The sequence below is a fragment of the Tursiops truncatus genome, chromosome 9, assembly GCF_011762595.2.
Source record: "Tursiops truncatus isolate mTurTru1 chromosome 9, mTurTru1.mat.Y, whole genome shotgun sequence".
Lineage (NCBI taxonomy): Eukaryota > Metazoa > Chordata > Mammalia > Artiodactyla > Delphinidae > Tursiops > Tursiops truncatus.
Genome location: NC_047042.1, coordinates 88,720,994 through 88,793,082, shown reverse-complemented (window position 1 = coordinate 88,793,082; position 72,089 = coordinate 88,720,994). Strand labels below are relative to the sequence as shown.

Below are 72,089 nucleotides of genomic sequence, written 5' to 3'. Positions count from 1 at the left end.
AATCAAGAAAACACTCCCATTACCATTTCAACAAAAAGAATAAAATATCTAGGAATAAAACTACCTAAGGAGACAAAAGACCTGTATGCAGAAAACTATAAGACACTGATGAAAGAAATTAAAGATGATACAAATAGATGGAGAGATATACCATGTTCTTGGATTGGAAGAATCAACATTGTGAAAATGACTCTACTACCCAAAGCAATCTACAGATTCAATGCAATCCCTATCAAACTACCACTGGCATTTTTCACAGAACTAGAATGAAAAATTTCACAATTTGTATGGAAACACAAAAGGCCCCGAATAGCCAAAGCAATCTTGAGAAAGAAAAACAGAGCTGGAGGAATCAGGCTTCCTGACTTCAGACTATACTACAAAGCTACAGTAATCAAGACACTATGGTACTGGCACAAAAACAGAAAGATAGATCAATGGAACAGGATAAAAAGTCCAGAGATAAACCCATGCACATATGGTCACCTTATCTTTGATAAAGAGGCAAGAATATACAATGGAGAAAAGACAGCCTCTTCAATAAGTGGTGCTGGGAAAACTGGAGAGCTACATGTAAAAGAATGAAATTAGAACACTGCCTAACACCATACACAAGAATAAACTCAAAATGGCTTAAAGACCTAAATGTAAGGCCAGACACCATCAAACTCTTAGAGGAAAACATAGGCAGAACACTCTATGACATAAAACACAGCAAGATCCTTTTTGACCCACCTCTTAGAGAAATGAAAATAAAAACAAAAATAAACAAATGGGACCTAATGAAACTTAAAAGCTTTTGCACAGCAAAGGAAACAATGAACAGGACGAAAAGACAACCCTCAGAATGGGAGAAAATATTTGCAAATGAAGCAACTGACAAAAGATTAATCTCCAGAATTTACAAGCAGCTCACGCAGTTCAATATCAAAATAACAAACAACCCAATCCACAAATGGGCAGAAGACCTAAATAGACATTTCTCCAAAGAAGATATACAGATTGCCAACAAACACATGAAAGAATGCTCAACATCATTAATCATTAGAGAAATGCAAATCAAAACTACAATGAGATATCATTTCACACCAGTCAGAATGGCCATCATCAAAAACTCTAGAAACAATAAATGCTGGAGAGGGTGTGGAGAAAAGGGAACCCTCTTGCACTGTTGGTGGGAATGTCAATTGATACAGCCACTATGGCGAACAGTATGGAGGTTCCTTAAGAAACTAAAAATAGAATTACCATACAACCCAGCAATCCCACTACTGGGCATATACCCTGAGAAAACCATAATTCAAAAAGAGTCATGTACCAAAATGTTCACTGCAGCTCTATTTACAATAGCCAGGACATGGAAGCAATCTAAGTGTCCATCAACAGATGAATGGATAAAGAAGATGTGGCACATACATACAATGGAGTATTATTCAGCCATAAAAAGAAATGAAATTGAGTTATTTGTAGTGAGGTGGATGGACCTAGAGTCTGTCATACAGAATGAAGTCAGAAAGAGAAAAACAAATACCGTATGCTAACACATATATATGGAATCTAAGAAGCACAAAAAAAAGGTCATGAAGAACCTAGGGGTAAGATGGGAATAAAGACACAGACCTCCTAGAGAATGGACTTGAGGATATGGGGAGGGGGAAGGGTAAGCTGGGACAAAGTGAGAGAGTGGCATGGACATATATACACTACCAAACGTAATACAGATAACTAGTGGGAAGCAGCCGCAAAGCACAGGGAGATTAGCTCAGTGGTTTGTGACCACCTAGAGGGGTGGAATAGGGAGGGTGGCAGGGAGGGAGATGCAAGAGGGAAGAGATATGGGAACATATGTATATGTATAACTGATTCACTTTGTTATAGAGCAGAAATTAACACACCATTGTGAAGCAATTATACTCCAATAAAGATGTTAAAAAAAAAAAAGAGTCATGTACCACAATGTCCACTGCCGCTCTATTTACAATAGCCAGGACATGGAAGCAACCTAAATGTCCATCAACAGATGAATGGATAAAGAAGATGTGGCACATATATACAATGGAATATTACTCAGCCATAAAAAGAAACGAAACTGAGTTATTTGTAGTGAGGTGGATAGACCCAGAGTCTGTCATACAGAGTTCCCTCAGATGCAGAGGGAAGAGATATGGGGACATATGTATATGTATAACTGATTCACTTTGTTATAAAGCAGAAACTAACACACCAGTTTAAAGCAATTATACTCCAATGAAGATGTTAAAAAAAAAAACCTAACAAAAAGAGGCACAAGATCTTTATAGAGAAAATTACAAAACAATTAAAAGATTTTTATAAAGACGTTCTAGAGATATACCATGTACATGGAAGAGAAGACATACTATCATAAAGACATTGGGTTTTCTCCAAATTGATCCACAGATTCAATGAAATTCCAATCAGTTTTTTTTTTCATGGAACTTAGCAAGGGAAATCTAATTGTATATATATATGAACTGAGAACAGAGAATAGCCAAGGAAGTATGAAGAACAGCAAATCTGGTCAATTATTATTATAATTTTACATAATAATAGTATTATATAAAAGTATTATAGTAAACATATAATAATTAAAACCATGAAACTGGTGCATTGTAAATTATTAGGAAAAGACAATGATGCTGGGACAATGGTTATCCATATGGACAGAAGAATAATAAAATTGTATACTTATATCACATTATATAAAAGATATGTAAATTCTAGGTGAATTATAGATGAATCATGAAAAGCTTTATGAACTCACATTATTAAAGCATTGTTTAAATAAGGCAAAACCCCCATAAGACATCAAGGAAACAACTGATAAATTTGACTACATTGGACTTAAAATTTCTGTGCATTAAAAGGGACCTTAGAGAAAGTAAAAATATAAGCCAGAGCTTGGAGAAAACAAATAAAGTTGATGTATGTGTACCACCATGTATTTTCACAAACACGGTGTGGAATTAAAAGCTATTTGCAGGAAAAGAAAAAAAAAGTAATCTAAGTGTTCATCAACAGATAATTAGATTAAGAAGATGTGTTGTATATATGGTATGGAATATTACTCAGCCATTAAAAACAACGAAATGTGTGGATGGACCTAGAGAATATTATGCTCAATGAAATAAGTCAGACAAAGACAAATAGCGTATGATATCACTTAATGTGGAATCTAAAAAAATAATACAAATGAGTGTATATACAGAAACAGACTCACAGACTTGTGGTTACCAAACAGGAGAGGGAAAGAGGAAGGGGCAAATTAGGGGTATGGGATTAACAGATACAAACCTGTCTATATGTAAAATAGATAAGCAACAAGGATATACTGTATAGCACAAGGAATTATACCCATTATCTTGTAATAACCTATAATGGAGTATAATCTGCAAAAATACTGAATCACTATGCTGTATACCTGAAACTAACACAATATTATAAACCAATTTATTTCAATAAAAAAATATAACTTTGCCCTCTTTGCAAGCTTGCCCCACCCCCTCCAGATTAATCATCCAGTCACCTGATAGATCCCCTGTTTTAACTCTGCATAGTTAACATGGATATGAATTTGCTATTTTCCTATTTGTTTATCAGTTTTCCCTCTATGCCCCCCAACTCTCCAGGAAGGATATAAGCTCAATGAAAGCAAAGAGCTTATCTGGGATCCTCAGTACCTGGAACAGTATCTGGTACTTAGAAGAACCAGTAAATGTTGTTCATAGAATAAACCTATACTAGGATGGTGAGGGGGCTTTTCCTATTATCTCAGATTTTTAGCTAAAGCTTTGGAAAATAGGCCCATATTCTACAGAAAAATCAGTAGACTCATCCTTATACGATTTATTACAATGCAGGGGTGAGGATTAACCTCATCCTCCTACTACCTTCAGCCTATACAGAAGACTAGATATTCAAAGGAAAGTCATAGATTCAAGGAACCATGGGCCTTGGGAGGGAGAGTATTTTTACTGCATTTCTGTCCTACCTGACAGGAACTCCAAGAGACCCATCCTTCAAGATAATGGGGGGTTCTGGAAGAAAAGGGAACTGACACCTCATTCCCCAACTGGCTGCATGCTAAGCTTCAGAAACTCACACGCAGAAGTCCACACACTGTGAGAGCTATATCTGATACTGAAACTTGGAGACAGTATCGTAGAGACTAATGCCTATTTCTGGCCTGGAGTATTCTGAGAGGTGAAGGTTTCTGGAGCAGCCTCCTGGCAAGGCAAGAAGAGAGGGCATTTGATGTGTATTTCAGCTATTTGGAACAGTAAAATGCATGAGGTCAGGCTCAGACATCTTAAACACACCTTGTGGAGACGATGGCTGGCAGTGATGAGCAATAAAGGGACATAGGCTGGACTTTCACTTGCTTTTGGTCCAGCTTTACTTTGCTTGGGCAGGTCCTGCATAGGGTAGACACTGTAGTCAGTCAGAGAGTATATTTTCCACATCCTAAAACTGTTTAGAGGTGAGATCTTTGCAAAGAGCTGGGCACAGAATCTCTCAAAATGTGCTCAGAAGACAGCCATCCTTTGAGTGCCTGCTCTACAGATAACTATAATACAAAACATCAGCCAGGTAAAACATTAGCTCCTTTGTCTATTATCCACCTGTCCTCCTACCTCAACAGCAATTGTCTCACACTTGGGGGCCGGGCAGTGAGAGGAAGAGTGAAAGATCAAAAAATGTAAGAGAACAGATTATACAACTTTCCCATGCATTCTTGAGAGTCAGAAGAAGTGAGAAGTATAAAGTGTGATCTGAATATGAGATTCCATTTTTAAGTCATACAAGACTGGATTTTAGTACCTAGCAGAGTTTTAATGACCAAAACGAGACTGTTTTAATAATCAAAGTGAAACCATGGAATCTATAATAAGATGTCATTAAGGGACATGGAAATGAGATCCAGAGAATGTTTAAATATGGTGATTGGAAAAAATAATACCATTTTCTTTTGTAACAAAATTCAAACCATGAAATCAACTCAGCAAAGGCACTTGCCTTTTCTTTTCCAAGCTTACTAGACATTCAAAAATAAAGGGTTTCCTGTGTGCCAGTCAACACGCTCAACCCAGGAAGTGCAGACTGAAACTTGCCCTCCATCAATAACCTCCCTCCACGTAGCCTCAGTCAGGCACACAGCTTGTTCTCCTGGCTAGTGCTAGGATCTCTTTAATAATGTTCAGAAGCCAACTTTTCTCCCTCCCAAATCAAATATCTTTTCCAGTTCACTTAATGGTCCTCTATTGCCCCTAAAGCACAAGATTTAGAAATGTTGTCCTTTTTTAACGCTTTTTCCCCTTGTTTCCTAAAATCAGTCACAGTCTCTCAGTTAACATTCTTTCATGTGTTCCCTGCTTTCAACCATCACAGTTGCCATCCTAATCCAAGTGGCCTGGACTATTGTAACGAACTGCACTGGTTTCCCTCACGAATCAACGTCCATCTGAAGAGATAATGTACCGTATACTCAATTACTGAATACTATCCACACCTCCACCAACACTGTATTTCTTGCTGCTAAAACCTCAGCCTTACCTTGACAGCTCTCTACAGCCAATAAACTTGTATATTTCCTACCTGATCATCTCTCACTACTTTATGTAAACTGACCTCAGTTACCTACTTGCCCTTCCATAAAGATGCCTTTCCTTCCAACATTCTAACTTTGCTCATTGCATCTCCCTCTGCCTCTGAAGGGCCTTCTGAGGAAAAGAAATTTTGGGCATGAAACTGGAAGACAATATTCTAGAGCTGCCCAGGTGTCATCCAGACTGACATTCCCATAAAAAGGGGTCACATGAGATGATGCATTCCCTAGGATTCATCTAGACTTTAGAATCACAGAAAAAGGAAGCTCAATTCTAAAAATATTGCAGTAACTCCTCAAGAACAGTGGCTCCCAAGCATCCTGTGATTCTGAGTTAGTAGCTCTAGGATGGAACCTATACATCTGCAGCTTAACAAGATGACTAATTGAGTCTGTTGATCAGATAGGTAAGGGAACCTTGGTCCTCTGCCCAAAGGTGGTTGGCCTGGGAGCCTAAGAGTCAGTGATGAGAGAACGCAATACATAGCACACACCACCACTGGTATTGTCCCTGATTACTGACACAACATGGGGAGAATCACACTGTTTTGAACCCCCTGTTCATATACTAAATCTCCTCAGATCCACATAGCATCTCAACTAGCTTATGTTCCGGGCTTTCTTTAAAAAGTAGATCAGTTATCCTTGGCGCCATTCCCTATAATGCACAAGTACATAATAATCTAAAGAAACTTAATCCATTAGCATGGCCATAAAGTCCTAATAGGAGTAATTTATGATTCCCCTTCTGAAGAGAGTAAGTGCACATCCCCTAGACCACACCCCTCCACCCTTCTGCACACAACTTCTAACTCTAAAAGAGTGACCAGTGAGAAGAATTTCAGGCTCCACAGCAAAGTAGAAGGAGAAAGCTACGGAGGGGCCTTATCAGGGCCAACATTTCACCGAGCTGGGGGAATGGTCTTTGGATACAGAATGTTCACACTTCACCCAGTTAAGCAGGCCAAGGCACTAAGTCACAGAGTCATGGGCTGTTTGACAGGATCTGTGAAGGGGTGTCTCCAGAGCTAACAGGTATCTTAGCACTACAGCTACAGTGATGATTTGAATAGAATAGCATACTGAGCCTCCCTTTCACCTCTCTATTCCCACCCCCACTTATGTTAGGAAGGTCAGAAAGTTTGGAACCAGCTCAAACAAAAGCCTCTCTACTTTTCTCTCTGGAGAGTGCTTTGTTTCAACTGGGTTATATTGTAATAGCACTGTCATAATATTATGGCAATTGCCAGAGCACCGGTGATTTAAAAAAAATCAATGCGGCAACTTTGTTGGAGGCTGTGAACTAGGTAAGACTAATTAGGGCTTAAGAAAGCCAGACTGTTCTCACCGCCCTCGCTGAGTCCCAGCCAAGAGTCATTCATCTGCTTCCCTATCAAAGCAGAAGACCAAGCTTTACTCCTCTGGGGAAGCAGAGGCCACACTCCAAAACAAACCCAGAAAATAAGTGGCCAGGGCTTTTGTTATTTAACAAAGACCTAATATATCTTTCATTAGTGACCAGTTAAAATTGTTTCAAATTCAACTAGTTTTTAATAAGGTGACTTAAGTAAAAGATATTTTCTCAAATAAAAACAAATCCAAGGTTAGGCAGTTCCAGAGATGTTTCAGAGGCTCAGCAATGTCAGGATTTTGAGTGAGCATCTCTGTTATTGCCTCTCCTTTCCCCCATGGTCACAGGATGGCTGCAGTGATTCCAAGCAATATACCTTCATAGAGCAGTATCCAAGTAGAAACAAAGGGGGTAGAGAAAGATGAGCTGTTTTCATACCCTCTCTGAGGGAGGAAAATTTGTCCCCCCAAAACCCAAGATTTCCTTACATCACTAGTGTGAGTTAGTCACATGTCCTCCCCTAGACAAATTACTGGCAAATAAGAATTTGATTAACATGATTGGCTTAAATCAATCATATTCCATACCCTGTGTTTTATAATCTTGCTGCTAGAACAAGGAATAAAGGCAATGGCCCCTCTATAGGGAAAATGATATCTATACAGTGAGGAAGGCAGTGTCTTTCACCTTAGTATATGGGTTAGAAGGGATGGGGAAGCTGTGCACACCGTTTAGTTTTCATCAACATTTGCTAAGTGTTGTTAGCCTCATTTTTACGGTACCTGAAGTAAATGAGGGGTACACCACTGGGATGTTGAGGTAGAATTGCCAGCAACAGTTCTTGGGGTCCTGTTGTGTTAGAAATGCAAATAGTAGGACGCCAAAAATTGCATTTATAAGAAGTCACTAATGAAACTTCTTTTCCATTAAATCACAAGACACACACCTTAGAGAATGTAGGGTGTCAAGAGTTTCAGAGGGATGAGAAGTTATTTTATTGATAGTATCATCAAGAGGCTAAAAGATAAGAGAAACCTATGAGGGCCTGCTGGCTTACTTCAAAAGAGAAGGTGCCAAAGATCCTAAGTACTGTTAGATCCGGGAGCTATCAGGATGGAGGAGGAAGCGCCGAGTCCCAAGCTTTTGTATGAAAATAAGAACTAGAGAGGGCAGGTTACTTCCATATCCCACTCTCACATCAGTAGCTAAGAAAATACTGAGTTGCAGTGAAAGGGAAAAGGGTAAATGCCTCATTAAAAGATGAGATTAAAGGTATGTGAGGTTGCAGAAATTCCCACACAGCAATAGTTGTGATTAGAGTTTTACCAAACACTTTCTTCATCAGGTGTGACCGATGTTCTTCCTAAGACCAGGCCTCACAAGAGCTGTAGCTCTCTAAAACATGGTCTCCAAGTGCAGTTCCCAGACTAGCACCACAACCATCATCTGGGAACGCCTTATAAATGCAGATTACCAGGCCTCAGCTCAGCCCTCCTAAATCAGAAACTCTGGGGGAGAGGCTTAGCAATCTGAGATTTAACAGCACTCCAAATGATTTTTCTAATGCTTGCTAATATTTTAGAGCTGCCCCTAAAGTTTCTGGTATTTTAAAATATTCTTAACATTGAAGCCAGAATCAGAATGTTGAACTGGTTTGTTTGGTCCCAGTTCTTGATTTCTTTTTTTGGTTCTCATTTCTGCCCACATAACCCAGTCCCTAATGGATATTCCTCTGCACTAATCTGTTTTTGCATGTGACCTACTACAATATTTGTAGACTGAATCTAGAGATGAACTACAGCCTTGTCTTAACGAGTAATGCTTTTACATTAAAATAAGCTTATTGTTCTACTCTGTGAAATCACTGAGGTGTCAAACCAAGAAATGGTCAATGAAAATTAGATAACGCAAAGAGCCCTGTCATCTAAAAGTTGTTTCCTGTTCAACAGAAACAAATGAACTTGTCTTTCTTCCATTTTCTTTATAAGATTAAGAAACTTATGTCCAGGTGTCCTGTCTAACAAAGAATTTCTATGGGAGTTCTTGGTCATGTTATTGAAGGGGGATACTGTGCTACCTCCTTTCTCCAGGAGAGCATAAACCAAGGCTATCATCAGAACCAGATTCATGCTATTCTCCAAAAGAGCCATAGTTAGGGGAAACCTATTTTCTTCTCTCCCAATAATAGTGCCTGCAGATAATGACAGTTGCTAAAGTAAGTTCTTACATATTTCCCTTCTCAGAAGTACAATTTTAAAAGGCATTGAAGACTCTTCTACAACTCAAATATAAAACGCACCCCTAAACATTTGTTTCTCTTTGCCTTTGGTCCAATTATTCTATTTAACTATTTGTATTGAGAGACAGCTCTGGTCACTGGTGTGGCAGATAAAAATGGTATTTAGAAAAAGCTTTTCAGATAATTCCGATGTCCTGCCTTCTATCACTTCCTATTTCCCTAGTCCTCGTCCCCCCACCACTTGTTATTCTATATCACGTAGACCACAATCTCTGGGTGAACACTTGGTATTCTGAGAAACATAGGCCCTAGTACTGTGCTAGAAATCAAGGAAGAGCAAAGATGATGGATACCATCCAAAAATGAGATTCGAGAATCAAAGATCATATCTCTTCTAGTCTAAGGAATTTAAAGACAATGTCTATGCACAAAACTCATCTTTAGTTATATCCACACAAATACACTTCAGCCTTGCATAGTCCTAAACCTCCAGGATGCTGTAGGTAAAAGCTAAAGAAACTAATGCTTGGAGGGTGGGAAGAGGGAAAGGGGATGGAATTCCAGGAGACAAGAAGTTATTCTAGCTAGAAAGTGAATTATTGAAGCTATAATTGCAATGGATTGCCCTATAGTCCAGAACTGTTAGGATCTGTTATGGTTTCTCTTCTAGTTTTAAGAAGTAGTTTGTATAAGAAGACACAAATATTGAAATAGAACTGCCACTGCTTATGTATATTAATTTATTAGGATAGTGATAAAACTCTCAAGTAGATTTCTTCAGTCTTTTGTACAGCAATGCTATAAAGAAAGCAGCAGTGGTTATGGTTCTAACTCCAAAAGCCAATAGCAATATAGTTCCTAGTACCTTCTCCTCACCTAGGATTTTTGTAAAATGTTAATGCCAGAATGCTTAGAGTCTTTGTTATCTATACTCTATGGTTAATCACTCCTTGGGACGAAGCTAATTCCGCTTGGCCAGCACTATTGTTGGTGTCATGAGTAGCACTGGTCAAGAGAGGACCAACTAGCACAGCTGCCTCCATCTCTCTCCCAGAACTTCCTGAATTTGGTAATTAGACAGGTCAGATGGCCCCTTTTAATAGAACATAGCTCAAGCCATCCTGAGCTTAGAGCATGAATTCTCAATAAAAAGCAATATCATACTCAAAGGGCCAAAATCAGTTTTTAAAGCAAAAGTCTTAGATATTAACAATGGTCATGGCCCTTAAAAGTTCAATCATACCTGAAAATTTCTTATTCCTAGTATTTAACTTTTCTTAGAATTAACATTTTTATCCCTAAGGAAGTGATTTTGAAAAAGAAAAAAAGGTTGTGAGACACTGGCTTTGAGACTCCAACATCTTTGCTGATTGACTTATAAGATCCCTACTCTGCCTTGACCACTCAACTTTCTCCCAGTAGCTTTGGGCCAGCTTCAGGGAGGGATGTAATTTTTTTTTTTTTTTACAGGTTTGAGTCTCACAGCAGTTACAAATGTCAATGTTGCCTTCTAGAGGAGACCACCTGGAAGATAACAGCAACGAGCTATAATCCTTATACCTCTAGCCGATAAATCGTCAACTTTGACAATACTCATCTAGGAGGTTCACAGAAGCATAGTAACAAAAATCAAGCAGGGGAATGACATTCATTATTTAACTGGTTACTTTTTATTTTGTGAAACCAAATTCCTAAAACTTACATATAGAAGCTGCTGGCTCTAAGAAAAGTCTCTAATAGCCTTAGATAAGATTCAAAGTACAGCTTCTTAAGGGAGCAATTAGACTAGGTTTATACCAAATGACTCAGCCGGTGTTTAAAAAAAGAAAAACACGGTATAAGAGGAGAGAAAAGATTTAGTATGAAAAACAGTTTATTCTTTTCCTAAGAGAAAAATGAACATGATATTTGAGTGAATACAGTTATATTTATCCCAAAAGGTAAAGATGGCCAAAGTTGAGCCCTCCAAAGTGTTCTATGCATTCTTTTAGAGCCTAAAGTTCCTGATGATCTAAAACTCTAGATGTATTGTCTGCATGGCCAACATAAGACAATCGGTTAATTGTAGGGTTCAGTCCCTAATAACGAAGAGGACAGCAAACTAAGTTCAAACTAGAAATGTACGTTTTTAGTCCTGAATAAACTACAGTAGAAATAGGATAACTAACCAAGATAAGTTTGAGGAAGTATATCTGAGATTCTACTCCTGTTTATTATTCTGCCCCCATTACAGCTAACTCTACTCTTTTACTGGAATTGGTAGTCTTTTTTTTTTTTACACAAAAAAGGAAAATCTGGGGGGGGATTACTGAAGCCTAACTTTGAGCACTAAAGAAACAAAGCTTCTGATAACTTTTAAGTAGACTGTAATAAGGTTAAATTGGAGCTGTCCAGCTTATCAAAGCCACCTGTGATACAGGTGCCAGGTGTCACCTGCATTATGAAAGACTTATGTATTAAGATATACTAACTTTGATTATTTCAAAGCTTAGTGTTAGTGAATGAGGTACGATTTAGTGGACAAAAGTATATTATAGGTTTAGTCTTTCCTTAAATGACTGATTAATAGTATTTATTCTAGACCAGAGTTTTTCAACCTTAAATGCACATTGGAATCACCTGGGAAGTTTCAGAATTATTATCTGGGTTCTACACCCTAAAGCTTCTGATTTAATTGTTCTGGGTTAGTGACTGCTTATTAGATGACCTGGGAAGCTCTTAAACATTCTATCATGCAGCCAGTGTTGAGAACTCTCCTAGATTCTTTAATTAGGAAAGAATATGATTTGAGAAACATGGACATTGATTGAATACTTAATTTGCCAATTGTCTTAGTCATTATTAATAGGTGCTAACTACTCCCTTTTAATAATAAAAAAGACCTAACTCTCATATTAAAATTGTAAAGTGCTTAGTTCCTTGATACAGATGTTAACCAGTTAACTTACATGTATGGTCACAAGTTATAGCCATTCTTTCCCGGCCTGTCCTAACACCTGGGAAAAAATATAACTTGTTCTGTTCGGCCTTAAAGGGCTACTGATCTCTTCGTAACTACTCTGTATTTTTACTGAATTTGCCTCTACTTGGTCATAGTGGTTTACACCTAAAGTTATCTAGAGCCATTGACATTCAGGTCAAAACCTACAGATACTCCAACAGCTATACCCACAATTTTCTTGATCTACTAAAAGAGCAAGCCTTGTTTGAAGAATCTGGGTCAGTCAATGCTTCAGTAGTCTTCAGCATGTAATATGGAGCTAGGGAATAATTTGTAGTTGATTCTTAGGTGGACTTGGACTCATATTTAGAATGTTAATGCTAGATCACCCATAACAGAGCAAGAAATGTAACTCACCAGATTTGGTTTGAGCCTTGGTAGTATGAAGGTAAAAACAACATCTTTTGATTGACCATCCACCAGTTAGCTAGATAATTAAAAAGCACTGGCTACTGAATTACTTTATAGCTGGGAATTGACAAGGGAGCTTCATGTAACTTACCCACTGAAAAATCAATAAGGATATGTCAAGGAGTAGATTCTGTGTTTGGAGTTCACATGGCTACATATGAATCAATGGAGAGCCTTAGAGCAATATGACTCCCAGTGTGGACATCCGCTTGAATGTGAATAACATCGTTAAGTTGGAAGCTAGTAGAATTCCTCTCAGAACTCCAAGATTCTGTATTGAGATATCACCTGTAGAGCAACTGGAGGTGAGGAGTAGCCTCTAATTTACTCATGCCTCTACCTACCAGTCATCAATCTTATGGTGCACTTCATTCTCTGCTGAGAGGACAGAGTAGAACTAAATGGAATCCACGTGGGTTGAATGGCTTTGCTGCCCACACTCCTCCTCCTGAATGAGACATTAATAGTAAACCAGCTGAGGGAGTTGAAGGGGGGAGTCATAATAGGGCAGTAACAACTATGAGACATCTCACCTGGTATAAGAACATTTTATTGGAATGACAGTTGGATTAGTTCTCCAGATACCAGAACTGTTGGCAGGCAATGAATTGTAGTGTAGAATTATGGCATATACCAGTGTGTCAGGAGTCATCTAGATAGAACCAGACAAATATTTGTCACCTTAGCAGGATGATTTCTTGGAAGGAGAGCTCACACATTGTAGATGGTGGCATTTTCCACCATCTCTTGAAGAAGCTTCATATATAGCCGGCTGGTATCTATATGTTAACACCACATGAAACTTACATTCCAAACTGGTTTCTCCAGAGATTCATGAAAAATAACTGTGGCACAGATCAAGGTTAATGATATGAATTAAGAAAAATCTAGGCTTTAATCCTAACACTGCTAGTTATCAACTGTATTGCATCAAATTACTAAACTCTCTAAGCCTCAGTTTCTTCACCTATAACTTGGTGAAAAATAGGATTTACCTCAAAAGGCAGAGAGAAAGTAGTTGTTAGCACATTTCATCTCTCACTGTATTCTATGGGCAATTTATTCTCAAAATTAGATTGTTTAGCTTATAGAAACTACTTCTCATAGCTTGATCTATCATAATAATTGACTATTTTTCAAGGGTAGAAAACAAAAATGAAGCAACTTGAATATTATTCACAACATTCTCCACCATTTGGTTAAAGTTATAGGAGGTGGACATTACTCAGACCACCTAAAATGATGCTGACAGCAGCAAGACGAGTTCAAGTCACTCATGTACTTTACGTTATTGTGTAAACATAAAGAAGCTGATTTGATAGGTGATAAGGTGAAGGTAGTGAGGTAATTTGACAACCTCTCAAAATAAGTCTTAGAAGTAACTAGAAAAAGCTACATCTTTTAAACAAAAGGACTCTATGCTTCTTGCTGTACTACATTACCCCTCCTATTAGTTTCTTAATCAAACTATGGCATCTTGACAAACTCCCAGTGAGGAGTCTTACCTGTACTGCACTGTGCTATTCATGGAGCCCAACTTCAAAGATGGCTGCATTGTTTACTAAGTCTAAGTAGTTGTAACAGCAGCCAACTGGGCTGAGATTCAGATGGAATGGATTCACCAGCTTTCCTTTCCTGAACACTCTCTCTGAACAGTTACCACCATCTTCTCTTCTTGACACTGCATTTTAACAGGAAACCATGAGGAGGAAGACTTAGGAAGAGAAGTCTGTGGAGAAGCCCAAGAAAGAGAAGGGACACGAGAAGACTCTGGAGTGGCCTTCTTACCTCTAATCATGCACTTGGTGGGAACAGAACCTGAAGTAGGAAAACCCCAAAGAGCAACAGACCCTAAAGGATTCACTGCCAACCAGACTAATAGAAGCCCCACCAGGTACCCCTGGCCCATCCCACCTACTCGCTACTATTAGCTTCCTAGCAATCTAGAGGCGGTGGCCTTTATATCCATCCTCAAGTCATTCAGTAGTTATTGCAGGCCCTGAAGTCAGGCTGGAAATAAAGGAGGCAAGAATGATAGTCTACACCTGGAATTCAGGTAGCCCTTTCATCATTTAAGAAAGAGCCCCAAGGAGGAAGGAATCAGCTGTTGAAAGACTTTCAGCTCTCCTTAAGAAGGCACATGTTGTATCCCTTTTGAGAAGCTTGATGAGGCCTGGAAGGGAGTTATAACTTACAAAGATTCAAGGTATACTTTCCCTGTAATCAACAACTGCCTTAAGCTGCTGAATAATTTGATTAAATGGAGTTTTAAATCAAAGACATAAGAGTTTAATTAGGAACTATTCTTGTCCTACTGAAGTTAACAGGCAGCTGTGCTAATTTTATTCCCGTGCCAGGATTTTTACCAACTCACAGAAAAGAGGGACTTGGAAACAAGCATAAATGTGTAAAAGGAAATACAGTTACCAATGAAATAGGCCACGAGGTGTTTTCCACCCTAGCCACAAGGACTGACTAGATAGAGGAGTCCTGTAGAAAAAAGTATGGGTCCTGGAGGGGGGAGGGGGAAGGGTAAGCTGGGACAAAGTGAGAGAGTGGCATGGACATATATACACTACCAACTGTAAAACTGATAGGTAGTGGGAAGCAGCCACATAGCACAGGGAGATCAGCTCGGCGCTTTGTGACCACCTAGAGGGGTGGGATAGGGAGGGTGGGAGGGAGGGAGACGCAAGAGGGAAGAGATATAGGGATATATGTATATGTATAGCTGATTCACTTTTTTATAAAGCAGAAACTAACAAACCATTGTAAAGCAATTATACTCCAATAAAGATGTTAAAAAAAAAAATTGTCCCAAACAAGCAGAGCTGGAGGACACCCCTTCCATGTTTTGCTTGCTGTATTTAATACTCCATTTTATTTATCCCCTTTGGTACTTTTTCTTGCTTCCCAAAATTTTAATTCTCTGGTTCCTGAACTTCTAGGCTGAATTTTCAAATATCCATTGTGCATAAAATACATTTTGCAAAAATTTTTAAAATGCAGATTGCCCCCACTTTACCTCCAACTATGCTCAGTAGGTCGGGGTGGGACTCCCTCATCTTTGGCAGATCCCCCAGGTGATGTGATGCAGTTGAAACACTTCCTAGTCACAGTGTTGGTGTTCTCTCAGTGCTTCACCCTCTACCACCACTATTTCCGATGTCCTATATACCACAATCCATCTGTTACCTGTTTTTCCAAACCCCCTGCTTCAGGGACCACCTGATCAACTAGGAATCTTTGATCAATAAGAACTCTGGGACATATTAAAATATACAGGAAGGAAGGCAAAACCTGTGTAGCTGTGGCATTCCCCAAAAGGATGTTAGCATTTTTACCAAGAGGGTCAGATCCAAGTCACTCTGGATCCTGGGAAAGTGCCTAATTCAGGAGACTCTTGGAATTCTCTCCAGAAAGTCTCGATGGTCCCAGGAATTTAAAACAGACGTGGCTGCACCAGAAAAAACCTTTGATCACAAAACTAGAAGGGGCCTTTGAGACAATTTAGAACTTATACGTCAGAAAATAAAAACTCAGAGAGATTAAGGGATAGAATCATGGGAAATTTGTTAGTTAGTGGTTAGTGACATTTCTGAGGGTACAATCTGGGTGACTGATCTCTTTCCGTGGGTGGTGTGGGTGGTGTGTGTGTGTACCTGTGCGTGTGTGTGGAGTGGAGGACTAAAAACTCTGAAGAACGTTACTGATCCTTGAATGGATCTGGCTGTTCTGGGATTGTAGCCAATTTGCCTTGCTGGGTCCACTCCAGTCCCAACCACCATACAGACCTGCAGAGATCCACACTGGCCAGCAAAGACTGGAAAAGGACAAACAGGAAGTCTGGAGATCATTATGTCTACAAAATCAATTTGCTATGATTTTGTCTAAAAGCCATATACCTAAAATGTATTAAGTGTATTCTACCTAATAACATAGCATATGAAAAATTGAGGTCCAGAGATGGGATAAGGGCACTCAAAATCACCCATGTGTTCAAGATCAGAATTATACAGAAGCCCACACCTAATTTCAAATGGTTTGTTAACTGAGTGTTGTCACCTCTCCTGTCAAGCACACTTGATGAGTGCTCCTGAGAGACATGAGTCTAATATTTTAAATATTTTCAGAAGGCATTTCTGTAATAAAAATCTATGTAAGAATGAAGAAGTTAAATAATAATAATAAAACAAGTACTATTCAAAGCTGTATGCCTTAGCTGTGAAATCACATTTTGACTTTTGCTGTCCTGGCTCTTCAAGCAAGTAGTACTTTTAAATGCAATCCAGCCACAGCTCCAAATTCCTTCCCCAAATGACAATCTTCTTGTAAAACGTATTTACACTGCAGTATGCCCCATGCCTAACGGAAGTAATAAGTCCAAACCTGACTTTGTCTTGTATATCTGCCCTGCGTGTATATGTCTTTGTGTGTGCCTGTGTGTGTGTGTGTGTGTGTGTGTGTGTGTGTGTGCGTGAGAGAGAGAGAGACAGAAAGAGAAAGAGAGAGACTCAACTTTGATTTGACTGTCTATTTAAAGTGAGATCCTTAAGAGGGAAAACCATAACATGTTATTATTAATAACACTATAATTATCAAAATGTATGAAAATATTCACAGTGAAAAGCCAAGCCACTGGCAGAACCAAGGATGGAACACTTGGGTGGAACACTTTTCCCCCGCCGTTCATTCCAAGAGGAGTAATTTTTCCTAGCCCCACTCTTGGCCCCTTTACTAACTCCTGATTATTAAACCTGAGGATGAAACCTAAGCAAGCTTGTGCACCTGACACTTTTACCACCTGGGCAAGTCTGTCCCAAGAGATTTCACTGCTGCTACATGGTGGAAGTCTTCCTGGGTATTGGTAGGTAATTTGTTTTAATTCTACAGTCTAGTATTAGTAATCCCTTTAGGTAACAGATCTCAGGGCTTGTTATTTTTTACTTGTTCTCTTTTTTATGTTTCTAATTACACTGGACTTTTCTGAGATATATTTCATATGCAAAATAGAAACCCTCCAGAAAGCCTGTGGGAGAGAAGGGCACAGTGACACACAGCTCCCAGGCTCATCCATCTGGGACAGAGACCCTGATATTTTTTTTTTTTTTTTGCGGTACAGCGGGCCTCTCACTGTTGTCTCACTGTTGTCGCCTCTCCCGTTGCAGAGCACAGGCTCCGGACGCGCAGGCTCAGCGGCCATGGCTCACGGGCCCAGCCTCTCTGCAGCAGGTGGGATCTTCCCGGACCGGGGCACGAACCCGTGTCCCCTGCATCGGCAGGCGGACTCTCAACCACTGCGCCACCAGGGAAGCCCTGTGCCCTTCTTTTAAGTCAAACTCTTGAGCCTCGCCTAGGATTTACTGAATTAATACTGGTTGTGGGGCCCAGAGATGCACATATTTTAAAAGTTTCTCAAGTTATTTGTTTTTATACAAGAGCTTAAGAACTACTACAACAGAAATACTTTCTTTACTGCACAATACTGTCCTTGCATGAGAGCACTTGAGATCTCTCCGGGAAGTTTCAAAAGCCCTCCTCAAATACACAGCTCTTCCAGCAAATGTGCCCTGATTTTATAAATTTCCACTTTCTATCCCAGCAGTGTTTCTTAGTTGGAAGTCCATGTATAGACTAATAGGGGTCTGTGAAACCTCCAAATGTATTAAATTTTACATACATGTGAATATGTACATTTTTCTAGAAAGAGGGTTTATAGATTTCAAGATTTCTATAACCCAAAGCATTCTTGGAGTTGCAAAATTAGAAGATAATATCCATCCAGAAAGACTGATTTGTTTTCAACAGCTCTTTTGGGTCCCTAAACATAACGAAGTACAAGGCTTAGCAGTTAAATTTTTGTTAAATGGCCTTATTTGTCTGCATGTCAGTTCCTTATAATTAAGCATACTTTGACTAATTTGAATTAAGTATGCCTGCATTCTAAATTCCCCACGCTATTTGCCTTATACAGATGGAGAACACAAGAACAGGAATGTCTGTGCTCCTTTTTCAGTGTTAGTTACCTCTGAGGAGCATAGGTATCTTTGCCTTTTTGTGGAAAAAATTAACATCTTCTCTGATGAGAGTCACAGATTCATCTGATAACAGGTGCAGAAAGAAATCTTTAAACTCTAGACAGATTAAGGATAAAGGAGGACCCTAGGGCACAAAGCAGATGTTGTAAGTAATCAAAGAGACAGAAATTTTAATCAGTTCTTCTGTTTTTCAAAGACAATTCTGTTTCCTGGATTAATAGGGAGCTGCTGTGAAGCTGAATTGCCCAGGTGTGGCAAAATACTGTCCTACCCTCCTAACCTGGGGAAGCTTAGAGAACTACATTCTTTCTAAAATTTACAGTTATCTAGAAAAAAGTTACTTGTTTATTTTTTAAAATAATAATCTCATTGACATATAACCTGTTAAGCTTTGGAGTTAAACAGAGGGTTTTGGGGCTTCTCTGGGGAGGGTACTTGGGGAAGGATACAGTTTTTCTTCCATAATTTTCAATATGATAAAAATATTTAATACACAAAGTTGATGAGCATTACATGAAAATATATGTAAAACAATTTCCATTTGGTGTTTACTCGGTGTGACTTTCCTTCCCCTTACCAAGCTGAAATGGAGGACTAAACATTTTGAATGATCTGAATAGTGTAGTAGGCAGCTTCTAAGATGTCCCCCAAGGATCCCAATTTCCTGATATCCATGATCTTGTGTAATCCCCACCCTTGAGTGTGGACTGAACCTTGTGACTTCCTTCTAATGAATAGAACATGGTAAAAGTGATGGCATGTCCCTTCTAAGGTTAGGTAACAAAAGACTTTGACTTGCATCTTTCTCGGCCTCTTTCTCTCTGCCCTTGCTCTGGGGGAAGCAAAACATGAGTAGCCTTATGGAGATGCTCACATGTCAAGGAACTGATATCTCTGGCCAACTGTCAGTAATGCTTGAGTCTAGCCAACAGCCTTGTTAGTGAGCTTGGACCGTGGATCCACCCTGAGTGTGGGAATGACAGTAGCCCCAGCTGACACTTTTTATTTTTAATGTTTTGTATATTTTTATTATAGTGTGGAGCACCAATAAAAAGAGGTATAATAATAAAACTAGGCACAAGCCCATAGTTTTCTGAATTTTTTAAACACTGAATACTTTTTGAATATTCATATAGTTCAAAATCAAAATAATACATAAAAGTACATGGTGAAAATTACTGCTTCCTTTCCAGCCCACACTCATGTTCACCCTTCACCTTTCCTCCATCTTACTAGTTTCTTGTGTTATCTTTCTTTTTCTTTTTTTCCTTTTTTTTTTAACATCTTTATTGGAGTATAATTGCGTTACAATGGTGTGTTAGTTTCTGCTTTATAAGAAAGTGAATCACCTATACATATACATATATCCCCATATCTCTTACCTCCTGTGTTTCCCTCCCTCCTACCCTCCCTATCCCACCCCTCTAGGTGGTCACAAAGCACCGAGCTGATCTCCCTGTGCTATGCGGCTGCTTCCCACTAGCTATCGGTTTTACATGACACTTTGTGGTTGCAGCCTTATGAGTAACTCAAAGTCATAGGACTCAGCTAACCTGCACCCTGATTCCTGATCAACAGAAGTTTTAAGGTAAAAATTGTTTATTGCTTTGGACCACTAAGTTTTGGGGTATTTTATTACACAGCAGTAGATAACTAAAATAAATGCAAAGAAAGCACAATTCACCCTCATGAGGAAGAAACACTTCTTTCTCTGGACAGTGGTAACCCATTCAATCTCATTCTATAAGCCTATGGTTTTTATAATGAAAACCATTTCAAAGGAATTGAAGTTGGAAGGATGAGATGGGCATACAAAATCAGCTAAGGTAGCTTTTTCAAACATCACTTGCATTACTACCCTAGCTTCTAGGAAGTAAAATGATGATAATTTAATATATATTAACTGTTAATATGTACCTGACTCTATGTAGAGTGCTGTATCTGAATCATTCCACTGAATCCTCACATGCACCCCAAGTGTTACTATCATGGACACTTTACAACTGAGAAAATTGACGTAAAGAGAGGTTGAATATCTTTCTCAGTCTACATATCTAGAATTTGAACCCAGAGCATCTTGAAACTAAAACTCATATTTCAAAGCAAAGCAGTCTGAGGAGACCTAACAAGGACTGGCATTAGTGAATAGTGAATTTATGGCTTTCTTTGCCAAGTCCATTCAATAATAATAGGAAAAATAATTTTCCAAAGTGCATAAAATCCTAATTAACTCTATTAAACTAACCTATAATTGTTTCAATGCACTCATAAAAATACACAGAAATATCAAACATGTTCTATTCATGTATAACATTTTTGTGTACTCTAATGACAGTTACACACAACCAAGAGATGTTAGAATTACATAGATCTATATATAAGACATATATAATAATGACATTTAAATTTTTTCTTTGCATTTTTCCTTCTCTTGCTTGGAAGAGCAATTTTGACCAGAATCATAAAAAGCTGACAGAGAAAGAGGTCTTTTCATACAGTCCAACAATTTCATTTTACAAATGGGAAAACCGAGGACATTATTTGCTACCAGTTAATGGTAGCAAAAATTAGAACCAGACCTACTGATTTGCAGTTCAATGTATAGTCCAGTGCTGTGCATGGTTCAGTAAATTCGACATAGTATTGAAAAAGCACTAGTTTAATTTTTTCCAATAAAAACATGGAATCAAGTTAACCAACAATGAATTATTCAGCTCTCTTTGGAGGCCAAAGTAAGATATAAAATTCGTATTGAAAGAGCAACAATAAGACTGACAGCTAATTCTTCCTGAGAAATAACAGAATTCCAACTATAATGGAAAGATCTCTTTAAAGTGCTTAAAGAAAAGCACTTAACTTCTCAACCTAGAATTTTACATTTATAAAAATATCCCTCAGAAATGAAGGTTAAGATTAAGATGTTTTCAGGAAGTTAATCATTTATCACTAGCAAGAAGACTGAAGGGAGTTTTTCAGGCAGGAAAAAAATGGCTCCAAACAAAAGCACAATAATGTAAAAAGGAATAAAGAGAGAAAAGGCTAAACACAGTGGCAGAAAATGAGTGCCGACTGCATAAACAATCATAATAATGATTTGCAGGGTCTAAAATATATTTTGTATAAAAATGCATAACAGCAACAGTACAAAGACAGTAAAGGATAATTGGAGTTTAAGTGTTCTAGCCTTTGCATTTTTCTGGCAGTTGGTAATAGGACATATTTAAGGTGGATCTAATCGGTCAAAAATATATGTTTAATCTTTAGGCTAACCATTGAAGCAGTGATAACACTATGTATAAGTGCACACTGATAGAGAAGGGAAATTTGAAATTTTTCAAATATTTGAAAAATACAAAAATGAAGAAAAAAGAAAGGAACAAAGAACTGGTGAGTAAAAAACAAACAAAAACAATAGAAATGTTATAGATTTTAACCCAATTATATATTTTCTTAACATAATAGACTAAATATTCCACTTAAAGGACTACAATATTCAAGGTAAAAAATAAAACTGAACTATGTGCCCTTTACAGGAAACACACCTTAAACATAAGGACACAGAAAGTTTGAAAGTAAATAGAATGGAAAAATGTATAGCCAATGTAAATAGTATATCAATAACAAAAAAGTAGACTTCAGGGAAGAAATTTTAATTAAAAAAATGAAAGAACTAGAAGAAACAACAGGCCACTCTACAATTAGTTTTGGAGATGTTAGCATACCCTTTTCAGCAATGAAGAGAAACACTGATAAAAAATAAATCAGTAAGGATATAGACTATTTGAACAACTTGATTGATAAATATAAACTAATTAGCCATAACACTACAGTTAAGAGCTGCAGAGACAGAGTCTTTTCCAAAAGCTCATGGAATGTATATGAAAATAGACCATATGCTGTGTCATTAAATAAATCTCAACAAATTTTGAAAAACTGAAATCATAAAGAATACATCACGGAGCACAGTAATCTTAAGCCAAAAATGGTAAAAAATTTTAATTTAAAAATCCCAAATATTTAGAAATCATGCAATATACATCTAAATTGCACTTTAGTCAACGAGCAATACAATGGAAAGTAAAATGTTTGTGAAATAATAATATACTAAAATTTGTACAATGCAGGTAAAGCAGTGCTTAGCAGAAAATTTATAGCATTATGTACATGTATTAGAAGAGAATAATTTGAGCTTTTATCTGAGGAAGCTATGAAAAAAACAGCAAATGGAATCTAACAGACAAGAAAGGAAATAAAAATATGAACAGAAACCAATAATAGAAAGCAGACATAAAATTGAGAACATCAACAAAGCCTTTGAGGATTAATTGAAATTTAAACGACTAACAATACTGTGTCAGGGTGGGGAGGTGGGTGGAAGAGTGGGGGAGAGAATACAAATTATTAAGATCAGGGATAAAAAAGCCACCATTACTTCAGGTGCTACAGATGTCAAAAAGACAAGAGGATAGTGTAAGCAAGTTTATACCAATAATTGTGATAATTTGGGTGAAATGTACAGATTATCCCAAAAGTTTTATTATCACAGCTGACAAAAGAACAAAAAGAAAGTATGAACCCACAGTTCCTTGCCAGGGGGCTTTCTCAACAAGGTTACTCAGCTCATCAAGCCACCAAGTGGTACCTCTTGCTCCAGTCTGTGAAGACAGAGTCTTATATAGTGTGACATAACCACCGGAGTTATATCTCATCATCTTTGCCTCATAATGTAGCCTAATCAAAGGAGTGACATCCATAGCTTTGCCATATTATATTGGTTAAAATAAGTTACAAGTCTTATCCTTATGGGAGATTGAGGGGTGGGGGAAAGGATATATTACACAAAGCCATGGATATCATGAGGCAGAGATCATTAGGGTTATCTTAGGGTCTATCTATCACCCTGTGCCCAATCACTTTGACTACTGGGCTTGTTATAAGAACATTCACAGCAGCATTACTTGTAAATGTCAAAAACTACAAATGACTCAAACATACATCACAGTAGAATGGATAAGTAAATTATGGTATATTCTAATAATAGAAAATATACAACAATGAAGAAAATGAACTGTTGCTTCACTCAAAAATATGGCTAGATCTCTTAGACAAAATGATGAGCTAAAGACACCAAACACAAAAGTACCTGTGGTATAATTTCATTTATGTATGATTCAAAAAGAGACAAAACTGGTTGTGGAAATAACATCAGTGGATACCTTTTGGTTAGAATAACTGGTAAGGGCCATAAGGAAGGCTTCTGAGGTGAGGGAAATGTTTATGTCTTAGTCTGAGTGTTGGTTGAAAATTTATCAAGAGGAACACTTATATTTTGCACATTAATGTGTACATTCTATGCTTCAAAACAAAAATTATCTAAATCTCTTTAAATTATTTTAATTTCCCACACAGAAACATCAACTATTCCTGATTTCTTCAACTCTTTATTAAGACTTTTCCTTCTTATTGCAAACGGCCAATATGTGCTTTGAAAGAAACAAAGAAAAGAGGGCAACTGTCTACCAGCTTCTCTTCCATGTGGCATTGATGACCTTGTTTCAGGCATCATGGTTTCTCTTGTTTCACAACCATCATTCTCATGTTCTACACATCCCATGGCCCATTGGTTAGGGTCAACAGTTTGTTGTTCAACAAAGTGACGATTCAACCAACATTCTTAAGCACTGTAGCTAGTAGCTTACAGTGTAGCTTTCTCGAAGAGCAAAATCATCAAAAAGTAACAAGAAAATCCACTCTGTACAGGTCATAGATGAATGGAAAGGAGAACCACAATGTGTAAAAATGGAAACATGAATTAAATACTATAAATGATCAAGGAAAGAAACACTTTATGTAGAGAATACAGGACTGTCTACTCAAAGGAAGTGTCATGCAAACTGGTATGCAAGGATGAGTGGGCAATGCCCTGAACAAAATGGTGCCACAGCAGCTAATGTTTAACTAACTAACATCTACTTGCTGGGCACTGTTCCAAATGCTTTATATATATATATATATATAAACTTACTTAATTTTCACATCATCCTAAGAGGTAGGAACTCTACTTTACAGATGGGAATAAACAGAGGTGAAAAAATAACTTGTCCAAGGTCACAAGCTGGAAGTAAAAGTTTAGAAGTTTGAATAGGAACTCTGGAAACCTGTGCTTCTAACTGCTTTGCAGCAGCAGTAAAGAAAACACCACCACCTGAAAGAGTGTGGTCTCCTCTGGAGAAGGCAAGCATCAGAGCACGGCTGAAGAGTGAGAGGTGAGGCTGGGATGGTAGCAGAGATCAGAGTGTCATTCCATAAACGGTGTTTGGATTGATTAAGCGGGGAGCCATCGGAACACTTTAAGGTATTGAGTCACCGTAAGATTTTTATTTAGAAAAACCACATTGGCAGCAGTTGGGGTAGGAGGTAATGACACAAGAGGGGAACCTAAAATAACAGACAAGGTAAGAAATGATTAGGCCTTCCTGCACTAAAGCAGTGAGGATAGCGGTGACGAGGAGTAGAGGCTAGAGAAGGAGTTCACAAAATCCAGGCAGGAGAGTGGCATCAGCATCGCTTGGAACCTGATAGAAATGCATACCTTCAAGCTCTGCCCTAGACATCTGCATCCAAAGTTCTGAGAGTAGGGCCCAAAAATCTGAGTTTTACTGATCCTTTTGAGTCATCCTGGTTCACACAAAAGTTTAAGACCCACAGGCTTAGGGGATTCAGTTTTGACCCAGGGTCCATGTTAGACTTACCTGGAAGGTGCTCAAGATTCATTGCCCCACCACACACCCATTCTAATTTAGTAGGTCTGGTGCAGTGCTCCAGCATGTGAATTTTTGAAAAGCTCCCTGAGTAATGCTGATACATCCCCTGATTAAGAACAACTGAAACAGAAAATGGAATCTGATCTGGTTCTTTACTCCTCCATAAGTAGATACATGCACACCTTGCAAACAGGGTATTCTCTGCTTCAGAAAATTCTAAAAGACTAACTTGCTGATGTCTGCCTATGAGACTATCTCTAAGTCTAAATCTTTACCTGGGGATGCCCTTTCGTGTCTGCCTACGTGCATAGGGATGATCCTGCCCTCTATTTCACACGCAATAGGACCTTTTGATGTTTGAAATTCATCCAGCAAATAAAAACAAGAAAAGTGGCACATCTACTAAATGTTTATTTCTGAAATGCATCAGATAATGGTTTCAGAGTGAATGATTCAGTCTCTAACAATAACACTGTATTAGCTAGTGAATCCAATTTAATCTGAATTCTTGGGAATATTCAAACAGTTTTATACTTGTCAGTACTGAAATTTAAAAAGCAAACATATCAGCAACAGAAGAGAGGCAGAAAGCTGTACAAAGCTCAGCTCCATGGTGGCCTCATTTCATACCTGTCTCCCTTCATCACCAGACTCATCTTTCAGTGCTTCCTTAGACCATTTGAGTCTCTTTCTTCTAGGTTTGTACCACTGTTTACTCTTGAAACAGGCAGACGTAACTACATATGCAGACATTCCCTGTGGTTGGTGAAAATTTCAGAAGCCGTACTACCCCGGGGCACACTCTTCACCCTCAGTATCATCCTACCAGTTTTGGCACAAAGTTCAAACTCCTTAGCATGGCTTATAATAGTCCATCATGTAATTTATCATCCAACTCAAAGGATTTGAGAATGATAAGCGGTGCTAACAGTAATTACCATGGGATAATTGGGCGAACTGTGATAGCCCCAGTCAAATAGGAATCTCCATTAGCCTCCACACCTGGCAGTTCATGATCTAGTTACATAACCAGCACTTCATCAATGTCTACCTTCTAACACATATTATTTCTAATCAGTACAAAAGTTCTGCAATTCTTTATTATTACCCTTATTTTACATATGAGGAAATGCAAAGAAATTCAATAGCTTGCAGGACATTTTACAAACAGGAAAAGGCAGAATCAGAAGTCAAATCCTGATCTGTTTGGTTTCTATATCCAAACTTTTCCTCAGGCGGGTGTTTTTTTTAACAAGTAGTAACTTTATAAAATAGAATCAACAAGGAGTTATTCAAATCCCCATGTATACCAGAACCTGTTTTTTTTAAGCTATATATTAATAGCTCTCTTCCTGAAGAACAAATCATTCATAACGAAACTCAAAAAAAATTGAGACAGAAGTATATAAAGTCAATAATATAAGTTCCCCTCTGCCCCTACTCTCAGTCAACCCAATCCCCGTCCCAAAGGTAAACTCTCTTCACAAAATCCTGTTTATATTTCCCAAAGTTTTTAAGATGAAAACATAAGTGTGGGTTTCTCTTTTTTTCCCATTTAACTTGGAATATACTATATGAAGAACTCTCTTAACACTCCATTAAGAAATATGGATAATTTTTAAACCAAAGATATAAAAGACTTTCCCACATAAATCTGCTGACAAACAACAAAAAACATTCACATTAATTCCTTAATTAAAGACTAAGAGACACTTAGCAATAAACTCATGAGAGTGGAAGGAACAAAATATATTTCATGCTTAGTAAATTTTGTTACTGTGGTTGGCACCCTCAAAGATTTCAAAATATAATCATTGAAGGCTAAGCCTGTTGTGTGGAGGTTGAAGTATACATCTCTGACTCCTGGGAGTGGGTCAAGCCCCATGAAGCCCCAACTCTGCCACAAATAACCTGGGTCACCACACTATTACTCACCTGAGTCTCAGCTTTCCAAGTACAAAATAAAAGAGTCTGACTTCATAAAGCTAAAACCCCATGTATCTAGATGATGCTAATGCACGAGCAACACCAAACAGGGCCCTCCTTCAATCCCCCTCCTTCTCTGCAGGAGTACATTAGACAAACATCACCACCCTCTCTTGCCTACCAGCTGGGCCATTTTCCCCAAGACAGAGAGAAAACAGACATCAAAAAGAAAAACCTGCTGCAGAACTACTGAACTGTGGACAGGAGACCATTGCTCCCCTCACCCTACTAACTACTGTGCCTGCTCTCACAAAGATTCACATCTAGAGGGAGAAGAGAAACACAGTTTTCATGATGGATGGATCTTTTCCACTCCTAAAGTTTCCTTCTTGTGAAGGGAGGTCAAAATAATACAACCTGTGGGCATTCTCCACCTGTTTACTCATTAGGGAGGTCCTTACATGTTTGGTAAGTCTGGGAAGAATAACTGAGTATGTTTATTATTGTGCTTAGGCTGCTATGACAAAATACCATAAACTGGGTAGCTTAAACAGCAGACATTTCTCACAGTTCTGGAGGCTGGGAAATCCAAGGTCAAGGTGCCTGCCTATTCTATTCAGTTCTTGGAGAGAGCTCTTCTCTTGACTTGCAAATGGCTGCCTTCTCACTATGTCCTTACTGTCCTTACATGGCAGAGAGAGAAAAGAGAATACAGACTCGCTTATGTCTCTTCTCATCAGAGTATCTCCCCTCCCCATGGCCTTATCTGAACTTAATTATTTCCCAAAGACCGCATCTCAAAATGCCATTACACTCGGGGTTAGGGCATCAACATGTGTATTCTGAGCGGGGGTACAGCTCAGTCCATAGCAGTATGCTCAGCTCTGTCCTTTTTCTTATCTTGGTAGTAAACCTGCCCACCAGAAATCATGAGGCACCTTGTGTCCACCTACACTGTAAGCCTCGCTGGGCCAAGGGGGACAGGTTACCTGATTCTTGAGTTTGGTATGGACATTTCCATTTTTTCATAGAAAAGCCAAGTACTTTATGCTGATCTTTATCTACAGTAAAAGTGATATCCTGGACATACTGTGCTTTATGTTGTCCTATTAACCAGTACCAACAATTCTCCCTCCCTCCAACACATATAGGATTGTGAATGTCTTTAGCCATATGCTCCAACTGAGGAACAGTTGGTTCTTTGAGAGTATTTTTCCCTCCCTATGAGTACACACTTGTGTGTGTGTGTGTGTGTGTGTTTACTGGAGGGAGAACTGGTGGTAGTGGTTCATCCATAAGTTCATCCATAACTATACTTGGCTAGTATTCTGCACACACGCCACAGGCACTCATGGGCGGCAATCCGACGGTGCAGCACGCGCTTGCCTTTCATGTAACACGTCCTCCTCAACACATGCTTCTTTAGAAATGAGAGACTCTGTGCATGACTCACCAACATTCAAGAGTAAGGTCATTGGTGGAAAAACCAAGTAAGCAAGGCACACCTCCTTCAACGAAAGGACACAGCCACCAAGAGGAATTCAAAGGGTCAATCCTATCAGTAAGAACATGTTCAGGCAAAAGTCACAGAAAAAAAACCTTGACATAATAGGTTAAGAAATTTAGAAATATTTTAATCTCAAATAATGAGATAGGGACAGCTCCAGGATTGATTTGTTCAAGTGGTTCCTTTACATATCAAGAATTCAAGATTTTTTTTTATTTTACTCTGTCATCAACAATGTGTCAGTCACTCAAGGTAGCTTCCCTCATGGTCACTAAGCGATTACCACTGCTCCAGGCATCTTATCCATGGAAACATGACAAGATCTAGTGGGAAAGAGGGGTACATCTCTTCCTATGTGTCCTTTTTTAAGAATAATAAATCCTTCACCCAAAGTCCCCCAGCCAATTCCTTACATTTCAGGAGCCAGGACTCGTTCATATTCCCCTCCCTAAACCTACCAGCGAAAAAAAGGTAATAATACTAGTGTGATTCACTTCAGAAAATCAGGTGTTATACCTGAGTTACAATGGAAAATCAGGACTAAACCAGCAAGGAAGGAGGAATGCCTATGAGGCTGGTAACCAGTAGTGTCTGTTACACTTATCAGTCAGGACTGATGGATAATGCAAGAATATGCTCTTCTTGGTAAAATGCAGGATCACTTCTCATATCCAACTAAAGTCACCCATCCCCCGATGTGCACTTGGGGACTTCAAGGAAGATAGGAGACAGGGACTAAAACATTTGGGATGTTATCAGCGGCATCAGCGTATTGAGATAGGAAGGCTGTAATCACATTTAATTAAATTATGTAAGTCCTTTCCCAAATGGCTGGTGCTCTTGCTTCCTTTCATAAATGGATGAAATGAACAAATAAATTATAGGACTACTCAAATTCCATTCCTCGGGAGCTGTCACATAGTCCTTGCCAATGAATGCAGAGAGGCAGATATAGACCACTGACCTTAATAGAATTTCAGACAGACAGTAGCCCGGCCTGCTTATCCTTAGGTTTAAATTAGATGTGCTCTGCCAACACGAGAGAATCAGTTTGCTGTTCTGACAGCCCCTTTGCTGCAGCCATTTATGTAGAATATACACAATTATTTAAGAAGTGTTGACAGTGATGTTATTCATATTAACTAGATAAGAACCATCTGAGAATGCTAAAATTTATCCTAGTTTCAGCTAACAATTAAGGACTGTTGCATAATAATCAGACTCTTTAAACATTTCATTTCCATTGACCATTTTTTTTTGGGTTTTTTTTTTTTTTTTTTTTTTTGCGATATGCGGGCCTCTCACTGTTGTGGCCTCTCCCGTTGCGGAGCACAGGCTCCGGACGCGCAGGCTCAGAGGCCATGGCTCACGGGCCCAGCCACTCCGCGTCATGTGGGATCTTCCCGGACCGGGGCACGAACCCGTGTCCCCTGCATCGGCAGGCAGACTCTCAACCACTGCGCCACCAGGGAAGCCCCATTGACCATTTTAATTAAATTTAAGTTGTAATAAAAATATAGGATGTTGCTGCCCTTTTTAAGCTATTAAGAGCCAACTTGTGGATTGCTTAAACAGATAAAAAGAGACTGAGTTTCCAGGTAGTGTTCATGATGTATGGAAGGCAGAGTGATATGGTGTAAAAATGGGATATGTCATGAGAGAAGACATGAGTTTAAGTTTCATTTCTGCTACTAACTCTGTTTCTTATAGATGTCAATCAATTACTTTCAAACTGCTCATCTCTGAAATGGGGACAATATTATCTGTTGCATAGGTTTGCTGTATAAAACACTCAGTGCAGTACCTAGCACATAGTAAGCACTTGAGGATGACAGATATTAGTATTTAATGGATATGAAATAACTTGCATATATGTGCCGCTATTAGGCTAATTAATCTGAACCTAGAAACACAGGTGGCATTAACATTATTTTTATGGTCATGTAAATTAATTTTTAAATGTATAAGAATTCAGACCACAACGTCCAAAAGATCAAATTTAGAATCTCCTGTGATGGCTAGTTTTATATGTTAACCTGACTAGGATACTTACTGTGCCTAGATATGTGTGGTCAAACATTATTCTGGGTGATTCTGTGAGGATGTTTTTGGATGAGATTCATATTTAAATCAGTGGACTCTGAGCAAAGCAGATTGCTCTACATAATGTAGGTGGGCCTCATCCAATCAGCTGAAGGCCCAGATAGAACAAAAGACTGAGCTCCCCTGAGCAGGAGGGAATGCTGCCAATAGACAGCCTTCATACATGAACTGCAGCATCAGCTCTTCCTGGTTCCACCAGCCCACCCTGAAGATTTTGGACTTGTCTCAATGATCACCTAAGCCAATTCCTTAAAATAAATCTCTATATACATGCACATCCTATTGGTTTCGTTTCTCTAGAACCCTAATATGCCTCCTCACACAAAAAAATAGCATGTCATGTGTTAGACCATGACAGCAGTTAGCAATTATGTTAGTATTATGACCCTTCATGTTAGGTAGGTTCTCCTCCCACCAGGTATGTCCCCTGCCAGTGGAGAAAGGCAAAGTAAACTCCATTCACCTTCCTTGAAAACCAGAGCCACAACCTACTACTCTCATTAATTCCCTTAAGAAGGACAATTTAGTCTTTGCAATACCAGAGGTTTAAAACCCTATTTACTAATTTCCCCAAAATATATATCTACCTTCATAATATTCACTTATCTTACGTCTCTTTCAGAATTTATTCAGGCTTCCTGTCAAAATGTATTCTCCAGCCTCTTAGCTTCTCTATTACCTCCTGCCCCTTTTCTATCTATCTATCTATCTATCTATCTATCTACCTATCTATCATCTTCTGGTTTATTACCAGGTGTTGCCTCTCTATTTTGTTATTTTTCCTAAGGAACAGACCAACTTGTTAGAGGAATGTAGATATAATTTCTAATGGCAAAACTGGGGACACTTTTTAGCTAATTTGTGGGAATATATCTATCCTTAAAGAAAGCAATACTTTTTTGGAAGTGGTCTATGTCAGGTCAGGATAAAGATTATGAAGTCAAATTAAATTACTTCATAAAAAAGAAGAACAAGAAAAATATGGAAATATTTTTCTTCATACTGCCAGGAAGAGGGCTAGAGAACTTAATGTTTATCTAGTCTTAGGAGTTTATCTCTTTGAACCTAGTTTACGTCCATTAAAACCAAATGCATAGTAAAACTGTACATCCTAGCCAGAGTAGAGGTGATGAACATAGTTTAGGTTAAGACAAATGCATAGGACTGAGACGTAATAGATAACAGTTCAGCGGTACTTGGAACTGGGAACTAGATTATGGGAATATAAGGCTGTGTAATAACTAGGTCACTTGTATATTAACAAGGTCCTATGACCTTGGAGTTTATCCCTGCATCCTCTACAAGCTATACTCTCAGTGAAATAGTGTATTATTTGGGAATAGTGTATTTGTGTTGCATTTTCCCAGTCAGGATGAATATAGACACACCTGTGAGGCTTAAAAAAATCCATTCTGAAATATCTATAGAAAAAAGTATTCAAGGTGTGGATTTGGGGAAACTATCTCTCTGAATATCTGAAACATGTCAAATGTTCAGGCATAAGCACTGAAGGTTATCATGACTGTATTAACCTTTTAAAAAGAGTGTGAATACTTTTATCCCCAAATTTTGAGGGAAAAAAATACAGTGGAAAGAATTCTATAGCTGTTCCCCCAAGATTCTGTCTCCTGGTTATTCGATCAAACACTATCTAGGTAGGTCTGTGAAAGGATTTCGTAGGTGTAACTGAGGTTATGGACCCTAAATTAGGGAAAGTAGCCTGTATGATCCAGATGGGCCCATTCTAATTACTTGACCCCTTAAAAGCAGCGAAATTTCTCCAGCTTGAGTCAGAGGAGAGATGAGACAGAAGAGGTGAGTCAGAGACTCAAAGGGAGTTGCAATCATCCTCTAAAAGCTGAGGATGACCCCCAACCAACAGCCAGCAAGGCAACGGAGACCTCTGTCCTACAACCACGTAGAAGTAAATTCTACCAACAACCTGAATGAGTCTGGAAACAGATTTTCTCTCAAAGCCTCCTGATGAAAGCCTCGGGTGCCCCTTAGCCCTGTGGGATCCAGAGCAGAGCTCCTGGACCCTCTGGATTCCTGACCTACAGAACAGTGAGATAATAAATCTGTGTGGTTTTAAGCTGCTAAATTTGTGAGAATTTATTATGGCAGCAACACAACACTAATCTAGTACTTTAAAATAATTCCTTATCTTCATCTATTTCCTCTATTCCCTCCCCCTCTACAGGAGCAAAAGCAGTTTTCAAAAAATCTGCAGGAGAAAAATCTATGCTTTGCAGACGTGTCCTACAAATTCAAATTAGCCAAGAACAAATTATTTAAATTAGTATTTTCCCCTAAAATCAGACTGATAAAAGAAACAAGCACACATTTTCACTGAGAAAAAATGACTCCAAATTCTCACTCTGCCATTTACTAGTTTATATGACTTTGGACACATTTTTAATCCCTTATAACATTGCGAGGATTAAAAATTATTTTTTAAGTGAATCTCTCAATTATAAGAGATTTTAAAATAATTTTTAAAGTTACAGAACGATAAGACTCTATTACCTAAATTCATCATTTTGTTATTGCAGAAGCAATCTACATTTATTGTAAAACAAATATGAGAAAAACCAGATGAGATTAATTTTTTAAAAAAGAAATAAAAAAGATAAAGGCATAATTTGACATTTTAGAATAATTCCTGTTACTACTCTGGTGTAAATCTTTCCAGATATTCAATTTTTGAAGCATATAATGCACATGTAATAAACAATGTGCATATATAATACGGCAGGGAAATGTATTGATGATTTTTCTCTTTTTCATTGCTATTAAGACATCAGAAAGAATGAGAACTTTATTCTCCCCAGGGAAACTAGAAATTGAGTTGCACACAGTGAATTTGCCACATACCAGGACTTCTCTTCCCCCTGCCTAAAGAGAGAAGAAGAGGTTCACTTAGGTCCTTGTGACAGGGACTATCCCAGGCAGCAGAGGATGAGGCAGGGCATCCAAAGGGAATGGCTGTAATGACCTCTCAGAAGGTCTAAATCAGACTCAGCAAAGATCCTATGCCAAAACAAATCCCTAGGTGATAAGATCAGAACACCTGCTACCTAAATATATATCATAGTGAAATTTTAAAATGTGGCCTTTCATACATCCAAAATGTGGTGGAAAAAAATCTTACTCATATGAAGTTTCACCAAAATTCCAGAACCTGCTTTTTTCACTTCACGTCTTAACTTTTCACGTCAATAAATGTAGAGCTCCAAAATCATTTTAATAGCTACATTATATTCTTCTGGATAGATGTTCCATAATTTTTTATTAATAACATATTTTTGGACATCAGTTAAATCCAAATTTTCATTATTATAAACAATCGTGCTGTCAAGCTCCATTATCTTTAACATAATAAAAGGGTAAGTCAAGGTGACCTGTGCTTTACCAAGACCAAAGCCAAAAGCTGAGAGGCACGGTTGATGGAGGTCGTAACTAGAATGCTTATTTGCTTCCCCATGAAGGATGGAAGGTTTCTAGACAAGGTCTGCCACAGCATATGGGCTCTATACAGCTTTGTGATGGCTTGCTCTCTGATACTTATTTTTCAGTGCTTTTTACTTTGGTTTCCTCAAAGACAGGTAGTATCTTGGGAGCAAGGCAACAAATATATTGCTTTTCATAGTCTCAGATTTTCTCCAATATTCTGCAAAGAATAAGTGCACTAAAAAATTACATAATGATTACAATTATATTTATTTTCTTGGCCAAACACTAAGGTAAACTATGGACTAAACTTATCTTTAAAATTATATTATGTCCTTGTTTCTCTAAAGACCATAAACCTGTGATGGTAGAGTACTGTTTCTAATATCTAAAATTTGATTTCGTGATACGTGTTTAGCTGATTGCTGTTTATTACGTCAGTTGGACTATGAATGCACCTTCTAACACCAACAAAGACAGACAATTCTTGCTAGGAAGGCTGTGTGCCCAGGTTTTTTCAATTCTTCCCCTTCATGATTCAATAAATACATGTGATATAACTTGATAGGCTCATGTTTTACTATATTTTATTGCTCAATTTTTAAATTTATTATCAGTTTCAAGGGGTTGAATTTGCTTAAATATATGTAATTATATCGCCAAGAAGAAACTTTAAATACATTTAACTCAGTCTAAATGTTGAGCAAAAATTACTTAGAGAAGGGAAATCCCATGTATTGAATCCGGGCAGTGGAGTCTTGATATAATGCCGGACCAAATCAATGAAATATTTCATCAAATTTTTCCTTAGTCCCACTCTCTCCTAGCTAGTGTGCTTTTCAATCCAAATGGCTTGTTAGATAGAAAAATTCAGACAGACAGCTGGTGTGTCCTATTGCCTGGCTTCTGGATGCCTTTGCCCTGAACTCCATAGGCAAGCAATGAGTTCCCAATATTGAAGAGGTGTTATCTCTGAGTAACCAGGAATAAGCTCTCAATGTAGAATCTAAATTTATCATCATGTAAAAACATGGTCCTTAATATCTTAAAAATATCTGAATAATTCCATATAACTAGGAGAAGGCAGAAGTATCCAGGAGAAAATCAACAGTCACAGAAGACAAGCCTTGCCAACACAGTGCTGTGGGCTGAGTCCATCACTCCCCAGCTAAAGTGTCTATCCAAACTTCACCGATTTTTAATTCCTTTTACAGGGACTCAAAAGTCCACCTTCACACAAATTCTTTAATAAGTAAAGAACCCAGGAAAAACCAATGTTCTTCTAATCCCATCCTCAACATGTTTACAAGTAAATTTTTTATTTTCAAACAGGATAGCTTTAAAAGAGAGAAATGTCATAAAAAGGATGCAGTTCAAAGTGATGTGTATTGTAGGGGAGAGAAGTTTGACAATTTTGCCTTAGTTCTTCTTGGTGGGATAAAGAATAGAGGGTCACTCTTATACACACACATATACACGCATATATTGCATTTTGTTTTGGTTTTTTAACCTCAAATTTCATTAAAGACCCGGGTGATGAAACTATCTCTTTCTGAGGCCACATCCATGAATCACTGTGCAGCTACCAATACCCTCAAATGTGATCTTCCTGATTTGTCTGTCTCCCAAAGAGGCAAAATCCAATAAACATTAACATAAAGGTCAGCCTTGCGGGTTATTGTAAATATGTGGAAGATTAAAAAAGAATCAGTCATGATTTTAACTGGCTTATCAGGATTAGTGGAGGGAGAGACAAGATGCTGCATATACACCTGGAATGCCATGTGCATGCACTCATGACCTCTTAAGTTTTTCACAGGTGTGTACTTGGATACCACTGGAGGACCAGTGCATTTTGTTAGGATATTCTCTGGTGAGCTGTAGATTGGGTCCTATGCACTGTTAACACATACACTGAATATTGCGAAATGAATGAATAACAAGAAAAATACATTTAAACAATTTGATTTTCTGGTCTGTCTCAGCACAGACAAATAAAGGAGACATGGGAAAACTATTTGGGTCCAAATAGAATCTTAGCCTTCTAAAGGAGGAAGGGGCAAAATAGATGGTGGCCAGAATGAATTTCATGTTAATAACACATTCAACAATGTGTATGAACTTGAATTACTGTTTTACTTAGACCCATTCCAGTTTCCATATTAACTCACAAGAGTAAGATCTCTTGCAAGCCTTCAGACAAAAAACTGATTTATGATTTGCTAGATTCTGTTGCATGAGTCCTTCAGCACAATTGCTACTGGGCATGACAAATGGAAAGACACTGCCATTCTTCGTACTTTCATTTTGTAGATGAAACCTTTGATTTAACCAAAAATAAGAGACCTGCCCTTGAGAGTCTGAAAAATAGTCCTTGGAGTCAGTGGTATGCATCATACAAAGACTTCCGAGTAGGAAATTCTTCCTGTGCTGTTTTGGTGGAATAATGTATGCAGAAATGTTTCTTTGGATGCCAAGGCAGCATTGGGGCACCAACTGTGGTGTACTGAAAGAGTTAATAACTGAGTCATTTTGCTCTGTAGCCCTTTGGTGTGAAAAGAAAGCTCTACTTTTAAATAAATAAAACTAAACAATGATTTAATTTCTGATTCTTAGACCATAAGTAAGACCATCATTCAGAAACCAACAGTACACTCTACCCATGCCCTGAATTAAATCATTTGTGGCAAGTATTAAAACACTCAATGCAAATTCATTAACCATTTTGCAAACCCTCAATTTCTATTTCTCTCCCTGAAGATAAGTAATCTACTTAAGAAAGGTTAATGAGAAGTACAAGTGTATTCCATTTCTGCTACTCAATGTTTTTGGTCCAAAATGTTAAATATGGTTTTTAAGAGTATTTGTTGTCACTTGTACAATCCAAGCCCAGCTTTAAATGTAGCATTATTATCTGATTTCCTAGTCCATGGGTTACATGTGAGGTTGGTGTAAATGAACATAAAGTTCTTTGATGATGAATGATATTTATGATATCCATGATACCAAATATTATATTTATCTACGCTACTCCCCAATTTAGGAAGCATGGAGATATATATATATATATATATATATATAAAGCTACCATTTTTAGAGTGCTTCAGCATGTCAGGTATTGTGCTATTTTCCATGAATTATTCATTAACTCTCACAGGAATTCTCTGAACTAGGTATTACCGTCTATGTTTTGTAGATGAGGAAACTTGGATGTAAAAAAATTAAGTGTAAGTGATGAACTTGTAGCCTCATTTATTTTTCTGACTTGAAAGCCATCTTATTTTGTTTTCAATATTTTGGTATAAAATGGTATAATTTTAATGTTTTTTCCTGATTTAAGTGATTTTTGAAAACAAGTAAGTTTTTGAATACAGTAAGGTACAGAAAGAACAGAGTAGAATTAGACCCCCAAACACCAAATTTATTATAATCATCAAGTTCAGAATATAATTTTTAAAAAGATTTAATATGTTTAAGAAAATGAAATAGGCAATCAAAAATATGAGCTGGTAACAGAGAGATGAAACCATAAAAATTTATCAGCTTATTTTTTTTTCCTTTTCTGCTCTACAGTAGTTTTATTCATATCTCTGTTCAAAGCCCAACCTCACCATGGAAAACTATTTTCTCCTCAGCATCACTTTTTTTTAAAATCAAAATCTTCAAACATATACAAAAGTACAGACAATAATATAACAAATCTCCACTGGCCCAGTAACAATATTCAGCAGTGGTCAACTCATGGCCACTCTTGTTTACCTACAGCTCCTCCCCTCAGCCCCCACTATCCCTACTGGATTTTGAAGTACATTCCAGATATCATTTTATTTAATCTGTAAACATTTCTGTATTTATTTCTAAAAGATAGTCCTTAAAATACATAACCACAGTACCATTATCACCGTTAAAAATGATTCCTATTTCTTAAATTGTCTTATAATGTTATTTTACAATTTGTTTTTATCAGGATTCAAATGAGATCCATACACTGCACTTCTTTTTATGTCTGTTAAGTCTATTTTAATCGACAGGTTGCTCCTTCATCGTTTTTCCCCTTTCCTTGCAATCTATTTTTTTTTTTTTTTTTTTTTTTTTTGCGGTTCGCGGGCCTCTCACTGTTGTGGCCTCTCCCGTTGCGGAGCACAGGCCCCGGACGCGCAGGCTCAGCGGCCATGGCTCACGGGCCCAGCCGCTCCGCGGCATGTGGGATCTTCCCGGACCGGGGCACGAATCTGTGTCCCCTGCATCGGCAAGCGGACTCTCAACCACTGCGCCACCAGGGAAGCCCTCCTTGTAAGCTATTTATCGAAGCAACTGAGCCATTTATCTTATATAGTTTACTACAGACTAAATTTTCTTGATTGCCTCTCTGTGGTGTCCCTTAATATGCTCCTCTATCTCTTGTATATGCTGTAGATCAGTAGTTAGATCTAAAATCTTGATTCAAAAGTTTGTTTTTGTTTTGGCAGTAATGTTTTATGGGTGGTATTGCACACTTCTATTAAGAGATGTGTAATATCTTTGTCTCTCTTTCTTGATGTGAACAATTTATAATTACTGTCTAGATCCTTTATTTCAGTAGAGGTTGAAACATGGTAATACTCAAATCGTATCATTCTTTCTTCATTTATTTGCTAAGATGCATCTATAAAGAGAACTTTCTCTTATCAACATGTGATTATCTTAAGGTATAATCCAGAAAGGAAATACAGGATAAAAGTTTGATTCTATTCCTTTATTCACCAGTTTTCAAAACAATGCATTGGATCTCCAAAGGTATCCAATGACACCATTATTTTTTAAATTATTATTATTAGCTTATAGATGTAAACATATTTGATGTATTTTAATCTACTGTATTTAATTTTCTTATATCAAATTGTCCTAATTTTGGCCAGTGATAGCTTTTTCAAGTTGACTCCTGAGTCTTTTTGGTACTAATAATCATGTAAATCTTTCTTGCTTCTTAATAAAAAGAAAATCACCTTTTTCTTTTTTCTTTTTTTTTCACTTTTTAAAGTAAAGCTTCCTTGCTTTTAGCCATCCCAGCTGAGGCTCACACATGTGAGTAAGTGTAGCCGCTCTGAAAGTTGTCCATTGCCATATAACTCTTTCTAGACAAAGAGGGTAAAAGAATCACCCAGCCAACCCACTGGAACATGAGAAAATAATGAATAATTATTGGTTTAAGACACTAAATTTTGTTTTTTTTAATGAAGCAACATATGATCTTCAATATATTATACTCACTTAAGTTGATCATGTTTTTTTTAAATTTTTACTATTATTTAGATACCACTGCATAGCAATATATAGAGCTGTTTGACATTCTTTTATAAAGCTGCATAGTACTCTATTATATGCACTTAGCATGCTAGACAACCAGTGCTCTAGTGATGGCATTTGGTCTGTTTTCACTCTTTTCCCATTACAACAATGCTTTGGTGAAAGCTTCAGTGAAAAGCACACGTGTCTTTTACATTTTTTCAACAAGGCTGTTTTGATAAAGAATAAAATACAAATTGTAGAAATAAAAAAAAATTAAAAATCAATGTGTAAGTTAAAAAATAGGCAAATATTTCTGAAGACAGAACTAGTGAATTGGAACATAAATCTGTAAAATGTTATGGAATGCAACAAGAAGCCAAAGAAATGAAAAAGATGAGAGAATGGATAAAAAACATAGAGAAAAGATGGGAAAATTACATTTGTGATGAGAGTTACAGAAGAAGACAATAAGAGTTTTGGGGAAAACTATACTTGGGAGAGTTAATGGCTGAGAATATTCAAAATGGATGAAAGATATGAATCATCAGAGTTGGTACACAAATACCACATAGTTTAATTAAAAGAAGTCCTTTCTAGATACATCATGGTAAAATTGCAGACACTAAAGACAAAGATTTCAAAGGAGACCGAAAGAAAAGGCCTGCAAAAGGGCTACATTTATGCTGACACCTGCTTTCTCAATAGCAACAGCAGAAACTAAAAGCAAACTGTATTCAAAGAGCTGACAGAAAATAACTGTCAACCTAAAGTTGTATACCCAGAAAAAGCTGTTCTTCCAAAATGAAGGCAAAATAAAAATGCGTTCAGGCTTAAAATAAAGAATGATCCTTCGGAATTTCACCGTCAATTGACCCTCATCAAAGGAAAGCCTAAAAGAGTACTTTGGGAGAAAAGAAAATGGTCCCAGAAGAAAGGTCTACTATGAAAGTTACACTGACAACCAAAATTAATTGTAAACACGTGGAAGAATGTGTCAACACAGATATATATAAAAATAATGTGTAATTTATAGGATTATCAAAATAAAATCAGATTAAAATACCAGATAATACAATGATATTTGGGAAATGGGTTATTTGCATTAAAGCCTTCTAAGTTACTCGTTTCGATAGAAAATGGGGTAAAGACCTTGACTAGTTTTATAATTAATTGTGTACATTAAAATTTCAAGAGTGCTACTAACAACCTGAAAATAGAGTATAAAACTTCCAAATAAGTAGAAATGAAAAAAGGAAAAATACAACAATTTTTTAATCTTAAATTGAACAAGGAAGATGAAACAAAAAAATGTACTGCCAACGGAGAACACAAATATGGTAATATGGGTAAAATTAAATTAAATTTAGCAATCCAAATAATTTAAATGAATAAAGCTTATTCATTAAAAGGAAAACATTCTCAAAAATTATTAAATTTCTGGTACTATATTACTTACAAAATACATACACATATCATAAAAACAGAAAGGATGAGAAATTATGTACCAGGCAAATACTATCCAAAATGAAGCTACGGTTTCTTTCATACAAATAAAACCAAAGGCCAAAGGCATTAATAAAGATGAAGAATACAATTCACCAAAAAGATACATCAATTTGAAATCTGTCAGTACTGAATAATATAGCTTCAAAATCAATAAAGAAAAAACTGAAAGAAATATAGGAGGAAATTGATAAATCTATCACCATGGTAGACAGATCTCAGTAATTAGTAGATAAACCAAATAAAAAAGAGATCATTTAATATAGAGAAAATCTGAACCACACATTAGCACCTTGATCAATGGGTTGGTGTAGAGCCATGCATTCAGTGTCATAGACTACATTTTTCTTTAGCATAAAGGGGCATCTATGGAAATTGCCAATACACTAAGCTATGAAACAAGTCACACACACACACACACACACACACACACACACACAGAGCAAAAGAACTGGAAAAAAATATAAACCATGATTTTCTAAGCACATGTAATTAATTTAAAATATACCAGAAAAAAAAATTCAAGGAAGAAATCATAATAGAAACTATAAAAAACTTAAAAGTGAATAACAATTAAATACTGAATATTAAAAATGTATTAATGGGCTTCCCTGGTGGTGCAGTGGTCAAGAACCCACCTGCCAACGCAGGGGACACGGGTTCGAGCCCTGGTCCAGGAAGATCCCACATGTCACGGAACAACTAAGCCCATGTGCCACAACTACTGAGCCTGTGCTCTAGAGTCCGCATGCCACAACTACTGAAGCCTGCGCGCCTAGAGCCTGTGCTCCGTAACAAGAGAAGCCACCACCTGAGAAGCCCGCACACTGCAACGAAGAGTAGGCCCCGCTCGCCACAACTAGAGAAAGCCTGCCCACAGCAACAAAGACCCAATGCAGTCAAAAATAAAATAAATAGAACATAAATTAAAAAATATATATATTAAGGTAGTTAAAATTGTCCTTAAAGGAAAAATTTAGTGTTCAAACCTATATTTGAAATTTAAAAAAAAACAAAAAACTGAAAAATAGTGAGCTATGAATCCAATTCAAAAAGTTAAAATAACAAAATAAACACCAAATATAGTGGGAGGAAAGGGATTGCTCTAGTCTGAATGTTTGTGTCTGACTCCCCCCTCACCAAATTCATATGTTGAAATCCTAACTCCCAAAGGTGATGGTATTAGTAAGTAAGATCTTTGAGTGGAGATTTGGCCATGAGGGTTTCACCCTCATGAATGGGATTAGCGTCTTCATAAAAGAGGCTCCAGAGAGATCCCCTGCTTCCTCTACCATGTGAGGACACAGCAACAAGGCCCCAGCTATGAACCAAGAAGAGGGCCTTCATCAGAAGGCTACCATGCTGGTGGCTTGATCCTGAACTTCCAGCCTCTAGCACGGTAAGAAATAAATTTCTGTTGTTTATTAGCCACCCAGTCCATGGTATTATAGCAGCCTGCATGGACTGAAACAGGGATTTAGGAAAAAAAAAGAATTAATAAAATAGACAAAAATACAAAGATACAAACTGCCAAACCAAACTAATACAGATACTGAGACAGTTTAATGTTGTATATATGGAATGTAACAAATGGAATCAAAAGGAGCATAAGTTGCTTCTATTTAAAATAAGAAACAAAGAGAAACTGAGAAAAGTTGAGCTTATGTATTTTAATAAATTTGAAGTCTAGTGAAAGAGGGGCTGGTATTCGTCTCCTTACCCCTAAATCTACAAATGTGATTATTCAGACCAGAATCACTGAAAGAGCAGCCGTGGATGGAATGACATTTTTGTGAGATCCAAGTATCTAGGGGGAAGTATGAAGGCAAAAGATCACCAGGGAGGCAATAGGGCTCCAGATGTGGGGAGGAAGAAGGGAACATGCTCAATACAGACTTTCTGCAACTCTTACATAATGTGCAATCATCACATCATATTACTCGGTGGGCAGATTCCTATCCTGTGGTCTGGCAAGCTTATGATGTGGAATGCTGTGCTCTGACTTTGAACTGGTTAACCATTTTCCTCACTACCCAACCTCCCTATCTTTCTTCTATGCTTTAATATTGCAAATCCCAAGAAAAATATTTTCCAAATTGTTCCAAGTAGTTGAGATAGTTGGCAAAACAAGTCTCTAAGAAATTTAAACTTCTGATCAAAGAAAATGTTGAATATGGTTTACTGTCAAGATGAGTTTCAGCTTTTAGGAACTAAAGGAAGAGTTCATAAAAAGAGGCTGAAAATCTTCTACATCGAACACTGCATTTTATTAATAAGTTCAATGAAAATCAGCTCAGGAAATCACAGGAGAGATTTTTTTCCCTTAATTCAGCTTTATTGACTCCCTTTGATTCAAAGCACCAATACTCATGTGGCAGAAATTTCCAATTGCCTCTTAAAAATTGGTTTATTTGATTTTATATGAGAGACTATGCTATGAAGATAGTTCAGTGAGTAAGATTTTTGCACACATTTTCATAGAGCGTTTCTTCTCTCCCAACAGTAAATATATTCACCTGGTAGCATCTCTGACTTGGAGTTATTGCTGAGGAAACAGCTAGGACTATTCTCACATCCAGCAATTTTTGAGTAGGTAGGTGCCATTCTAAAGAAACAAAAACAAAAATAGGATTTGGGACTAAGATGAAATAGCAACTTGAAAGAGAGAAAAGAAGGGAGGGAGAGAGAAAGAAGAGAAGTTATTGATTCTCCTGGGGAGAATTTCAACAGATACTTCACAAAAGAAGATATATGGATAGCAAAACACACATACACACACACACACAAACACACACACACACCAGAAGATGCTCACCATCTTTAGTCATCAGGCGAGTGCTAATATAGACCACAATGAGTTACTACTACACATCCACAGAGTGGCTTAAAGGAAAATGAAGCACTGGTGAGGATGGGATATGGAACTAGATGTCTCATACACTGCTGATGGGAATGTAGAATGGTGCAGTCACTCAAAAATACTTTGCCAGTTTCGTATGAAATTAAACATAAGACTCAGTAATTCCACTGCTAGGTATGTACCTAAGAGAAATGAAAATATACCTCCATGGAAAGACTTGTACACTAATGTCCATAGCATTGTATTCATAATAGCTTAGAATAGGAACTACTCAAATGGCCATGAACAGATGAATGAATACACAAAATACACATTAATAAAAAGCAATGAACTAGTGGTACAGGCAACATCATGGATGTATCTCAAAAAGATTCTGGAAGCCAGATACAAAGAGTACATACTGCATGATTCCATTCACATGACACTCTAGAAAATGCAAACTAGTCTATAGAGTTATGAAGTAGATTGGTGGTTGCCTGGAGTCAGTGGTAAAGAAGAGTTGAATGCAAAGGAGCATTAGGGAACTTCTGGAGTGATGAATATATTCTGCATAGTGACTGATGTAATAGTTACATAAATGTTTACATTTACCAAAACTCATCAATTAAAATGGGTGAATTTTGTTGAATATGAATTATACCTCAAAAAATGTGTAAGGTTTTAAACACATATACACACACAGAAGGGACTCAGGAAGAATGAAGAAGATGGTGAGGGAATTAGAACAAGCTTTATTTGCCTTTGAAAAACAGAATAAGTGTTGTTTTTGAAAACGTGTCAGTTAGTGGTAGTGCAGTAACTGCCACAGCACTTTAGGTAGGAAGGAAAGGTGGAAGTCAGCCCTTCGGCTCTGAATCAAGTGGGCACAACATCTCCAGTGCGTCACCACAAGCTCTTGTCCTTGGTCGTTCTGATCAACTATTTTATCCATGACTTTACATTCTTTCAGCTCTACTGTCTTATGATTCTGTGTTCTGCAATAATGTACTGAAATTTATTTGTCAAGCCTACAGAAACCTTAAAGCTAGAAAGGATAGCTAGCTAATACTTTGGATGACAGCTTCAGGATTCAAAATCCTTTTGACATAGAGGAACACTGCACTGTAATCAACAAGATGAAATTTAAAAGGACAAATATCTTGAAGTTAGGTTTAAAAATTCAACTCTGCATACACAGATTTGGGATAATCTGGCTTCCTTTGAAGGAAAACAACAACAACAACAACATACTCTCCAAAGGAGAAAAAATCCTTTGTAATGGATTATATAGGTGTGTATGATTTCATTAATATAAAATTTTAGAAAATGCAAACTAATCTATAGTGGCATAAAGATCAGTGGTTTCCTGGGGTCAAAGGTAGAGAGGCTATTGACAGGAAATGAGCATTGGGGAACTTCGGAGGTAGGATATAATATATATATATAATTTATTGCAAAATGATCAAGCCAGATTGTCAAATAACTATTAAAAATTTCATGCAATATTAAACTACATGAAGAGAAGTAAACATCCAGAACATTGTAAATCACAGCCTCATTGAGTTTTGTACTGGTCATACCATATCTGAAATATATTCAATTATGAGTATCAGATTATAAAGAGGATACCTAAGAAAGACAGACAATCTGACGAGAAATTCTCCAAAACATGTCATGGATTAGAAGACTAAAGTGAAGAGAGTTATAGTAGTTTCCAAATATTTGAAGCATTGCAACATACAAGAGGAAGAGGAATAGAAAATGTACTGTCTTAAAAATTTAAGATCAATGTAAGTTTCAGAGAGGTAGAAATGCCTTTAAAATAAGAAAGAAGTCAAATATGGCAGCTAGTTCATAAGGTCTCAACTGTCTCTTGATGTACCATGTAACTTGTTATTGGAAGTAATTGTGCAAGGGATGCATGCAAATTATAGAGATATTAGAATAGGAATCCTACCATTAGGTGAGAAGTAAGACTGCATGTCACTGATTGGAAAATGGAGTAGGTGGAATTCAACCCAACTTTAATGATGGAAAATATCTGGAGAGGCAAAGAAAAAGGGCAGGTGGAAGTAGGAGGAAGTAAGGGGAAAAGATAGCACATGTATTGATGCAATGATGCCAAAGTCAAAAAATAAAAATAAAAGAATCAAATAGTGTAGCATGCCACAAGACACCAACCTGCCTAAAAGCAGTGTTCTTTGTTAAGGAATATTACCCTAATTAGTCTGGTAAGAAAAGCCTTAATATTAGGACAGGTGGTTTGATACTTGACTATTCTGAGCCAAAAGCTAGAAGGTGTTACTTTCAAATACATTTTAGAGTCGAATGCCTTGCTTCCTTGTTCACATCATTAATAAAGGGAGGTAATTCATGGGCAGACATCCACAGATTTTGCTCATGAGATTAAGAAGGAAAACAGAAGAAGGAAGAAAGGGAAAGTGGGGAGAGTATTGAGAGAAAAAGACCAAAAAGATAAAGTAGAGTTATCATCAAACCCAAATTCTAGCTTGAGTTTGCTAAATTCAATGTTGAACTCTAATTTGTATGTTCAGGGGGAAATTAAGAGGAGGAGGTAATGGACGGGATAATAAAGAATTTGTGGACAACAGAATAACATCAACAATTGTAGCAACAACCGGAAGCGAAAAAGAAATGATCTTATGAGGAAAGGCTGATCTTTTGAGGTGATCCTCTGCGTCCAACTAGCCCATAGAATAGACTCTAGGCACTTGAGAAACTCCAAGCTGATGTTTGTTCTGAGAGAAAGAGAGCACGCAAGCACGTCTGAGGTTCTTTTATTTGCTCTCTTTGTGTTTCTCTGTATTTGATAAGATGGATGGATTCTCTGCTTCATTGAGCATAATAGCTAAAGTGAATGAAAATTAAATGTTGACTCGGTCTGATTAAAATATAAATCTAAATACAGCAATGAGAGAGAGAATCAGGAAGTGAGGGGTAAGAGATTCATTAAATATTTATATATACAGAAATGTGGCTTTTAAATATCTTTATAATGGGTTAGATGTCATAAAGCCATAGACAGAACAGTTTTACTTTAGCCTGCATATTACACCTATGCATTTAAAATTCCAGAAGCTGGACGTACCTACAGAGGCCAAAGAATTTTTATACCCCTAAAGCCTGAGGCAAGAGGTCAAAGAGCCAAAGCTCTTGTTATTTATATAAAGGAAGATGTGGAGGTTTTAGTCAAACACCTGTATATTCAAATGGCTGACAGATGTATGAAAATCGGTAAAACTTCAGATCTAGTCAAATGAGTGTAAATTAAATTAATGATATTATCTATCTAATGGATTGGTAAAAATTAAGATGAATCATATTTAATGATGAAGGGGGTGGTGGAATGGGCACAATAAAGGAGAATAAAGTTCTCAATACTGTCGAATATAGTGTATGTATTTTTTGGCCCAGTAATTTCACTTCCAGAAAAATATTCTAAGGAGATGAGGAAAGAGTATAAAGAAGTAAGTATGAAAATGTCTGAGGAAGCATTGACTGTTAGTATACTACGGACAATTTAAATGCCTACTAAGGGGGAATTGGAGTAAATAAATTATAGTTTATTCATAAAGTGAAATACTAGGTAACTGCTTAAAAGGATGCATTTATCATTAGGCATTAATATGCCATTATATATTATTAAGTGAAAATAAGATTGAAATATATATACAAAATTCTATGCAGGGAATTCCCTGGCAGTCCAGTAGTTAGGACTCGGTGCTTTCACTGCCGTGGCCAGGATTTGATCCCAGGTCAGGGAACTAAGTTCCTGCAAGCCGCACCGTGCAGCCAAAATGAACAAAACACGCTATACTACATATTTGATATGTTTTAATTTAGGTAAATAAATAATCTGTGAAAAAGTCTAGAAGGATGTGTTTTTAACTGTTAATTACGTCTAGCTAGAATTATACAGAAGTTTTCACTTTCTAATCTATAAAGATAGGCTTTCAACTTTAAAATTTTGAGCGTGTATTATTTGGTAATCTGCAAAATCAATTAAGCGATTCAATATAGTAGACTCTGACATCTCTTAAGTGACGCTGTAGCCATACAGGTGGATGTATGAACGTAGGTGAACGTAGGTGAAATCACTGGAGTTGAGGAGTTTAATCATCTTTGAGGATAGATAATTGGATGTGTCATCCACATGCATTATGATGGCAAGAGACCGAGTGTAAAGAAAGAGAGTGAATCATATTATGACTTTAATAAACAATGCAGAAAGTGATAGACAATAAGAAAGGCCATAGGGCAGTATTGGGGTGGCATGAATCTTAAATGACTAAGGCCTTTGGCATGAGGATGGAAAAGGAAAGTCAGGAAGGAGCAGCAGGGAACTGGAAGAATGTCCACACCACTCTAGACCCTGCTGCTCTGTGCTGAGTGGCCTCTGAGGACAGGGCAACTATGGAGGCCCTGTTCCCTGAGGAGACCTAGTCAGAAGGGCCATCCAGGGAAGATGTTTCATTCATATAAAGATTTATTGAGCCTCTACTACACGCCAGTTACTGGATCAGTTCTTCAATAATAATGCTTATAGAAAACACAAGGTGAAAGGTCTTGACTAAATGAAAAAATAAGGGAAGAAAAAGCAGATAATAAAATGGAGATAAAAGTTCATGATCAGATAGCTTGTGTGGGTCTAGTCTTCTGGATGGTGACTAAGGATAGTGATGATAATAAGGTTTCTATTATAAGGGCTGCCTGGCAGGATACAGGGGTGAGTGAAAAAATGAATGACAATTTTGAAGATTCCGAAACACTGAATATATAGAGATGGAAATGTCAAGGCATGAATATATCCTAAAAGCCAGAGAGACCAGATTAGGTGTATGACTTTATCACCCTCTAGACTCTTGCTACTCAGAGTGTGGTCCAGGGACCATCAGCCTTGGCATCACCTGGGAGCTTGCTTGAAAGATGAAATCTTAAACTTACTGAATCACAACCTGCAATTTAACAAGCTCCCCCAGGTGATTCACAGTCATACTAATTGCTCTAGAACACAGATTACCAACTACTCAACCATAAGTGGTGGAATTAGAGGTGGCGTTACAACTAGGATGCTAGGAATTACGCATAAACCTATATCCTGTTGTGTCTATGCAGCCATCTATTGAACTACTTACTGGTGGGAGTGTAAGGCTGGTGAAAACTTTTTTTTCCTGAGTTTCTTTAGGAAAAAAATGGGGGAGCGTTGTTGTAAAAGAAGACTCCAGAAAAACAGACATGCAAAGCCATGACTATATGCTCCAAGAGACATTTGTGCCTAAGAGTGATTAGAAGTTGTTGAGAGAGCCATGAGGACTTACATCCTATTGAAGAGAGAATTCTGTTTCATAGAGAATTATAATGGGTACTGAGACTATATGCATGAGTTTAACTGGGCACGCTGGCCTCTGCCGCTGCCAGAACCCTTAGGGACTGGGAGACCTAGAGCCATAGGATAAGTGAATGTGCTGTTCCAGGGAGTAGGACAGCACTAGGAAAGGGAGGGTTGCTAAACTGCCCTGTGGTGACATTATGACTCTAACGATAAAAGTGTACTTTATACTCCCCCAGACTCAGGCCAAGATACAATTTATAAGTGTATTACGAAGGAAGACATCAGCCTGGGCAATGAGGGTGGCCAGCAGGGAGAGGGTGGGGGCTTGAATTCACCTCAGTTTCCAGGGGGTCCACAAGAATCTGTCAGAGGTTCAACCTCAACCCACAGGAAGCCATCCCAACTGCAGGGCAGGCGGGAGGGAGCAGAGAATCCCACCCTTGGAGAAGCCAGCATTTGAGTAAGCTCCCTCTCAGGTGGGAGGAGTGGCTGATAGTCCTGCAGCTGCAAGACAGAAGTGGGGCTCCAACCGTTCAAAAGCAAGCTCCCCTTCTTCCCACCTTCTGCTAAGGCATTGCCCTTCCTAGAGAAATATTTGGGAGAATCTGCCTCCTAGGGACAGTGAGCACGCTGAGTTGAGAGGAGGAACATAACTTCTTTACCTCCTTTGAGAAAATCCCCTGGAGTTAGCTGTATGAACAGACATTCCATGCCTGCTCAGAAAATTCTATCAGTGAACTTGCCTACACCTCTTCTTTTACTCCTCCTTCCCGTGCCCACCGCTACCCACCATTAGTTTAAAAATAAAATCAGTTTGGGCATTCCTTCCCCTGGATATGGATGTGGAAATTAACTTATGAGAAGTCAGAGCACAGCCTAGAATGGTAGTTTAACCAGGGAACTGGGTAGGAGTCTCAGTTAAACTGGTAGGCGTATTATTTTTTACTATACTATTTACTTTTTTTGTGCTCCTCCCTTTGGAGAGACACAGTGTCTATATAAGTGCTTCTATATTACTTTAAATTGAATTATTGAAGATACTGCCAAGCACCCTCATTTGAGATACCTTCATCTTTTTCAAATCAATATCTGTCTCAGGAGAGCACTGTTAGAAATTAAAAGGGAGGAAAGGAAAAATATCCTTAGGTTATCAGTTTTTCATTGCATATTCAATAGGGGAATGGTAACTCAATTATTCTAGATCAGTTGGTAGCCCACTTGGACAAAAATGCCCTTCTTCAGCAACAAAAAGGGCTCCTTACGGATGAGTTTGGCTGGAGAGCTCTGAAATGCCAGAAGCCCTGACTCACGGGCATGAACAAGACAACCTTGCAGAGACTTCTTCACTCTACTGCACTTCCTTAGCATTCACTTGGATTTCATCATTCAAAATGGATAGACATCTTAGCATTCTCTAAAATTCCTCAAATTCTTGGAGGAGCAAATCAAAATCACTACCCTGTGTGTCCAGTAGGGGGCCAAGTGCTATCAGCATGATCCAAAGTAACTGAACCTGTCTAGGATCATTTTCCAAATCTTCTACACTTAATTTTATTTGTCTTCTCTTTGATTTCATGACAGTCCATGGAGGGACAGCTGAATTATGCTAAAATGATAGGCAAAGAGTGACATCCCTGAGTCATAGTCAATTCATTTTCATAACTGAAGTAATCACTGATTCTTGCAACATCACTTGGACTGAAATATGGAGGACTTGTTTTGTTCTTGGAGGTTACTGAAAAAGCTACATCATGACATATCTGAGAGAATTATTCCTGTCACTGTAAAAGCAGATTCAGATAAACTGGCCAGTTATCTGCTTCATTATTTGCCCACTGTCTATCATGATAGCTGAAACAAAAATTCATGACAGAACAGTTGATTTAGGCGTGCTATATAAATAAAGCCTGAATGTATCTGCCATGGACATATGTTATTTTTCCAACTTTTATAAACAATGGATCAATTTGCTGGCAAAAGTCTCTACAAACCAACCATTTCACCGGCTTACAAAACATTCCACCATGGGAGAGAAAGAGAAAGACAGAGAGAGATTTTTTTTCTCAAGCAATGTTGTCTTGCATATATGCAAATAAATAAATAAATAAATAAATGCTTTCATTTTTGCAAGGCCCCACTGAAAAATATAAAGTGTGCATTATGCTTCCATGATACAAAGTATGGGCAAGTATCCAGCCACTTAAGCTTTTTTCATTAATTTTTCAATGCATTTCACATCTACCTACAATTTTGTACAGTGCACATAAACTAGAATAACAACAGTCAAAATATAACATGATGTCCACTCCCAAAATGAACCAGTTGGCAACTGTAAGCTGCTTCCATCCTGAAAAATGTGTAGTCACAGTCATTTACAGGGCAATAACCAATTGTTGGCCCCTGAGAAGAGACAAAATCAGGATGCACTATGTAATATAAACCTTTTTTTTTTTTTTTTTTTTTTCCCGTTATGCGGGCCTCTCACTGTTGTGGCCTCTCCCGTTGCGGAGCACAGGCTCCGGATGCGCAGGCTTAACAGCCATGGCTCACGGGCCCAGCCGCTCCGCGGCATGTGGGATCTTCCCGGACCGGGGCACGAACCCATGTCCCCTGTATCGGCAGGCGGACTCCCAACCACTGCGCCACCAGGGAAGCCCTAAACCTTTTATAATGACTTAAAACTCTTATTAAATTTATTTTGTGAATTCTATTATTTTAATTATTTAAATGTTACGTCTTCTAATGTCAAACACCTAATTTCATAGTTTTACTACAAAAATTATCAGTAGTGACAGGAATATGAGGGTGCAAATAGTGAAATAAGGGGAAGTCATTTAGAGGTATTTAAAGATTTAATTAAACAGTCATATTTATACTTGTTTTTTTTTTCTTGTTGGAAAAGCATTAATAAATCCACTTTGCAATGGTATAAGACTATAGTTTTTAACGTGCTTTGACTACATTAAATGTCTAATATTTTAAATCTGTCTAGAAGCAAACATCTATACGATGTGTTTTTTGTTTGTTTGTTTTTTGTTTTTTTGCGGTACGCGGGTCTCTCACTGCTGTGGCCTCTCCCGTTGCGGAGCACAGGCTCCGGACGCGCAGGCTCAGCCGGCCATGGCTCACGGGCCCAGCCGCTCCGCGGCATGTGGGATCCTCCCGGGCCGGGGCATGAACCCGTGTCCCCTGCATTGGCAGGCGGACTCTCAACCACTGCCCCACCAGGGAAGCCCCCAATGTCATATTTTAAACAAAGAAATAAGAAACCAGCTAAAACTTTTTAAAGACTCATAGGTCTAGCCTTAAGTGTCAAGGCAAGGAATACAATGAGTAGGAGGTGGAAGGAAGGGTGAGTGGCTCCCAAAAGCATATAGAAAGACAATGGAAATCTTGCAAGTCAATTCACATACCAGATAACAAACTGTATGATTTACTGATAGATAGACAGATAGATAGATAGAGCTGAACAAGAATCAGCATAAGGCATTTCACAACTCTTTATGAAAAGATTAATCTGATACTGACATCTGAAAGAGACCTCATAAAAGTATACGTATAGCTGAGTCACTTTGTTATACAGCAGAAACTAACACAACAATGTAAAGCAATTATACTCCAATAAAGATGTTTTTAAAAAAATCGTGTTAAACATCCTTACACACATTTTTCTAAAAAACAAAAATACCTCATTATAAAATTATCCTATGGCATGCATTTTGGGGCAGCTCTAAGACAAAGATGCTGCATAGATATTTGGAATCTGTAAGATTCCCAGATTGGACTGGTGTAAAATGCAAGCATGTAAGCAGGCCCAATGCTTCCCAAAGAGCACAATGCATGCTCTCGGAGGTTCCTCAAATGGCATATAGACATTAAATAGCATCAACCCCCATAGAAAAAGTTACTTCCTCTTCGATCAATACGATTATGTCAAGAAACAGCTCTCGTGTTAGTGCTGTTGTGTCATCAAAAACTCTCCAGCATGTGGTAAACTACCCTTAGTAAACAGAAAACAAACGAAACAAAACAGAAAACCGGTAAGCAGACGTCTATTTAACAGGCATCCAAATACACTTCTACTTCCTGGGTTGAAAGTCACAAACTGAGATTAAGGTCATGGTATTTCACCAAAGGTTTTCCAAAAGTGTGTGTCTTCCTCTTCTTGGACAGGAAATAACCTTTAGGGAGCTTCAACACAGACATGCCTTTAGAATTGACTGATACAAAGAGTGTTCTGTGTTTTCTTGACCTCATACTTCTGTGGTCAAGATCTTTATCACATGAGGAGCATTTTAGTTTTAGTGTTCCATCACAACTGATGATGCCAAGCACATTCAAGGGACATTTAAGTTTTGCGGGGCTTTCTTTTCTTTCACATTTCTACCTTCAACCAGTCCTGATGTTACATAAGGCAGACATCCAGCATAATATTAAGGTTGATTTTCTGTCAACTGGAAATTGCTCTGGATGTCATAGCATGGATATAACAGTGATAGATTACCTGACCAGATCAACTGATCCCCTGCCGCTATATACTTATTTATAATTAAAATAAAGTAAAATAATATAATAATAGCAACATCTTAATTAAAAGAGGCTAATAGATAACTTACAAAGGGAATGTGACCAAGGAAACGATAAAGTGAATTTTTGTTTGCCTGCCTGGTCAGCTTCCTGAAGTGCCTCAGTGGTTCCAAAAATTCCCCATTAAGGAACCATGGCCCATCAGAACCCTGCACCTCAGCGACTCCACGTGGCTGCAAATGCCACACTTAAAGAAGCCCAGTACCCTTGCCTATGCTGCCTCTATTCCTGAATGACATCGCCTGCCTCCTTCACACTGGAGTCTCTGCCAGTGCTAGGCTTATCCCCTCCAGGAAGTCTGCTTCACTTGCCGTATGCAGTGTTAGGTTTTCTCTCACTCTAGTCCCCTAGTACTTTACATGTACTCCTAACTTACAGCATACAACACACCATGGGCATATTTGTTTGCATGTCAGTTTCCCAGAAAACCACCCTCCCCTCAATGCAAGATGATGGAGGACAAGACTGTATTATTAACCATCTGTGTATCTCCAGCCACAAAACCTAGCAAGGTGTTGTCCTTTGGGAGCTATGTAATACATCCATGTTGAATGAGTGTATTAACAAATTACCTCAAATTTGCTGCAAATTTCTGCACTGTGGGAAAATCAGAGAAATCCTCTTGCCATCTCTTATATATGGTGCGGGGTGCCGGGAAGGTCTGGTACATGAGTTCAGAAATGTAACTGAATGAATCTCCAAGCTGTGCTCATGAGGAATCCAAGAGGAGATGAAGTCCAAGTTTCTTATGCTTTAAAAATGCTTATTATTGAATATCTCCTACTTTAAATTTTTAGCTGAGAATGCTATATTACTTACAGGGAACTTGCTTGTACTAACAGCCTCGCATTTGTCATTTAAATAGGACCCTCTATCATTTTTCCTTAGTTTGTTAGTAGCTGTCACGTATAAAATTACCACAAATAAAAGATGGAGGTGGAATATAAATGTTCAGAGACAACACAGCATGGCAAGCAGAGGGGAGAAAGGAGGTTGCACAACACTTGCCTGGTTCCCCAAGGGACGAGGAATTTAAGGCAAGTCACATAAGGAGCCCAGCGGCTGTTCAGCCGATACATACGCATATATGTATGTATATATGTATACTGTTCTTTTCTTGGAAGTGTAATCTTTTTGGATCTTTTTGATTCACTATGTTGTGCAGGCCTCTGCTGCTATAACAAAATACCATACCTCTTTTTGTTTCAGGAAGCTAAGGCTAAGTTACTTCCTGAAATCCTTCCTCGGCTTCCAGGCTCTTTTTTTTTTTTTTTTTTTTTTAAGCATTAAAAGCACACACACAAAAGTCAAAACAGCATACAGGAATATAAAGTGAAAAGGAAGTTTCTACCCTTCTTCTTGTCCAGGCTCTTTTACCACAAAGAAATTTAATTTCAGCAAGGAAAAGCCAGAGAGGGAGTTTCCCGGGTGGGAAAGCAAATGAGAAGGGGAAGAGGAGGAGGACATATTCTGACAGAGTCAGGGCACCAAAGATTTTGTGACCAGTGTCACCAAAACACTTATGCACAGGTTCATGAATAGGGTGGGACCCTGCAAACATAAGACCTGGCTTGCAGGTCAGCCTCTGGTTCAGGTTAGCTGGGTAATTAAGGGCATGTCATTTCCCACTCTGAGATTCAGTTTTATTATCTATAAAGTGAGGAATTTGTCCTTTCCAGGTTTGATTTTCTGTGCCATTGTTGTTTCCTGCTTTAACTCACATCAAATCTAGTAAATGGGAACCACTGACTTATTCAAGGGATATTAATTTGCCTCTAGTCTGTAAGGTCAAGAGAAATAATGTGGTTAAAAAACAGAACTGGTATTTTCCTTCTTCTTGCCAATTCAACAAACGTCAGAGACAAGGAAAGGCTTTGCTTAAGACTGAAACAGCATGTTCTAACTGGTGCCACAATGTACAACATACATCACGGGGAAAGCATTGCCAAGCAGAGAAAAGCAAAACTTTAATTTTTTCCACTTGGAATTAAAAGTGTTTTTCATTGCATTTTCTGCCTACGGCTTTAGAGTTTCAACCAGGTGCTGTATAGCTGATGAAAGAGAGCTTAGCGTTGGATGACCGTTTACGTTTTATCTCCTTCGGCTCTACCGCAGAACGGTGAATTCAGAGTTGTGCCCTCTAGTGGAGAACCACTCTGATTGCAAGTTTCTTTTACTGGGAAGGAGAATCAGGTCTTCAACCACTTGGGATTTTTGTGTGACAGGGCACCGTTTCAAATGATTTATGTCTTTCATGGTCTGATACTTATCTGTGATACAGCATAAAGAGCACTCAAGACTTGGAGTTAAAGAGTCCCAAGTCTGAGTCCTAGGCTGGCCATCATGTAACTATGTAAATTTGGGAGTTAATCTCTGAAAGTCCCAGTGCTTCCATCAATTACGTGAGTTTTACCTTCCATGTTGCGCTGTTGTGTTAATTAAACGAAGTGATACATCCACATGTGCTTTTTAAAATATAAACTATTTTTATTATAAGTAAAGTTAAAAAAAATATTTAGTCCCTTGAAAGCCTAAATCAATATTAAGAAAGTACATCTCTGAATACTAGGTGAATCAGCATATATTTGAATTTTTTGAGAGCTTTTTTCATATTTCTCCTCTTTGTCAATCTCCTCTCACACTTATTCAGCATCTTCTCTGAACTCACAACTGCGTTATCAAGTAAAAAATCTTAAATGAAACTTGAATAATTTACTTAAGAATTATCTGAATTCAACTGAAGAGTTAGTAAGAGATCTGCCAAGTTCCTGGACTTAAATAAAAACAAAACTTACAATAGTTAACAAAATCCAATAATTTAATTAAAAATTGCCGCCTATAGGAAGCCCACTTTAAATAAGAATATATAAAGTAAAAGTATGGTAAAAATATGACATTTTAACGTTAGTCCAATTGAAGATGAAATTCCTTCCCAAAGAGCTTCTCTACAAGTTACTTCTCTACAGAAAAAGCATCTGAAATGTATGAATGACTATCTATGGATGGTGAGATTATCCATCATTGTTTTTCTTCTTTTTATTGTTCTATGTTAACAATATATCACCAACATTATTAAGTTAAAAGCATTATCTCAAACCAATTCAAAGTAATGGGTAATTCTGTGTGAAGTGGGAAAATGGTGGAAATTGACATAGATGTTTGTCATTTTAACTACCTAACCAGGTATAAACCTCCCCTCCTCTGTCCCCAGTACTCTCCAGGAAGCACACACACCTTGTTACATACAAGACAGTAGCAGACTGTACTTGCAAAGCATTCCTCCTGTTTCCCCAGATGTGTTTATGTATCATCACAGTCCACACACAGCACCTACCCTTCCTCCTGCTCTCCATCACACGTTTTTGAGATTAAGAACTTTTAAAATTAAAAGAATAGTCAGTAATTATATAATATAACATTTTTCTGTTTGAAAATAACTGATTAACATTCCACTATAACCAAGCAAAGTAATTGATCTTTCCAGGTCTGCCTCTATAGTAATACTACAGAATCAGAGAGAAAAGCCATGTTCAAGATTAGCAAGGAAAATGGATGAGGAGGGAATGTCAGGAGCAGTGCAGTGACATTGAGGATGGGAAGGTGGGGTTTAACTGGGGCAGACTTGAGGGTCTGAAACAGATGGCTGAAGCAAAGTACACGTGGGAAGGATAGGGAGGAATTAGTGTTCAGCCCAGCCCCTCCAAGTGCCCTCTGTCTTCACGTGTAGGTTCTGATGCCAACTTAAACCTCCGAGAAACCCTAGGACTACAGAACTCCTGCACTCTGAGCCACGGGAAAGCTCTAGCTTCCCAGAGACACCGGATTGTCTTCCTGAATCCCCTACCAGACAAATCAAGGCCCCTTCTCTACTTTCTCACAACACCCTGAACTTTCCTTCACGGTACTTACTACAATTTAAGTATAAATTTATTTATGTGAATAGTGAACCTTGTAATCAATGGGATTCTGAGAGAAGGGTTAAAATGGTCCCAATTTATACATGATCAAAAAACTCAGGACTCTATGGACAGACCCCCAAAACTGCTAGCCTGGTTAGCGTTTCCAAATCTCTCCATAAAGTCAGTCCCAGACTTCTTACAAGTATGTGTAAAACCTCACAAGTCTGAGTTATTATCATTCAGGTTCAGAATTATTGTAAATCATCTCATCAAACTCTTTAACTTTTATAATAGGTTTTCTAATTAGTGCCCTGGACCACAAGAAGCAAAACAGAGCAAAAGAGAGAACGCATTTATATTTCCCTTTATTGAATACCTTTAATTATGGATCTAGAGCAACTCCGTAATGAATAAAAAATGAAATTACTTGTAGCAGTGGACTTGCACTGCTCAATCCACATTATTTTTTCTGCTCTGCATAATCTGTGGACTGGAAACTAATTATGTAACTACCAATGCATCTACTTTAACCCTGAACCCTCACAGCATTAACCAACTAATCTACTCGGCACACAACCTCACCCACACCGAGAACCATAAAGCAACAGGAGCCCTAAAACCGTGTGCTCCTTCTCCATTTGCTCTCCCTCCCCAAACATCTGAGCTTCCCTCCTGATGGCCCATCTGAGTTCAGCTCCCAGCAATCAAAACAGCAGCTGCACAGCACCCTCCCAACCAATCTAACTACAAGTTAAAGAAAAAAGATAGAACGAAGAGATGATTGTAAAAAATTCAGTTAACCTCTTAGAAGTGTAGAAAATATGATTTCTCTCTAAAGATATCGAAATGAACTTTTGAATTTTGCTTATCCATCCCCCAAAAGGAACTTTGATGGCGCTCCTACCAGAATTGTGTATATGAGGCTCTGAGGAATTGCTCCTTTGGTCTAGTTTGCCTTCGTAGTCCTCCTCTGTTTTCCAAAGACTTTCCTCCTTGTCAAGTATTCTGGGTCCTAGAAACCAAAGGAAGTTATGCTCCTTCTCTTAGATGAAAATTTAAGTCATGTATGGGTTTTATTTATTTTTTTAATTGGGGTATAGTTGTTTTACGATATTGTGTTAGTTTCTACTGTACAGCTAAGTGAATCAGCTCTATGTATACATATATCCCCTCTTTTTTGGATTTCCTTCCCATTTAGGTCACCTCAGAGCACTGAATAGAGTTCCCTGTGCTATACAGCATGTATGCCTTTTAAAAAGAACACTGTTTGAGTGAAAATATACAGTATTGAGAATCCAAAAAAACAAAACAAATGAACAAACCTAGCAACACAGAAACAGATTAACAGATATAGAGAACAAACTGATGGTTATCAGAGGGAAGGGGCTTGGGCAAAGTAGATGAAGGAAGTTAAGAGGTTCACACTACTACTATAAAATAAATAAGTCACAGGGATATAATGTACAGCACAGGGAATATAATCAATAATAATGTGTATGGTACACAACACATAAAAATATCTAATCACTATGCTGTACACCTGAAACTAATATGATACTGTAAGTCAACTATACTTCAATAAAAAAGTAAATAAATAAGATAAAAAGGACTCTGTATGATATTATAATGGTGGTTACATGTCCTTATACATTTGTCCAAACCCAGAGAATGTACAACACCAAGAGTGAACCTTAATGTAAAGCATGGACCTTGGGTGATTATGATGTGTCAAGGTAGGTTCGCCAGTTGCACCAAATGCACCACTCTGATGGGGGATAGTTGATAGTTGATAGTTGATAATAGGGGAAGCTGTGCATGTGAGGGGGCTGGGGGTATATAGGAAACCTCTGTACCTCCCTCTGAATTTTGCTATAAACCTAAAAGTGCTCTTAAAGAAGTAAATCTTTAAAATAATAATAATAAAAAGAAATCTTTACCCCAAAGGAGTTTCCTTACACAAAATGTTTATCATGGAGCATTGATTTTTTTTTCTATTGTCATCATTGTCAATAGAGTAATGTACAGTAGGGAGGTCTCCCTGAAGGAGTTAGCGGGCTTTGTGTACAACCCCTTGTTTACTCTACCTCATTTCATAGGGAAGCTTAACCACCTGTTCGTTGAAAGGTTCTCCCCACAGGCATTTTATTCCCTCTCCAACTGTTCATCCTCATCCCCACTGTTAAGTAATAAAGGGATCAATACCATTAAGTAGGTCATGATGTTGAAACCTTATGATGAAAAAGTTTCTTGATAGAGATAATCCCCATTTCACTAAAATCTTTACATCCTGGGGAAACAAAAACAACTACCCTTGTTATTACTGACCAAAAAAAACCAGACTAAAAGCTGTCTGTAGTATATGCACTTTAGGGTCTGTTTGCTCAGAACGATCCTCCTTTATTTGGGACATTCCCCTGAGAGTATCTTTTTTGTTTTTTACCCCTGTGATGATGTCAGCATCATAGTGCTGTGATGTGGCTGTAACTGACTGGCCAGCAGTTGGCATCTCAATGAAGCTGGACCAATTAAGTGCTCACCTTCAGAAATCTCGGCTGGGCTCTGAGAGATGTCCCAGTCTCTGGGCTGTGATGGATTATGGTGGGAGTGGAATCACTGTAATGTTCACACTCCAGAAGAGAGGTCCCCAAACTTCTACTGCAGAAACCCGTAAAGTATTCCAAGTTTCCATTCATCTCAAAGCAGAGCTCTTCATCTTTTTCCCAGCATCTGTGAGATACCACAAAATTCTTTCTTTCTTCTATAAGCTACCTCACTTCCTTTCTGTAATAAATAATAATGATTTGTTTAATGCATCTTTTTCTGAAAACTCATTAGGGTGGCACGAAGTGAAGCAAATTATTTATACTTAGTCGTATTTCTGATACAGGTTACCACCATTGCTGGTGTTTTTAAGAGGGTAGGAATGTTCATCCCTCCCCTCACTTCCCTATAAAGGAACACTTTCTGTCCAGTCTCGTTGAGCTTTTCTCCTAGATAGGAAGAGTTCTTCATCTGATGGGCAGAATCTGAGACCATAATTCAGTCTTTATATATACAGAGAGAGAGAGAGAGAGAGAGAGAGAGAGAGCGCCGGGATACTATATCTTAAAAGGCTTAGAGACTTGTACGTTCTCTCTCTTTGACTTACTAGGCCCATTAACATTGGGCTCTCTTGCCCTCTCTTGGTCTGTCTTCATGCTCCCCTTGCCCAGGCCCAGACAGCATCCTCTCTCCAATCCTACATTTATGCTCTTATTTGGATTAGCAAAGCAAGCTATATAGATCTTGACCCTAACGCTGGCTGGGTAAGTAGACTGGTGATCTTCAGACCAGCTATTTTTAGATATGTCAGAGTCATGACAACTACTCAAAGGAGACTTTATTTAGATTTCCATACCTAACTTACTGAAAGGATTTTCCAACATCTTCTAAAGGCAAAGCAAAACATTTAGTTCAGATAGTGGGCATTTGGCCATTTATCTTTTTTGATTGGTATTTTACTCCCTGTTTTCCCTTATATCAGAGCTTCTTAATTCAAAACTAAAGAGAATATTAGTAAAGAGTAGAATTTAGGTATTAAATTTCACCTCACATCCCTTTGGGTCATGATTCATTCTTGGTATACTGTACACAGGTTATCCTGTATCCAGCTCAGTGGTTCTCAATGTGGGCTTCTAATTAGACTCTCCTGGGAAGCTGTGAAAACTTGCAGTGCTCAGACAGCACTCGTGTCAAACTAAACCAGAATTTCTCTGGGTGGGAACCAGACAGCAGTGAATGTGCAATAAAGGTTGAGAGCCATTGCTATGTCTACTACTCTTTCAACGACCCTCATGACTCTCCTGTTGTCTTTTGACAACAGGAATCTCCTGATCAACCAAAGAGCACAGAGCCCAAACAGAAGCAAGGAAGGGCTAAGGGAGTCAAGAGGGGAAAAAAAAAAAAAGTTGGGCTTGTGCGCGGCAAACTCAATGGGTTGTAGCAGTAGGAACAAAAGTCTTGTGCCAGATGATTTATTATAGAAGGACAAACTGCTTTGATTGGAATTGTATTGATCTCAATGGACAAACTTAATGGGAAAAAAGATCAAGTTCTGAAATTAGGTAAAAAACCCCAACATATATATATGGGATGAGAGAGAGAGGACTAAACATGAATAATTAAAGTTGAGAAAATTTAGGTGCATATCGGTCTGCTCGGGCTGCCATACCAAAATACCATAGCCGGTGTGGCTTAAACAACAGAAATATATTGTCTTATAGTTCTAGAGGCTAGAGGTCCCAGATCAGGATGCTAGCATGGCCAGTTTTTGGTGAGAGCTCTCTTCCTGGCTTGTAGGTGGCTGCCTTCTCTCTGTGTGCTCACATAGTGTTTTCTTGGTGTGTGCAAGGAGAGAGAGGGAAAGAGACAGAGACAGAGAGAGGGAGGGGGAGGGGAAAGAGGAGGTGAAGGGGGAGAGGGAGGGAAAGAGGGAGGGGGAGGGGGAGAGAAGGGGAGAGGGTTCTGGTGTCTCTTCCTCTTCTTATAAGAGCCACCAGCCCTATCAGATTAGGGCCCCACCCTTATGATCTCACTTAACCTATATCACCTCCTCACAAATATAATCACTTTGGGGATTAGGACTTAAACATATGAATTTGGGGAACAGGAGGGAAGGATGTTTCAGTCTACGGCAAGGTGTTTTGGTTCAGTCTAGATAAACTATAAGTCAATAATGATTGCTAAAATGTGATTGTATGTCAAGATACATAAAAACAATAGTGATTATTTATTGAAGTTTACCATGTGGCAGGCACTATACTACAGATAGCACACTTTTACAGTGTAACACACATGGACCTGTTTACACATTATATCATTTAGAGTATGGAGAGAAACAAACAGGATTAGCCGGAGAAGGCCTCTGGACACTCATAATAATGGAGAAAGGAGATTTCCCATTCCCAGTATGAGCTGGTTGTGTCTAGCTATTGTGTACCTAGCACAATACCAGGGCACCATATCCTCCAATAGCCTGAAGTCAATTTCTCAGAAAGTCACCAGGCACTAGCAGCTGGTTCTCAGACGACTCCCTGAAGCTGTCGCCCAAGACCTGATCCTTTATTCCCTGAATGAAAACTGTTTCTCATATTTGCATTATATGCTGGTAGCTAAAGAGGCTGGGTACCCCCCCAACCCCGCCAACACAAGCCAATCCAAAATTGTGTAGCTTCTCCCAGACTCCCAAAGGCATCTCTGTGATACGGGACAGCATGCCTCTTCTTACTGAACTTTGGCTGGTCAACTTCCCCAAAAAAGCCTCTTTCCCAGATAGAGCTGTTTATAACCTGGTGCTTCTCTAACTTTTATAGGCATATGAAACATCTGAAAGATTTTGTTAAAATGCAGATTCTGAGTTACCCGGTTTGCAAGGGAACCCAAGTTTCTGCATTTTTAACAAGCTCCTGCTGCTGAAATAGGGACTGCGCTCTGAGTGACAAGCATGTTTTGAGGAACATACTTTGTGATATGGTGGTATTTTCCATCTCTCACCTCCCACCTCCCCATCAGTCCATCAATCCTCACAGCAATCTCCTGAAATATTCTTGTGTATACTCATCATTTTGTGTATTAGAAAATTAAGGCTCAAATAGGCTATGGAGTCATAGAGAAGAGACTGTCCCTGGGGTTTCAATTAAGTTGCTTTTTTTCTTTTTTTGCAAAAGGGACACTGTCTTTCTTCTCTCGTCTTTCTCTTTACAAATTCACTGATTTTATTCTGAAGGATTAGAACTCACCGTACGATTACAGAAGCGAACTCTGGGAAAGTACGTAGAAGGATCCTGGACTTTGATGTGAATCACAACTCACCAATCAATTCACTGTCTTTCCCAGACCTACATCGCTATAATTTAGTAGATGGCAGCTACGGTTGACTTGAGAAACAGCTATGGGGCCACCAGCCTGGTACTTTTGTAACTTTTTATGTTTTTCTTTCTTCTTATTTTTCATAAACCCCTTGGTACCTCATACACAGAAGAAAGGGTAAAAGAATGAATAAAGGTATAGATAAGTAAACGAGATTCCCATGTTAGATCCAAAGATTGAGTAATGTTACTCTCCTCTATGAAAACCAGCAGAGGGAGAGACAAACATAAATACACACACATATGCATATACATACACACAAACATATTTCTTACTGTTCAGTATCATACATATTTAGATTTAAATTTGTATAAAATGTACATAAAAGATAGATATGTACATATCATAAGAAATATGCGTAAGGAAGCAAATATTTTTAGCCCTTATGCATGTCCTTCGAATGAACTAATCAGGAGCATTTCAAAATGAAGGCAAAACCACATGATTCAAAAACGAGATAAATTAAACTCATGAGCTGGTCTGTATTCTGCCCACTTAAAATAATTTAGCTTGAGTTTCAAAGTGATATTGTAACCAGGTTCACTTCACTGAACCTATTTGCATATTCATCTGAATGCAAAGCACAAGATTAAAGTGAATTGCTGTTTAGCTTTCTTCTCTGGAGTTCTCCGCGGGATCCACCTCTTGCTGACAAGCACACCAAAGCCCCTAGGGAAGCATTTACAAAATGGGTTTACAAATTTGTTTATGTGCAATACCCTCCTCACCAAAACAACAAAGATCACCATGATCCTGCAACTAAAGCAACTCTTCCCATTTAATCAGCTTCTCCTACTCATTGTTCACTCTATTCTTATTTTGTACACTTTGAATTTGAGCTTATCTTTATTCTATTTAACATTTTAAAAGTTACTTCACATGTATAGCAAGATATCGAAAATTCATTAGGTACCTCTTACATGCTTAGCTTTATGTTAGGCACTGGTTTTAATACACTGTTTTCTTATTAGAAGAATGAAACATACACATATTAACATTTTGAATAATATAAAAGGCCATTAATTTGACTCAGTTCACCCCATTTTCAGTACTTCGTCTGAGTTTTAACCACTTTTAATTATTTCTCCTGCATCCTCCCAGAAAGTATATGTTTGCATGTGTGTGGCTGAGCATATATAGGGCACCCTAACATGTATACATATCCTTCTCTATTTTCCAGTAAATTGATTCCTCCCAAAACAAGAAATACAACCTTTAGTTTTTTGGTACTAGCCTCAAAATAGCACATAACACTGATTTTTGAATATAATAAGTGTCTGGCAATGTATTTGTTAACTCACCAGCCTTTGATATTCTTTGCCCATTAATCCATTCTAGCTTGGATATTTAACTCTGTGTATGGCTCTTCCCCTCAATTTCTACTACACTAAACAACATTTGGTCAAGTTCCAATTTAAACATATTGAATGAACTTATTTCTGAAACATTAGGCCTCTCTTGAAAAGGATTATTCTGTAGTTTGTCTATTTTAAAATTCTACTATATTTTTCTGGGTTTTTTAAAGGAAAGGCAATTGATAGCACTAGAACAGGCTTAACCAATGATTTTAACATTGGATCTCAAATGTTGTAATATTTTAAAAATCCCACTTATACATCATTACATTCCTTGATTCATTTATTTTAAAATAGTTGCATAACATGCACCATACCCAGAGACCCATGGTAATAGGAAGAGCGCTGGCTTTAGAAAGACCAGGAGAGGAAGGGAGGGCCTACAGCTCAGAGAACTGTGCTTGAGGTGGGACTGGGCAGGGAGCAGCCACATTTACAGGGCAGAGAAAGCTACAGCTTGTGCACAGAAAACAGAGAAGGAGAAAACCGAGAGGCGGCAATTTGGGAAACAAGGTCAACTTTGCAGATCAAATATGTTTACACAGGAAAAAGGGAAGCTGCTTGAGTGAGATTCAGATGTTATAAAGAAAGGAGGCTGCTGTGGAAGTGAGTTCATCTGTCATAGAGATTTCTATGACATTGAAAATTGCAGTTACTGACCATGTTAAAATAACTACGTATTTAAATTGTTCTACAATAGATGTAAAAGAGTTTTAAAATAATACCAATTTTATTACTAACAACCAGAGGACTGAATAACCTTGAAAATGTGTTTGCAATTCTATTTGTTCTTAGAATACATTATATTAAATATATGCAGCCAAAGGTTGTTTCTAAAGTCACTTGAAATAATTTTTTCTCGCCGCGGTTCATATCATCAACCTGATATATAGTTAAGTTCATTCATTTTGTTTTTCAGTTTGTAGGTACTCTACTGTATCTTTTCAATTCAATTTAATTTTGAAAATGTAAGTAATTCATAAGTTTCAAAAGCCAACATTTTTTTAAAAGGTATTTTCAGAGAAAGCTTGCTTTTATATCTGTTCCCTTTTGGGAATGTTTTATTTATTAAATACATTTGCATAGACATACACAAATGGTTGCATATCAAATATACTCTTCTGAACCTTGCTTTTTTCACTGAACAATACATCCTGGAGATCACTCCATATCAGCTGATGCAGAGTGTCCTCATTCCTTTTTATGACTACAAACTATTCCACTGTGTGAATGGACTATTTTAAATTCAACCAGATCCCTATTAATTGATATCTGTAACATTTCTAAGCTAATGGGTTAAAACATAATTTTTAATGGGTAGATTATATGGATATAACATAACTGATTTAGCTAATATATTTCCAAACATTTATTTCCAATATTTTGCCATTACAAAAAAAATGCTCTAGCAATAATTCTTTAGCAAACTCTATACAGATCCTAAATTATTTTATAGAATAAACTTCTAGAAGTAGAATTTCCGGTTTAAATTTTTTGCACTTATTTAATGTTTTATCGCCATTGATTTGGGTCCTATTTGACAGCCTATGACATATAATAATCCCGACAGTAATTCCCAATTTGACTATTCAGTAACATCATTCTGTCATCCTGAATATAGAGTTTTTTCAAATCTAAAACTTACAGATATCAGAAAGATGAATTAAAAATAGAAATAAAAACTATTCTAATATATGAATATAGTCTCCACTATGGAAAAATGGCATTGAGTTCTTATACCTATAACATGGAGATCAGTTTGCTCTGTCAAACAGAATAAACGAATAAATGAAAGTTTTGATTGAAGGTGTTATACAAACGAATTTTACCCAGAGATTGCTTCAATTTAAGTAGTTACTACAGTGTAATGTAAATATTTACTTTGGGTTTTAAGGACAAGTCTTTCCCTGTTTTATATATGCCCTTTTGCACATGGTACAAATGTAGAAAACTTTGAAACTATTGCCAAGTTTCTTAGAAACCTGAAGTTTCAGTTTGCTGAGATAAAAGTAATGTGTTCTACACTGTTCTCATTGAGAAGCCACCAGCAGGGATAAAGTTATCTGAGTCAAGAGTAGAAATTCAAGAAGGAAAGGGACCTGGGATTGTCTTCCTTCCTCTAGACAATCATAAAGACTTCAAATAATTTCCCCTGAAGGTATATGCCTCAGAAAACATACAGCATAGAGGAATTTACTCTGGAGGATTCCACATAAAGCCGTTTGTACAGGAAGCCCTGGAGGAAATAGAAATGACTAGTCAATGTTTTGATTCTGACCAGGGAAACAAATAATGAACCTAGTTTGTACATAGGGAACTACAATACATACCCAGTGACAGATTATAAACATGTCAGCCAGTGTCTGAGAGAACAGCTGGTATAAAGATAAAGGAGCTACTATTTATCAAAGACAGATTTAGCAGAACAGAGATCCTTAGCCAACAGAGACAATTAGTACCCAAGATCCCAGAAAACTATCTGAGGAGCCATCTTATAGAATATTAAAATACAAAAGCAACTGTGTAACAGACCCCATCTGAGCTTCACAACATGTAAAATCAAAGGGACAAGAGATGTGGTGGGGTGGAAGATAGACACTATGAGAAAACAGGCTGTAAGCAGAGCTCCACTGGATGGAGAGAATAATTCTGGCAGGTGGAGATTCTAGAGATAAAGACTCTATGCCTTAATCAGTAAACTCAAATATCTTAATGAAATAAAAATTCATATTTTAAGGCAAGACAAGAAAAACATAAACATAAAATTTTTTCTGCCAGTTTGGGTCTCCTGCCTCCCCTCTACTATGTATTGTGCATCTGTGTTATGTAGCAACCAGACGTCCCCAAAGGCAGAAAAACCTGCTCAACCATAAAGATCAATTTTTCTTCTTTTGGAGCTAGACATGCAACTCCTTAGAAGATAATATTCCTTTCTCAATTGTGTAAGGGGTCACGATAACCCACCACTCGCCTTGTATGTGCAGATATCTTTGGTAAACTTTATGAACAATGCCAGTACATATTTTTCCTTAAAGATAGCAATTGGTGAAGAATAGACTGGGTCAGAGGAACTGAGGAGATACTGGGCCGCACCTAATGGAAGTTCTGAGCTTAAATACTCAGGACCTTATTAATGTTACTAGCTATATTACTTGTACCCTGCCTGTTTTACAAGATCATTTTTTCTTGCATTACCAAATGTGTGACTGAGCCTCCAGTAAAAATACTGATGACTAGGCAGCTTGAAACAATTGATCAAATATATAGTTATATAAGGTCAATGATTATAAGAGTGTAACTCTAGATATGGGAAGAAGCAATAAGAGGGGACCATTTCCAGGACCATAACGGACTAGTAACACAGGTGGCCCAGAGGCTTTTGGCTACTGTTAACAGGGCTAGTCCAGTAATAGCCCAATAAGTGGCCTATCAACGAAATCCTCACCTGACCTTGGAACAAGCATCCCTAGTGCCGTGGGACAGACTGGTGATGAAATGCCTCCCAAACCTTGGTCAAAATTAAGACTGAAAGGGAAGGGATTGTAAAATAAAGAACGTGGCCCATTATCCAGTTCTACAAGAATCAAGACATTAGCCCCTGCAGTCACTGACCTACAGGACACCCTGAAAGGAATTCAGGGCAAGGATCAGAATGAGGCACTTTGTGCTCTGGGAAAACTGGGAGAACTGGCCTTCAGCTAGTTAGATCTCTTCAGGAGAAAATTTTATGAACCCAGTTTCTTGCAACTTCCTACACTCAGAAAAGCACTAAAACCATTAACTTAGAAGTACTATTTCCTGCAAACAGCAGTAACCTTATAAACAAGATGTGTGCTTGAATTGCATGTACCCCTTGGCCAATATCACATATATACTGACCTCCCCCCTTATCTCTTTGGAACAGTTTTCAGAGCTCTCTGGGTTATAATCCTCAGGTTGGCACAAATAAGTTTTTCCATTTCTTTCTCCGATTGACTATTGATTAATTTTTTTGTTGACAATCTTATAGACACATAATGTCAACAACTGCAGCCAACCAGATGATACAGAGTGATGGGTAAGATGAGACACTAAAGGGTGTTCTCCCACCTAAAGACAGGAGGAGCCATGCTGGCTTAGCTAATAGTTGCCTGTAAGGAATTTGGGCCCAGTATTGCCATACTGTCTGATTTTTCAAGAAAAGCTAAAAAATTTTTGTGTGAAGAAATCAAACCGTTATGCTACCAACACAATTTTTTAAGTTTTAAAAAATTCTATATAGGCCAACCAAAACATGTCTACAGGCCCCCAGTTTGCTCTCTCTATAATTGTCCTCAGGCTACTGAGCCTGAGGAAGCTGTTTACTGCTACTGGGCCTTACTATCCCCTTCTTCCAAAAAGAATGAGAGGGGCTCAGGAACAATGAACATTACAAGGAAAAACAATCTGGTTTTTTTTATGGGCAATAAATAGTTCTTATTTACCTTGAATTGCAAAAGCTCTGTGACACCCAGAGTGAACAATGTTAGCTCAAAATAACTTCAAATATCTTTTATTTAGAAAAAAAACTGTAGGGGCTTCCCTGGTGGCGCAGTGGTTGAGAGTCCGCCTGCCGATGCAGGGGACATGGGTTCGCGCCCCGGTCCGGGAGGATCCCACGTGCCGCGGAGTGGCTTGGGCCCGTGAGCCATGGCCGCTAGGCCTGCACGTCCGGAGCCTGTGCTCCGCAACGGGAGAGATCACGACAGTGAGAGGGCCGCGTACCACAAAAAAACAAAACAAAAAAAACCCTGTAAAGCTGAAGTAGGACTATAACTTTCCAAATTTCAAACTGGTTCATAATGGTGCAATTCAAGCCTTTTTCATCTTGCTAATGAAAATGCCACACTGACTAGGCATTTCATGCATTCAAAGATGCTGATGCAGCCCTCTGGAAAGGAAAGGAAAGACCCATCTCTTCTAATAATCAGTTGATTGATCTTCCCACCGAGATGACCAGATATTTTGATTGCATAGGTAGAACACATTTACCTGTAAGGTCAGTCTAGAGAGTTTTGAGAGCACAAATTGGAGTTGATATTTTACAGCTCCCAGTAGAGTATTAAATGTGTTTCTATCTCTTTTCAAAGGCAATAGCTATTTTTAATCTGAAAACTTTTTTTATATATAAAAAAATCACCCTGCCTCTCACCACCACATTTCTGCAAATACGATTTTCTTAGAATGAGGGAATTTACAGTTGGAAAACACATTGGAGGTCATTCTGGTCAAATCTCTCATTCAGTGGGGAATTCATGCTATAGAACCCCAACAAATGATCAGTAGTCTCTGCTTAAGTAACTGGTGAAATTTAACCAGTCTCTAAGGATTCTGGCTCATATGGAGAATGGTAAAAACGTGACTTGGAATTTTTCTCTCTCCCCATCTCAAGTCCACACGTAACAACGTGAAAGATCCCTGCTATTAACTCTCACTATCACGTTCTGCTCTCTCCTTAGTAATCCTCAGCACCAACAAACACCCAACAGGCTGGTGTCCCAAGCACCACTCGTGACTCGCAAGTATCTGATTATTTCAAGCAGTGAAATATCACATTTGGCACCTCTCCTGAGAGGCAGCTGCTGTGTTTAGCTGGTGTGTGAGCAGTTGGTGGGTCCTGCCCACTGGCAGACCAAGTCAAAAATAGTGAGTGTCCACGTCAGCAGTCAAAAACCACACGGTTTCACTGACATCCCAAAATTTGTGGGGCTAATGTGGCCAAAACAAGGAGCAGAAACCTATATAAAAAAAGGCAAACCACCTTTCTAGTCTTTTGGACTTTGTCCTCTTAAAGGAAGAACAAACCACTTGTCTTTATAGAATTGCTCTGAAATGCTTGAATCTGTGAAGAAGATATATTACCATCATAAATCAAATGAATTTATTATGGACCAATTATTTCAGGCGCAAAATAAATTATTTCAATTTTTATAGAAAACATATTTGCTGTGGAAATTGGGCATTTTAAAATATTGATTTAATGTGGTATAGGATCTCCAATAGTAAGTGTATCTGTGGTTTCTAGGGCTCTTAAAATAATGTTCTGGAAGCTAGCTGTCCTCATTTTCCCTATTTGTGCCCATGACACAGCTATTAATCTTTATACAGTTACATATTATTAAAATATCTTCCAATTAATGTCTTGTCTCTTCACTTTCTTTCTTGGTAAATTTATCTGAAAAAAAAGTACTTAATTTGATGCAGTCAGTTTTATTAATTTTTTCTTGTACATTTTTTCTTACATATTTTGTCAAAGAAATATTTCCCATCATAAGGTTTAAAATAGTTTGATATTTTCTCCTAAAAGGTTTACAGCTTTGCCTTTCAGAAATAAGCCAAAATTATTTTATGTGTATCATGTGAGGTAAGAATCAAATTCCATTTTTCTCAACATGATAACAAGCTGTTAGCACCTTTTTTCCCACTGATCGATAATGCCATTTATGTTGCATATCAAGGTGTCACAAGAGTAGATTCTACTCCTGGGCTCTTGAGTCAATTTCTCTGTGAAGCATAAATAACACTGCACTAAATGCTGTAAATGTAAAGCAAGTCAGTATCTTATAGAGTAGGTTCCCACACCAGATTCTTCTTCAGGAAACTTTTGGCCGTTTTTCTTCCCCTCAAAATTTTTAGAATCAGCTTGTCAAGTTTCTCAAAACTTTCTATTGGTATTTTTATTGAAATTGTGTTGAATCTCTAGCCTAATTTGCAGAAAACAGGCATCTTATGAAACTAAATTTTCTAATTGACTAATTAGATATCTTCATTTATTCAATTCTTCCTTAATGTCTTTGAAGAGGTTTTATAATTTTCTCTATAAAAGTCTTAAACAGTTTATGTTAGACATATGCCTATGTACCCTTATACTTTTGTGCTATTGTAAAGATTATTATTTTTGAGTTACATTTCTGTTTGTTGATAGTGTATAAAAATTCAGTTAATTT

General features: G+C 37.9%; 1 long non-coding RNA gene across 1 annotated transcript; it reads right to left on the bottom strand.

Annotated features, from left to right (window-relative positions):
- Positions 1-43,700: 43,700 nt before the first annotated feature.
- LOC141279484 (uncharacterized) lies at positions 43,701-60,602 on the bottom strand. Its single transcript, XR_012333757.1, has 3 exons — positions 60,400-60,602; positions 58,767-58,874; positions 43,701-43,789 (listed from the first exon to the last, which is right to left on the bottom strand). It is a non-coding gene; the product is annotated as an uncharacterized lncRNA (long non-coding RNA).
- Positions 60,603-72,089: the final 11,487 nt, after the last annotated feature.